Source organism: Ostrea edulis, chromosome 9 (assembly GCF_947568905.1).
Source record: "Ostrea edulis chromosome 9, xbOstEdul1.1, whole genome shotgun sequence".
Classification (NCBI taxonomy): domain Eukaryota; kingdom Metazoa; phylum Mollusca; class Bivalvia; order Ostreida; family Ostreidae; genus Ostrea; species Ostrea edulis.
The window spans coordinates 44903890-44967745 of NC_079172.1; the positions used below are offsets into that span (position 1 = coordinate 44903890).

Sequence of the window (63856 nt, forward strand, 5' to 3'; positions counted from 1 at the left end):
GTAACGGAGGAGACGAACCGTGGACACCAGAGAGTTTGCAGTACCCATGTAAGGGGTGGAAAAATCCCACCCAACGATAAAAAGCTGGGGATCATGAGGCGACGGATAGCCAGGAGCAGAAAGAAAATCAAAGAACAGCCATATTTCAAGATAAAAAGGTTCCATGTATCAGTTGACCTGGAACAGTATAAAAAAGACAGAAGTAACAAAAGCACCGAGGCGTGATGGTACAAAGCGTCAAGAGGAAACTATAACCAGTGAGCACAGTCACCTACGCCATTCAAATTGATCAGTCATGTACTTTAGGAATAAGGTCAATATAGACAACAATAAAGAGCAATTTTAATGGATGGCTTAGACAAAGCTGGGGAAAGTGGAAGAGCTGTGGAGAACCGCAAAGGAATATTTCGTTTTTTGCAAATATCAAAGAACAGGGAAGAGAGGACAAAACTATTCGGCATTGTGAAGATGATACTTGGGACAAGAGGTGAGGAGCATAAAAGTTGGAACCAAAATACGATTACCCTCAAATCCACATGTTTTTCGTATGCTTGTAAACAACGTGTGCGCCCCAGGAAGTCGCCTTATCTACCTACTGCAAACAGATTCTAACTAATCAATGTCCCAATTGGGGTATAAAGATTTAGGTCAAATGTACAGAAGCCTTTGAGTGCAAATCAAATATCTAAAGCACAGAAAGATTACTTAGACAAAAATAGAAAACGCACCAAAATAAAAAAAACAAAATAAAAAAAATTATGAATTACAAAGCCATTTACCAAATATAGGTAGAAAAACCTAAACTTCAAACGACGAAAACGTTTCTAATCTCCGTAAAGAATTTTATGACAAATTTAACATTTCATCATCTTTATTCATCAGATGAGACTTCAAATTTCTAAGGAAAATAAATGTCATCATAAGCCCGGCCAAAGCCCGAACCAGTTAGCTGGTTAGTAAAAATTCCCATATACCCCAACCATTCTCAGATTTAACCTACCCTGGTAAATCTAAACCAGAGCACTTCTCGCTTCAACTACAATATAGGACCACGGCTCGGATGAGCTCTCTCACGGACAAGTGAAGATAACGTATAGCAATATCAATCTCACAAATCTTATCAAGAATATGAAATCAAGAGAAGGTCAAACACGGACCCCTGGGCATACTAGGTGGGATCAGATGCAGAGGAGGCGTAAATATCCCTCGTTGACCGGTCGCACCCGCTGTGGTCCCTATATATTGATCTAGTAAACGGAGTAATCCGTAGTTAAATCAGTATGCAATGAACGGTATTAGAATTAGTACAAGTGATACACAATGTGTCCCGCACTGGGAACCGAACCTGATTGAATGGTTATTAGATTAATCTTATCAAACGTCATGGGCAATGAATAATCATGACTAGTGGCAATGAATAATCATGACTAGTGGGGGCGAACCCTACGACACGTGTTTCCCTGCACAAATTCCTTTTCATTTTCGGACTGATAACAAGAGAAGGCATCAAATTGATTTAAAAGTCGTTGGGTTTCCATATTTAACAAACAAAATCGAGATATTCTATTTTCAGCGTTTCTAGTATATAAACATGTTCTTAGCTAGGAAAGCAGCCTTAATAACTGGGTCAACCAGTGGGATTGGACAAGCCACGGCCAAACTTCTGGCATCCAAGGGATGCTCCGTTATTGTAACGGGTTCAAGATCACCCGAAAACGCCCAAGAACCTTTACAGGACATTCAAAGCGCGTAAGTAACATGTAGAGCATTCAATTTATAGTACAAAATATTGACTGATCCGTACATTTTATCATCGCGATATCTGCGAATAATGATGAAAATCAAACTTGTAAAACGACCCAGAAACCGACCTAGATAAATCAAATACCCTACCATTAACTTCAAAGTTCTAGGTCTTACGTAATTTGCATGAGTCATATTGCTAGTAAACGATGGTACACTGCGTGTTAAGAACCCAGTCCATAAATTACGGAAGCCGGTAGGTGCCACGATATAGAATTAATATAATTGACGGCTGCCTCATAATCTATACATGGCGGCTGCCAATTGAAAAAACCCTCACATAATTCACTTCGTAGTGCTGAGTTATCGTTTCTTAAAAAGAGTAGAATCGTATGCAGACACCTAGCATAGTTTTTCAAAGTGTCTGGACAGCCGGAGAAGAATTTGTCTTTTAAAATCGTTCTCAAGCATAAAAGAAACTTAAACCTAAACAATTTTAAACAATTGTCTTTTGCCCAAACTTCATATTCCTTAATTGGAAAGGGGATGCTTTGTTTGACCTTCAATTCATCAGTTCATTCAAGGTTACATTCTTGCCATTCATTACTACCACCAAACGAGTGGGGTGGGGACCAAGCCCCCAATATATCTTATTTTGCACGTGAAAATAACTTAATTTGCACGAAAAATGAACGTTTTAAAAAAAGTGGAGGGATTTGGCGAAAACACAGTTCCACTGTTCAGCGTTCCAAGAAGGTTGCGGTGCGGGGATCGAGAGTTGACCCCGGGGCTACTGCGGGACGGTTTCCTGCGGGACGGTTTCCTGCGGGACTGGTTTCCAGGTACAGCTGTATATGCCATCATCAGTCTAACTTTATGACATAAACGACGGCAGAACTAAAAGATTCAAGTTGATTACAGCCATTTCGCAGTTTTTATTAAATAAGTGCAAAACATACCCAGAGAATTAAGTTATGTCTTACATGTTAACATGTAATTCAAGTAGGAACGTCCGATTCATCATGACGTTATATGATTTCGTGGGATTTTAGCCAGTCTGTTTAGGAGAACATCTGCGAAGCTTTGGTGATATTGTTGGTAATGCCATGTCATTTACGATCTGTTTGTTGTTATTTCTTCAAATTACTTACAAAGATTTTTTTGACAGGGCTGTTGGTAATGTACACTACATTCAATGTGATCTCCGGGAGAGTAACAACGTTCTAAATTTATGTAATCAAGCTGACCAGATATTCCCCGAGGGAATCGATATCCTTGTAAACAATGCCGGTAGGTAGAACTGTTTCTTCTATGAGTTTCTGTTATTCTTCCCTTTTCATTTACCTACCCGTATCTTCTCGTCTTGTATAATTGAAGTGAAGAAGTGCTGTCCTCTACCCATCCCCATTTTAGTCAGACATATCTTTTCTTCTTCTTCATAAAGGAAAATAATGTATAAATGAATATAGTCAATAACATTTTAAAGGACTAAAGCCATAAATCATGAAAAATGGCCCTGTTTCCAAAATTTAAAATCTTTTGGGGGTCAAAAGGCTACAAAATCTGCTTTTTAAAACAATTAATTTTATCCAATTTCCTCTACGCGTTTTCTTTCAACAGGCTTCTAAATATAGCAATGAAATGAATGCATTTGCGTTGTAACGTTATTTTGACGTCGTTGTATTGCTAAGGTAGTTAATTAATAGTATAAATTCTAATTAAAGTCTGCCCTAAGATTTCTTCTATAAATATAAAGTTTTATTTTCAAAGATTGACAGGGTCAAATCATGCAATTTTGGCTTTAGTCCTTTAGAATGAGAGAAAAAAACACGATCAGAGATGTCTTACAAGACTATAACTTTGCCGGTTAGGACTCAGCAAATAACTACACGAGGATACTACTGAAAACTTATATGTAACAATCGCAAATGTTCATCGAAATAGAAAATGGAATTTAAAAAATGATGCATCTCTATTTAGTAAGGACAGTAGATGATATATATATTTCAGGCGTGCAACATGTAGGCCCTGTAGATGAGATGCCTTTGGAATTTTGGAACGAAATTATACAAGTGAATTTGACAGTTCCATTCATGTTGTGCAAACATGTAATTCCATCTATGAAGAAAAAAGGTGACAATTACTATTATTATACTTTCACTGGTGACAGTTGTTCTAGATTTTAATGTTACCCGCAACTACATACACTATTGATATGTTATATATGTGTAGCCGTCTACTTGTACAAATTCTGATCGGTATTTAAACAGAACAGTGATAAATGTTTTAAAATTTGAAATTGATAAATTTCAGAATGTCGCAGTCTCGTTTTACAAATTCTATGGTCATTATATAATGATCTAGTTTGCAATTTAGAAACAAGCTATCACTGGGTTGAATGTTGTCTGGCATGTTTAACACCTATTGTTCAGCCGTTCATGACGTGGTAATTTTGACTAAGGATTACTTTGTTTATCTGATCGAGGCGAGTGTGACCGGTCAACAGGAAATGCTTAGTCAAACTAGGAACCTGATTCCACCTCTTGTACATATCCAGGGTCCGTGTTTGCCCGTCTAATTTTATATCCCCTATGGGATTTATGAGATCGATCAATGTTCGTTATCTCCATTTCTTCATGTATACAACCGAATGTTCAACAGCAAAACGATTACCACATTTAGATCAGAATGAATTTACTAAGGCGATAATCAGTTTGCTCTTGTCCATACCTTTCTCTATATATCTACACTATTGGAAAGAAAACTTAACATTTATTAGGTAATTATACTGTCCAGAAGTTTTATTTAATGTCCAAGTAAATAATATTCTGTTCTATTACAGGTTGGGGAAAAATCATTAACATTTCATCAGTATTGGGACTTTTGGCCCATTGTAATAAGTCGCCGTATATTACATCAAAGACGGGCCTAGTTGGACTCACGCGGGTAATATACATACATGTAGATTAGCATAGATTTTCTTTGGAGAAATTGTGAGTAGTTTTTTCTAATGCCTCCTACTCTCATTTGGTACAATGTGCTTGGTAACGATAAGAATTATGAATACATTCCACTGTGCTTTTGATTTTATTCTTGTATTAGGCTGTTGCTATGGATACAGCGGCCTTTGGAATCACATGCAATGCCATTTGCCCAGCATGGACCAACACACCACGTATGTTTTAGTAAACGCATCAAAATATTGTATTTGTGCGTCAGCCATTAGACTAGTGAAATCATTTGTACTCCCATAGACACAAAGAATAAATGCCAATATTTTCACGACCTTAAATCAGTATAAAGGGTGAATCATATGCATGTATAATCCAGAACTTCATTGATGAAATTAGCATGGGGAATTCATACGACACATACTGTATGTGTTCCGTTTTGTTGTGTGTATTTCATTTGGAAATGTTGACTTCTTGAGGGAGAAATTGTGACCAAATTTCAACGTGATACATGCATCCGTTACGGAAAAAGGTCCTGAAAACATAATAGCATGCAGTATCTACAAAATTTAGTGTTTACTTCTGCCCGATAAATTCAAAATTTAAACATGACACTGTTTTTATACACCCTTCGTCAGATAAATTTTGAATTTACTAGGCGTAAGTAAATAATAAATTTGGTAAAAACTGCATGTGCGTGCCACTCTGTAAATTCAAAATTAATAACGTGAAACTATGTATAATGCGGCAAAATGCGTCAATAACATACGGTATGTAGCATTATATAATTAGATAAGAAATAAGCAACTATTTACATCAACCACAAACCACAGGCAATTGCATCGCTTGGAGTCGAATTTACTACTAAAAAGTACTCTTTAATAGTAAATTCGACCCCAAACGATGCAGTTGCCTGTGCCATAAACGTACCAGTTTAATGCCAGATAACACTATTCGGATTCATCAGAAAGTATGACAATTAACTTGACCTTTCCTAACGCTCCCAACTTTGATTTATTTTGATCCAAAAACCTATACTCTCATGGTTCTAAATAATCTTAAAATCCAAAAATAACTATGTTTCAAATTACATGTATGAAGTCTGGCATTGATTGGTTGACTATATATTTGTATATCAATAAAATGTTACAAAGATATTCCGGCACTTCGAATTTCATAGAAGTTTTAGTCATAAACTTTTTTTATGTACAAAATGTAATTGACATTATTTGTAAATTAATAGTTACACGGCCGGAGTTTTATCTTATATTATATTGTTTTATAATATGTTGTACGGTGTGACCGTTGAGACGAGCGAAGCCTAGTGACATCTTGCAACAAGACTTATAGACGTTTTATCCGCCTCTTTATTTAACGCGGGAAATATCATGCGGTGGATGTAAACAGTTACATTGTGACATCATATTAGCGACAATTTTCTTCTCCTTTCAAACCAAGCAAACACAAAACGTTTGAGGCTATGAGAAATCTTGTCTGGAATTTAAAACATTTATGGTACTTTCTAAACAATCTAATTATTTTAATTACGGGATTGTCAATGAAGTATACCGCAGTGACGGCGACATTTTTCCAGAAGCATTATGGGTGATACTCATCTTTTTTCAACTGATAAAGAGCAAATCACGTGACTCATATGTGTAATCATTGGAGCGAGCTCGTCGCGTCGCTTCGCGACGCGAGCTTCGCTCGCTAATATGTTGTACGGTGTGATCGTTGAGACGAGCGAAGCCCATTTAAAACATCTTGCAACGACTTATAGACATTTTATCCGCCTCTTTATTTAACGCGGGAAATAATATGTTTTACGGCGTGACCGTGTTTGAGGACAAAAACAAATTTTGGCATTGGTATCCATATCCAAAACAGAACAAAAACAACCCGAAGTTAGCACGAGGACGGAGCTGTATCAAAACATCCTAATTTTGGATATTTGATCCGCCTATATATTGAACGCGGGAAATATAACGCAATCGATGTAAACAGTACATTGTGACGTCATATTCAGCGTCGTTATTTAGCAAATTTACAAACAGCGTTTGAACCACAACAACAAATATGGCGTTAATGGTGGAGTGATTATATATGATTAAGAAAATAAGATTTACATGCTTTTACGAATTTTATGTAACATCTCAGAACGACGTGAACTAGGGTAGACGAGATTCAAAATGGAGAAATACATGTCCACGCGATAGTATTCGAATCGACGCCATTAGTACCAAAAGTTTCAAGTTCCATAGGTATGGTTTAGTTTTTCATTGTTTTCCTATATTTTCCTTTTAAACATGTATATACGTGTTACCTATAGGGAGAGCTCCGCTCTCACGGCCCTTCGGGCCGTGAGAGGGCTTCGCCCTCTATCATGCAGTGGATGTAAACAGTTACATCGTGACGTCATATTAGCAACAATTTCTTCTTCTTTCAAACCAAGCAAACACAAAACGTTTGAAGCTATGAGAAATCTTGTCTGGAATTTCAAAACGTTTATGGTACTTTCTAAACAATCTAATTAATTTAATTACGGGATTGTCAATGAAGTATACCGCAGTGACGGCGACATTTTTCCAGAAGCATTGTGGGTGATACTCATCTTTTTTCAACTGATAAAGAGCAAATCACGTGACTCATATGTGTAATCATTGGAGCGAGCTCGTCGCGTCGCTTCGCTCGCTATTAATTGCAAAATTTTAAAATGGAAAAACATTCCCAATGTAGAAAATAAATAACGAAATTCACATTCTAAAGTTGTAGTACCTGAGGCCAAGATACATGCTGAAAAAATGAACATGTCGCTGGAAGATGCAAAGGTATGAAAATTACCGTGTTCCTGGTAAAGTAATATTTCTAAAATATTATGTTTATATCAAATGAATTATACTTCGCATATTTCATTGTAGAAAGACTTGTTCACAAAAGATTCACCATCAGGAAAAGCAACTGAACCATCACAGGTGCGTGGATTTTCCATTTCATGCACAATCCCATCCCTAACATTAAGTCTGGGGATTTAATTTTTGCTACATGTAGCCTTGAATACCGATAATGTTTTTAAGTACATGCATTCAAACTGTTAGCTAATTGTTAAATTCAAGAAGGACGTTAAGCATTCAATATTTTCTAGAACAGTTTATTTCCAGAGTATTCGAGGATGCTCAATTTCGTACAATGTAGCCGAATACCCGAGATTATTTATGTTTGTACAGTATCATTGTTAGTGAATTCTTAAACCTTGACATGAAAGAAGTGAAAGTCTTCGAAATTGAATGATTACACAGTATTGTATATGTGACACCACAATACACAGTGTAGTACTCGGTCCATAGAATCGCGGCACAGTGTTATATATTATATACCTATTTACTGGATATGAGGACAAAAGCAAGTTTATTGTCCTCCAAGACAGCAACTATTTCCTGAGGCGCAGCCGAGGGAAATAATTGCTGTCGAGGAGGGGGGGGGGGTCAATTTTGCTATATTGTCCGAATAGTCAGTACATGTAAATGGGTGTTTTATTATACCAATTCAAAGTTGACTTTACTTGTGTCGGACATACCAAAGTGAAGTTTACCCGTCTCCATTGTCGTTTGGTAAACTGACTAGAGTTATCGGGCTTTGACCTCACAGATTTGATAATACTAGAGATATTCCGAAAAAGAAAACGCGGGAAAATATAGGCATATGGGCAGATAGTTCAGAAACTATTTCACGGCTAGCTTTATCCAGAAGAAGGAATTTATTCACCTAACATTTATATAGCAAAATCGTTCTGAGGTATAACAGCAACTGTGGTATGTGTTTATTATATGGACAACAGTATAATACGGTGGCATATCGTATTAATGAAGATCTTTTAATTGTTTGTAGATCGCTGGTATGGTTCTCTTCTTGTGTTCCCCTGATGCTGATAATATGACAGGAACCGCCATTCCCATGGACGGAGGAGAAACCATACATTGATTTAATAGTATTTTTTAAATTAGTATCTGCTTATGATCAATGTGGTTTTATCCTGATTTCTTGAAATACCAATATTTGTTGATTTTGTAGCTATTTCAAACCAGGAAAGCGAGTTATGAACAGAGTACTAGTTAAACAACGCAAATAAAAAGTTAAACAGTGCTCCGAGTTGAGAGTAAAACGGTCGCATATGCAACTTTACGATGGAGATCATTATTCGGGTTACATATTTACCAAAATGACAGGGTTAAGAAGCAACATAAATACAGAAAATATTTAAAAACAACGAATCAGAATGTGCGACTTCTGAAAACAAAAGCCCTATATCAAAAACAAATATAAAGGAAAGAAAGAGCTCTGGTAATTTTCAAATGGCTACAAGAACGTTCGTGGTTAGTGAATATAAATGGAAAATGTTTTGCAGACTATGAAGCTCACCGCCTTAGTATTATTCCTCAGGATGAAATGGTGAAGAAAACGAATAATGATCAATTCATAACTATAAAAATACATAAAATAACAGCAGAACAAACACGGACCCCTGGATATACCAGAGGTCGGATCAGGTGTCTAGGAGATGTAAGCATACCCTGTCGACCATATTTCTCGACTGGGTAAACGGATTAATCTGTAGTCAAAATCAGTATGTACAAGAACTGCCGCAATTGATATGAAACATGTCAGACAGCATTTTGCTCAATGGTAGGTTGTATTGGTCAATTTGTATTGTTAGAAGGACCATAGGAGTTGCAAAACACTAATTTCAAACGAGACTGTTCAAACCCCAGTAACATCAACGTATTTGTCAGTAGCCACTTTAATTAAAACCAGACTTCTTTGATCCGCGCCGTATACTCTGTTTAAGACTACACGGCGCGGATCTAAGAAATATGATTTTAATTAGATTGTGACAGTAGCCTGTCTCAATTTAAAAACTGACCATACGTAGAACAAACTCTTGTGTATCGAATCGATAGAAAAACATAACACTATATTCAGATGATAATGGAATATTGCTACATCCCGTTTGTCATAAAGTAGTTATCCGAAGAGTCCTAACCGGCAGAGTTAGTATATACAGGACGGTGAAGCCAGCACAATCAAATGGACAATTGTCTGATTTTGCCACGACCGCGTGCACGTTTTTCACGTTTGAAATGTGACAGTTCGCAGAAGTCAACTTCGCTAGCTAAGTAGTTTCAGTTCACTCCTGTCCGCTTCCCATGGTGCGTCGTACCCGGAAGGTCGTGAGTTCGAATCACGCTCGTGCTATGGCCGCGTCAAACCAAAGCAATATTCCATTATCACCTGTGTATGGCGTTTATATCTCTCAACTGATTCGATACGCAAGAGCTTGTTCTGCGTATAATAAGTTTTTAAATCGAGGCAAGGTACTGACAAACACGTTCATGGTATAGGGGTTTCAACAGTCTCGATTGAAGTCAGCATTTCACAAATTATATGGTCGTTATAACGATCTAGTTCGTCAATACAACCTATCATTGGGTCAAATGCTGTCTGACATGTTTAATACCAATTGTTAGGCCGTTATTGGCACACTGATTTTGACTACGGATAACTCCGTTTACCTGGTCAGGATATAGGGCTCACGGTGGGTGTAACTGTTCGACAGGGGATGCTTACTCCTCCTAGGCACCTGATCCCACCTCTGGTGTGTCCAGGGGTCCGTGTTAGTCCAACTATCTATTTTGTATTGCTTATAGGAGTTATGAGATTGATCACTGTTCGTTATCTTCACCTTTCAGAAGTAAACATACATATGTAGTTAGTGACTGGCCCTTCTCCAAACGCTCGGGATTTAGAAGTGAGAATCGCGAGTGTTTCGGATATGACCTTAAAACCAAAAGTCCCTTGTCATTGTGACACGTTGATTTAAAGATCCCTCACTGGTACGGTCCTGACCACCAAATATAGGTCTAAACTTGTGGTACCTTGCCTAGTGTTGGTAAAAAATGCTTGAAGACAAACAAATGAAAACATAAAATGGACACGATATATGAAATAAAAACTACTTGATCAAGGAGTTAGCCCTTATTTATATGCAACGACGTTAAGGCCCGGTCACACAGCGCTTTACGGCTTAATCACGGCCAAAACCCGTCAAAAAGTGGTCTCCTGTGAAGCAGACGATGTTGTTCGCGTTGATGTCGAGTTTAAGACGAGCTACAGTCGATTTATAGACGTGGTAGGACGCGGGGAGAAATCGGAACGGCGTCGGACGCGGCAAAAAGTTTTGAACTGCTCAAAAGTTTAGCCCGCGGACAACCACGGGCGGCACACGTGGTAAAGACATGCAACACACGTGAAACAAACGTGATAATCCGTGTTCCGGCAGTGATTAAAACTTGGGGAGACGCAGTAAGACGCGAAAGTTTAGCGGTCTATCACGGGAAGAGCACGGTCATCAGACGGGTGTTACGCGTTGGTATCAAGGGAAATAGCGTGTGTTTTGCGGCTTATCAGTGACAAGTGGATTTTTCCGCGTACATAGACGTGGTTAGCCGTGCTTAGGCAGTGCTTCAGCAGTGGAACAGCCGCCGACAGCCATACCCCGTACAAAGCACGGCCAAGCCAACATTGACCAAAAATTACCACTTACGACCACGTCCACCAGATTTTCATAACTTTTTGTACGTGATTTAGACGTGGAATGCTGTGTGACCGGCCCTTTAGTCTCAACGCTGTGACAAATATTTAAAAAATGCTGGAGTTCCTCATTGATAGTACTCACAGTCTTTGGTGATTAGGTTTTCTTAAACAAATTGTGGGAATTCCCATGGGCAAGAATTGTGCTACTTTAATGGCTGACCTGTTTTTGTATTCACGAGACAGAATTTATTCAAAAGCTTCCACATGAGAAGAAAAAAATCTCTTACTGTGACCTTCAGCTCGACATTCAGACGTTTCCAACATTCTCGTTTGACGTCTTAAAGGGAAAGGCAACCCTAACCACATAGTTGCTTTTATGAATAAAGTATTACTTACTGATATCGTAATTGACAGTCTTTAACAACAAAAATCATTGCTTAACAATTAAATCAATATTAATCTATCATGTATTTTAAATTACCCGCCGCTAAGAGAGTGGCCATTGAAGGTTAATTTATGATGTCACACCGTCTATTCCGGTTTGTTTCATCAGCAGCACTGTAAACATGACAAGTCACGAACAGTTAAGTTTGGAGCCGTATAGATTTGAGCCCGTTCTTTTGCAAGAAGAAATTGAGAAAAGAAGACGTTCAGTCAAGTCGCAGACGGTAAACGTTCTTCATACAGATGTCTTGAACCTCACTTGTCATTACGCAAATGATGGATCCACAGTTTACGTAGTCTTTTCATTTCAAACCAACCTTTTTTCACATCTCCCCTTCGCATTAGTGTAATTAACTGCTTGCCAGGAAGGCATCAACCTATTTATTCGTAAGATCTACCACATGCATATCTTTGATTATCTCAGAGGTGCTTGGGTTCAGGACCCCCCCCCCTCCCCTCCGAATAAGCTACATGAGTTGATTTAATTAATTTTTTGTTGAAAATATTTCTAATGTATGTCAACGTCTTGCATACCCATAACGTCCAAAATACATGTAATTCAAAATAAGCCCTTTAAAAAAATACCCTCAATGGTTATTATAAGTTCTGTTGTAATAACCAGTGAGGATATTTTTTTTTTTAAAAGGCTTATTTTGAATTATTTTGGACTTAATGGGTATGAAAGACGTTCATTAGAAATATGTCCAAGAGAAAAAAATTAAATCAACTCATGTAGCTTATTCGGAGGGGGGGGGGGGTCCTGAACACAAGCACCTGTGGATGATCTTAGAATCTAATCAAAACCGGAACAGACGGTGTGACGTCAAATTATTAATTTCTGTGGTCTTAAATACAAAAGAGTTACACATCATGGCAGCGTCTATAGATCGCGGGAATTTCAACTTTTGACGTTTTCAAATCAGTACTGAAGCTTATCTAGGCCATATATCAACAGAATTGTATGACAAATCTTTATTATATGATTAATCCTATCATTTATCATGTAAAAATCTTTTGGGTTTCCTTTCTCTTTAACTATAAGAATTCTCACATTTATTCGTATCTCAATTATATATATCCTATTGAAATCGAAATAAAAGACACCAATCACTCATTTAATTAAATATATCTTAGTGAACTCGAAATAAAAGACACCAGGGAGTCTCTTATGTACACAATTTACGGAACATATACGTCAACGGCGAACTAATAGCTCAACTTAATGACAAACGGGATTACTTTAATTAGCTTCTCCATTGTACGTCTCAACTTCCCATACATTGAATTCATCTGCACATATGATGATTTTGTCTTTCAACTGATTCGATACGTGATACATATAGCACGTTCTGCGTTTGATCAAGATAGACTACTGACAAATAAGATGATGCTACAGGGATTTCAACAGTCTCATTCAAAGTGATCAACATTTCGCTAACTTTATGATTGTTATAATGATCTAATTGCAATCACAACATTTTACCTGACGTGTTTCATTCTAATTGTTGGGACGTTATTTACATACCGATTTTGACTACAGATTACTCCGTTTACATGATGAAGATATAGGGACCACGGTCAGTGTCAACAGGTGAGTTCGTGTTTGCCATACCCTCGACTTTGTATTATGTTATTTATTAATTTCATCACTCTTATCTTCATTTTCTAATTGTACCTGGCCAACACAAATATTTTAAATGTATTTTGAAGTGATACTATTATAGCTGTATATGTGCCTCTCTCTCCGTGTTATAGATTTCCCCTTCATCTAGTATTATAGAAATCTACACCATGTCAAATCATTAAACTAAAGGCGATACAAACCCGTGAAATTCTGTTCGTATCAACTAAACATGCAGGGTGAGCTCACGGATTTCCAACCCGTCATAAAAAGTAGGTACAATGTATATTGTATTGAAAAACTGTAATGACAGTTATCAGAATGTTCTACTGTGGTTTGATAATAGTTTTTACAGAGAACAATATTTATCTTTACGTTGCAATAGAAAGGAATAGATATGCTGTCAGAACAATATACAAGATGAGAAAGATCCAGAAGGCCAAAAGGTCTATTGCAGACGTCACATCCTTCCATTCAACTGTGTGGCCTTTCTTAATTTCTTCCTCGAGCGTTTCCTGATAATTGTTAGCTCGATCGTCCTTCTCTGGCGTGGGAGAAATCATCAAATTCTTTGAAGGTCGACATGACTTAGAACACCGCAAGCATTTATCAACTTTTACCATTATTTCAAATACTTTTGACAAGGGAACTGTCTCATCTCTGTGATGCAAACGAATTTGAAAGGCTGTGATCACCAACACCATCACTCCCATTGTCATCTGAAGCAAAATATAGATCGTTAGAACAGGAGTACTGTCTGAACTAACTGGCAGCTGGGCACTAATGATGGTTAAAAATACTGCGAAAGACAGGAAGACAGTCATTGCATATGACATCTTTTCTCCTGCATCAACGGGCAAGACGAAAACGAGAATAGTTAGGAGACCCAAGAACAAGATTGGAGCAATAATGTTGAGCACATAGTAGAGAGGCTTTCTTTTTATGTGGACTGAAAACGTAACTTTGGATTCAGCTGAACTTTTGCTAACTTTAGCTTCCGTGTAAGTTATTTCCCAGACGCCACTCTCCTTATAGTTGGAAAGATCGATCCCTTCTGCAGACTTAAAAATCTCCACATCCTGTACTGTATAACTCCATACAACGAACACGATATCGCACACTTGTTTATCATACGGGAAATACTTCGTATCGACAGCACAGAGAGTTTGAAAGACCTGGAAAGGTTTCCAGAATACATTTCCATCACTAAGAATGTCGACGTAGTAGAAGTATCCTCCAAGCTCTTCAAACTTTTTGAATCCGTTTCCTAGCACCAGGTCTGGTTTCCAAATGTCGTTCTGAAAATAGGGTGGAAGTATTTTCAACATTAAAGAGAATAAAAGTAGTCCAGATGATATGGAGATTGATTTACTTAGGCGTTGAAAAGCAAAACTATTATGATTCGGTATCACGATGTACATGTATAGTACTAAGATTTTGAACGATCTGATGAATGAAAAGAAGTCTTAATTTCGCGTATAAATATGAATTAAATATTACCTATCTCGGTAACCCACTAACAATTCTTTTCTCTCCCTCTCTTTTATTTAAATATTGTCACAATTTACGTGTAGAAAACATAGGTGTTCAATATTACCATTAGTCATTTATTTACATGTATAAATAATCTACAATCTTGCCGACAATTCTTTAACTTGACGGTGAAATTGAAAACATATATGATTTGATTTGCACATATTTTATTGTATAGATGTAAAACGTATACGGTACCAATTTTGATGTTATAACAAAAGGATTGAGCACATGTTCGTAAAACTTAGAACGCTCTCTCCTATATGACAATTGGTCACATAAGATAATGTTCAAGAAATGAAACACAAAGGTATCAAAGGTCAAACGATGATTTGCTTTCATAAAGCAATTATATGATAAATCATATCTGTTGATGTGTATGTACAATTGATTAATATATACATGTATGTACAATTGATTAATATATGCATGTAGTACGTACAAAGTAATCGCTTTCAAAAATTCCATCAACTCAAAAACGACCAGAACTGAAGATAGGAAAATGAGTTTTCATTATCTATGGTACTGATTGCGTTATCTCCCCATAATAAAACATGCGTGTCTACTACATGTATATACAAATTATCCATTCTAAAAATAGCATTAAATAGGTCATTTCTTGGAGCGGTGTATTTTGCACTTGAGAAAAGGAAATGGTAAGCATCTTCTACTTTACCACAAGTATACAAAGGACTGTCAATTGTGTTGCATCTAAATAAATCTATATTCAATTCACAGTTGTGTCTTAATCTCGTATGGATTACGTTCCAATAGCGTTCTCCGAAAGAAAGAAAAAAAGGATGAAAGGTGCGATTTTTGGAGGCGTAAACACTTTTTAAACGAGCTTAGTGTCGTAGATTGCCTTATTCCCAGGGGCAAGATTCAGATTTTTTATTTCCTTAATCTATACAACTCATCGGTTATAAATACAAAATATTTACAAATATATACAAATAAGATAGTAGAGGGTGAGTAGACATACAGATACAATTTTGAGGATATAAAATCAATGCATTTCAACATACATATAACAATACACGTGAATAATATGTCGAAGCAAGTACAGAATTCATAAGTTACATGAAGATCGAAACTTTGTAGCCTGTTGTAGGAACTTTCCTAAATTCTTTTGTATTATTTACACTAAAGAAGTTTTACTAATTTAAAGACACTGGGTTTCTTGTAATAAATTTTTTGATATATTTAATTCTTAAACCGTTTTAAAAGGACATTTTAAAATAAAATTAGATTCGTCGTCTAACTCGTTTAGGTTACAAAATGTACAATTCCTATTACTTCTTGAAATATTTTTATGCCTGCCCTTCTCAATGTTCAAAGAATGTGAAGACGTCCGAATTTTTTTTTATATATTTCTTTCCATTGGGATCAATCGGTTTTTTAAGATAGGAATTCCATTCACGTACCCCTCTTTCTACAAAAGATGATTTATAGATGTTTAATTTGCATTTAGAAATGCCATAATTGTGCGATTGTCTGGTAATGTAATTTGATTCATGTGAACGAATATTTGGTAAGATTTCTTTCAGATACTCGGGTACTATATTGTGATAAATTTTGTACATAGTTTTTCTTAATTTTGTCAATCTTCTACCAATAAGTGGTTTCCACCCAGTTTCGAAACATAGAGATTCCCGTGATGCCAATGATTTAAGTTCAATAACTAATCTTGCTGCTGCTAACTGTAGTTTTCCAAGTTTTTCAGAATCTTGATTTGATCACCCACCCCATAATTCAGAGGCATATTCCAGCGGAGGTCTAATGAAAGTAGCAGCTAAAGTTTTCGAACAGACCTTGAACTGTAACTTTTTAAGTAGTCCAAGGTTTTTTATATAAGCATTGGCTAACAGCGAATCAATGTATGTTGACAATGTGAGTGATACCTACATGTAGGTATTTGTGTGTTGATACAAAATCTGAATTGCAATTTTGAAAATGTAAACAAGGGAAATATGTATTTTTCTTTTGTACTGAAGAAGACGGCTTTTGTTTTCGAAGGATTAAAACTTAACCATTGTTTAGACCATCGTTCAAGCCGAAGTAAATTCAACAGGCATTGGATATCATAAATATTGGTAGAACAATTCTGCAAAGAATTATCATCAGCGTAAAGCCTACATAAACTTGACATGTTTACAGCAACACCACTGACATATATCAAAAGTAAAAGATGACCTAATACGGACTCCAACATGTAAAGATTTGCAGTTATAGACATTATATTTCTGTGTTCTTAAATTTAAATAGCTTTAAAACCATTGCAATAAGTTACCACTCACTCCTTAAGTGTGTAGCTTAAAATGAAGTCTCTTATGCCATACACGATCAAAGGCCTTTGACAAATCACAAAACACCATACAGCAACATTTGCGGATTTTGCTATATGATCATATGTTTCAATAAACTGATAGAAAGTTGAATGACTAGGTAAAAAAAACCAGCTTGGTATTTGTAAAAAGGTCATCTAAGTGAAAATAATTTTATACATATTTAAATACATGTATAACACGTTCCACGATTTTACCAACACAATTCAACAATGATATGGGTCTAAAATTTGACAATACTGACGGGTTACCTTTTTTAAACAAAGGAAGTACGTTAGCTACCTTCCATTGTTTAGAAAAATGCACATTCTTTTAAAGAACGATTAAACAGAAAACACAAAAGGGGTTGAGACACAAAAAATTGTAGCCTCTAACATTTTATGGCTTCTTTTATCTGGCTCTACAGCCTTGTTGACCTGGAGAATAGAAAGTATGTCAATAATATCTTGCTCCACTATTTCAATACTATTGAATACACGATTACAAGATAAAGAAAATACTGGTAGTGTAGATTTATCTTCGTGTACTGATGAAATCGACGCACAATTTTTTTCAACGCTTCAACTTTGTCGGTATCGCTGTAAGTAAAACTTATACGGTACCAATTTTGATGCACCAGATGCGCATTTCGACAAATAATGTCTCTTCAGTGATGCTCAACCGAAATGTTTGAAATCCGAAATAACAATGAAGTTTTAGAGCTATTTTAGGGAAAACAGAGTGCCAAAAAAGTGGAGTCAAATTCGTCTATATGTAATGTGTACATCACCATTTCCTTTAATATCCTAAAGCGATGGTATTTGGGTCCTGGGTTTAGTTTTAAATATATCTTTCAAAAGTTTCCAATACATTTTAGAACTTTTGATACTTGCATCAGTAAGGTTGGCTTCTATATTAATATAATACTAGTAGTTTGATATCGCTACTTTTTCATATTGTTAACGTTGTTACGTAGATTTTAAAAAAAAAATATCCCAATCTGAATAATTTTTTGTTTTGAGCACTTTACTTCTCGTATATATCCAGAGAACGTGTTTAAAACATGTTCCTGTCTACATGTACATATCGATACCTGAATTAGGGGGTTACTAAACGTGTCCATAAAAAATGGCACATACTTGGTGTAAACTGTACCAGCCAAGGAGTTTCAAGGATCATTGAATACCTTCATTATTAGCTTTACTATATTTTCAGATCAAGTTAACGATGTGATTTCATTTTGCAGGTGGATAAAGGGTCAGATTATAATTGGGGATTACTTTTATATATATATATATATATATATAGACATGGGCACGGAGGTACAACAAATAACAATAAGCGTCTGGAGATTTTTAAAAAATGAAAGCGCTTACGTTTTACAACGTGTTGTCATATCTTATTTAATATTTTACTAGTACCTATTGATTACCGGACACTGAGGCAATTTTTCACATTTGGATATATATATATATATATATATATATATATATAAGTGATCAATTTTTTTTTGGTTCTTCATATGTCCTGGATAACATCCAAGTACTATCTTTTGGTTAGAAACTTTGTTTTAAAGGATTATATTTATTTTACATTTTCATTTATATGTAACAGGAAACAGCATTTCGGCCTGTAGCTCAAAGTTTAATGAGACCATTTTACAATTAATGGTTGGAAAGGCTCGAGAGCTGAAAGATCGTCCTCTTCCAAAATGTGAATCTATTTGGGCAACTGTTTGTAGGGAGAAACACATCATAGATAGCATGGAAAAGTTTACAATTTTAAAAAACCCATAGTCCTGGTATAGGAAGATACCTGTACTATGTTAATGGCAGTAACTACAGTGCGTGCTTAGTACTCGCATTCGTAATTTGCTTTTCTGAGGACAACAAAACGTTTACCGCTATGTACATTCGCACTGATATAAACCCTATAACCGCTCTGTACGCTAAGCATTCATATAGTGAAAAATTCATTTCACAGTTTTGGTCGAGACCGATGGCTGATTTGGTCTGTACCCCCATTATCCGCGCGTAACTCGAGAAGAAACGATAAATGATAGATTTGCAATTTAAATCGGAGAAGTCTGGCCATATACATGTAATATGCATATATATTAAAGAGGGAAAACCAATACGTGCTTAATAAACGATTGCGGTTATCTGTTCATTTGAATTTATCATTGTCAGACTAAAATAACGAAACATCTACAGTAACTGCATTACATTAATTGGGCATATCGTATTATTACATTGTACTTTAACATAATTAATGATTAAAGTATCATATTATATTATAAAAAAGGTCTCTCCGTTCTATTCTCGACTCGATGGATGATCATCATGATGAAGCATGACTGGAAGATGGATTCACTTGATTATTTTCATGCGAATGTATCATTCAGCGCACCTGGTCAGGTGCGATACTACTGTAGTGATTGGATCAATGGATAAGGCATCGTAAAAGCTCCCTTTTTCTCTTGAACTTTTTTTGTTGTGTGATGTTAAAGAGCGTTGAAAATAATCAATGATGGATGATAAAAGATTGTAGCTCTAGAATCTTAAACAAATTGAAGACGGGGAAAACCACATTGATACGCGATATTTTTTATCTGCATTAGTTGAACTTGGTAATGATTGTGGTGCATATATATATATATATATATATATATATATATATATATATATATATACATGTATATATATATATATGTATATAAATATATACTTGTCAAGAAATTCCTAGCAAAATCTCCGGTATAGAAAAATCGTTATAAATCAGTGACCGCAATTAAAAGATAAGCGACGGCTACTATTAATCAGCATGTAATATGGTCCTATTGAAGCCAACGAATTCAGACCGGACGGGATTTCTTGGCATGGTCATGATTTTTGAGTATTCAACTAAAACACTCAAATAACCCTATGCCGGCTTATTTGGTCGGTTTTTGAAAATTATTTTTGCACATTAATGGCTAAAATTACAAATTGTGCCCCCCCCCCTCCCCCCCTTGCGCTTGATCTCTAAGGAAGGATATCATAACATATTTTGAATGAATCGTTAGAGAAAGTTGTAATTTATCACTTGTTAAAATTGATGCCAATAACGCGCTAATGCCGAATAACGCTGTTGGAAATGCTCATTGTTACCCGTCTCGTCTGCCGACAACGCAAAAACAAGAGACCCATGGGCCACATCGCTCACCTGAGTCACCTTGGCCCATATCTAAATACTTTCCATATATATTTGCATGTAAACACTTAGTCCCTATTATGGCCCCAACTACCCCTGGAGGCCACGATTTTTGCAAACTTGAATCTACACTACGTCAGAAAGCTTTCATGTAAATGTCAACTTCTTTGGCCCAATGGTTCTTGAGAAGAAGATTTTTAAAGATTTTTCCTATATTTGTATGTAAAACTTTGACCCCCCCCCCCTTGTGGCCCCATCCTACCCCCTGGGGCCATGATTTGAACAAACTTGAATCTGCACTATGTCAGAAAGTTTTCTTGTAATTATCAGCTTTTCTGACTCAGTAGTTATTGAGAAGAAGATTTTTCCTATATATTTGTATGTAAAACTTTGACCCCCCCCCCTTGTGGCCCCATCCTACCCCCTGGGGGCCATGATTTGAACAAACTTGAATCTGCACTATGTCAGAAAGTTTTCTTGTAATTATCAGCTTTTCTGACTCAGTAGTTATTGAGAAGAAGATTTTTCCTATATATTTGTATGTAAAACTTTGACCCCCCCCACTTGTGGCCCCATCTTACCCCCTGGGGGCCATGATTTGAACAAACTTGAATCTGCACTATGTCAGAAAGTTTTCATGTAAAAATCAGCTTTTCTGGCTTAGTGGTCCTTGAGAAGAAATTTTTTAAAGTTTTCCCTTATATATTTGTATGTAAAACTTTGATCCCCCTTGTGGCCCCATCCTACCCCCGGGGGCCTTGATTTGAACAAACTTGAATCTGCACTATGTCAGAAAGTTTTCATGTAAAAATCAGCTTTTCTGGCTTAGTGGTTCTTGAGAAGAAGATTTTTATAGATTTTTCCTATATATTTGTATGTAAAACTTTGATCCCCTATTGTGGCCCCATCCAACCCCCGGGGCCCATGATTTGAACAAACTTGAATCTGCAATATGTCAGGAAGCTTTCAGGTAAATTTCAGCTCTTCTGGTCCAGTGGTTCTTGAGAAGATCTTTAAATGACCCCACCCTATTTTTGCATTTTTGTGATTATCTCCCCTTTGAAAGGGATATGGCCCTTCATTTGAACAAACTTGAAAGCCCTTCACCCAAGGATGCTTTTGGCCAAGTTTGGTTGAAATTAGCCCAGTGGTTCTGAAGAAGAAGATAAAATTGTGAAAAGTTTTACAACGACAACAACGACGACAGACAACGGATAAATTTTGATCAGAAAAGCTTGAGCCTTCGGATCGGGTGAGCTAACAACATCCTACGCAGAATTTTCGAAAGTTTTTACCCGCGAACAAGACTACCCTCAAGTCCACATGTTTGTCACATGTGTGTAAACAGCCTGAGTGCACCTCAGGAAGTAGCCTGATCTACCAACATCAAATAGTTCCTTTATATGCAACTGATTATTTCCGAAAATTACACAGAATTTCCTAATCAGGGGTACAACAATTATGAGAAAAGAAGAGGAAATGAGAAGAATCGCGCAGGAGAAAAGATCATTCTTCTAAATATATGGAACTACAATTGCTACAATTGACTAAGTTCATTTTGAATGGACAATTACCGGTGTGATACCTTTACACATTAGATGATCGATCCCGATGCCGGCTTATTTTGTAGAATATTGAATACATGTATACCTTTCTGTATGCAGAATGTTTATTGATACAGTAGCTCATATTTTTAAAATTATTTTTAACCCCTCCCCCTCCCAACCTTTCAAATTTTCTGTTCCAAACTCGGCTATATCCTATTTTACTCGTTTACCATACCAAGAAATTCCTAGCAAAATCTACGGTATAGAAAAACCGTTATAAATCAGTGACCGCAATTAAGAGATAAGCGACGGCTACTATTAATCAGCATGTAATATGGTCCTATTGAAGCCAACGAATTCAGACCGGACAGGATTTCTTGGTATGTATATATATATATATATATATATATATATATATATATATATAGCTTATCATGTAACAGTAACGGCAGAAAAATAGAATGACTAATGTTTCCACCATTATTATTTAAAAAAAAAAATCGGAAATCTGTAAATAGACTTGATGAAGAAACCAATTCTTGACAGTAAATACATATATTCTAACGAGAAGATAATATGTCTTTAGCCTAACTGTGCTAAAGCATACACGTTTCCATTATTCAGAAATCCAGCTCTCTCTTCGCCTGTCCAGCAATGTTGCGTGTACTGTGAAGAACCTGATTATAGTGAACGTTACATTTCACAGTGTTTTACAGATTTCTTACAAATTACTGTCTAATGATAAATGTTTCATTTATTTCCTATGTTCCTTTGCTGTTTTTACAATTTCATTCAAAACTATTATATAGCATTAGTGTACCTGAGGCAGAAATATTTTGGAGATGTCATTATTCGTTGCGGAATCCCAAGTCAAAATGGCGTCATCCCACTGTATCGTAAGAAAACCGGACGTTTCTAGCTTCTCGTTTACTTCATCAACACCAATGATACTGATGAGATTAAAACTGACGTCTAGAATCACCGGTAATGATTGGTCCGCCACAGGCCGAACTCTCTTGTCGTAATCTGAGAGAAGATTGTTGACGAGAGCCTTTACCTGGTGAGGAGTCTGAGCAGACACTAATCCACAAACTGCTAACACGAGGTACAGAGAAAACGCCATCACTTTAGAATGGAAACTAGCTAAACAACGATCAGTAATAGAATTATTTCATGAAGATGTATTATATAGGAGTTAGTTAATACTCAGTACTTTAGAGGTACGCTTTGTTCAATGACAAGAAATGAAATGGAAAGAAACTTTAAAAATATTTATGTACATCCAAAATCAAATAGTGCGTGAAAAGGAATATAATCAAGATTGAACTCCAGTTACCCTTACGGATATAAACATAAGCTCACTAAAGTTTAGACATGTTTTTAATTCCACGTGCACAAGATATTTGATATTTTTCACATGTATCGATGTAGAACGAGCAAAGGTGATTTGGAGAAAAACTCAATCAATTAAAACCCTCTTCATCATATTGATATGTTATGTGAAAATTGTTCTCTACCTATTACATGCCATGTATCCCAAACTCGGAACTCAGTTTTATGTGTATGCTAAATATTAGTTTGATTAAATATCATTTTGATTTAATCAGGAGGAACATACATGTTTTCCTTTCAAGTTCGCATCCTGCATTGTTGCATGAAAGGTGAAGATAACACACAGTGATAAATTGCATAATTCCCACAATGAATACAAAAGAGATACTTTGGCAAACACGTGCCTCTGGACATAGTAGAGGTGGGATCAGGTATTGAATCGAATCATAGGTTTTGTTCTTTGATTTCCTCAAGATCATTCATTTGGAAAACCAGGCAGACTCGGTGAAAGTGTCTGTTGTTACAGTTGCTGATTAAATTGACCATATTCAACGGCGAAGATAACGAACAGTGATCAATCTCATAACTCTTATACAGAACACAAAATAAAGAGTAGGGCAAACACGGACCCCTGGGCATACCAGAGGTGGGATCAAGTGCGCATCCCCTGTTGACCTGTCATACCCGCCATGAGCCCTATATCTCGATTGGTTAAACGGAGTAATCCGTAGTAAAGAATAGCCTCAATTGGTATGACACATTTTACCCAATGACAGGTTGTATTGATAAATTAGATCGTTATAACGACCTACATTTTGTATAACCCAAAGTGATATTTGGACGATACCCCGAGGTAGCTTAGCCTCAATATGTACAAGCCATCGATGCTTGTGCATATTAATACGATGTTTAGTAAGCATGTCATACATGTAGCTACAAGATAGCGTAGTGTGTTATTTTACTGCTTTATTTACATAAACCACATATTATGAAACTAGATGTATGAAAAGGCGATGATAACGAAAAGTGATCAATCTCATAACAGCTATAACGAATACAAATATTAGAATTGGGTTAACATGGACCCCTGTAGACACCAGAGATGGGATCAGGTGTCTAGGAGGAGTAAGTACCTCCTGTTGACCGGTCAACCCGTCATTATCCCAATATCTCAATCAGGTAAACGGAGTAATCCGTTACCATTCCAACGGAAAATGAACAAATTGCAGTAGTTGAAATAGCATTAAAAGGTATTCAATGTTCGAGGGCTGTTCGATATGTAATGTGTATTGTACCACAGCACGATAACGCTTTGCACGATTTCGTGGATGATGATACTCTTGAATAGCTCTATTCAATACTTTTCCAACGGTTCTAAACTTATAGTCATTTCAATAGAACCAGTCGTTGACCACTGTTGTAAAAATGGTTTGGAAACGGGTTGAGAATATTGATGAAATTAGAGCTTAATATATAAAAGTTCGCACACAACTCTGTCACTCGGTAATGCACATTTTTACTGAATTGGGGAAACGTATGGGTCTGATAAGGTGTCTTATGAGACAGTTCGTACGTGGAGAATGAAATTCCTGACTGGCACAGAGTCCGGCAAAGATGCAGTAAAATCTGGCCGACCTGTGACTGTAACAGGCAAGGTAAATGTCTCAAAAGTCAGGGAAATAATTGAATGTGATGGCAGATACACGATTCGTGATATTGCCAAAGCTATTGGCATATCGCTATCACGGGTGCATTTCATTTTGAAGCGTATTTTGAAAGTACGAAAGATTTATGCCAGATGGATACCGCATATATTGACAGATGACCAAAAACGGGTACGAGTACAAACCGCTAAGCAATTGCTCGAAATGTTTCCCAAATTCAATCAAAGAAATTTGCAAATATTGTTACTAGTGACGAAACATGGGTTCGATATTTCGAACCAGTAAGAAAAATTCGAAACAAATATGGCTAACTAAACACGGTAGAAGGCCTGTAGTTGTCAAAAGAACCATAAGTACAAAGAAGGTTCTTTTTTGCATATTCTCATGTGATGGTATGACCGGTGCCGAAGGGCAAAAGTGTTACAGGTCGGTATTACCTAGATGTTATACTAAAAAAGCTCAAGAAATATTATCATACACGACGCCCTGTGTCAGGATTTAGGCATGTTCATCTACTCAATGATAATGCTCCATCACATACATCTGAGGCTGTGAAGCACTTTTTGAGTCGGAGAAGGTTACCATCTTGCCACGTCCACCATACTCTCCAGATCGAGCCCCGTGTGACTTTGTTCCTTTTTCCAAAACTTAGAAAGTTATTATCTAGTCGTCGTTGCATGTCCCGACAAGCCCTTCGCTCAGTCATCAGTCAGTTCCTCAGAGGTCTACTTAAATCAGCGTACCGCGACGCATTTCAGAATTGGATTCAGAGATTGAAATTATGTATTTCAAACCGTGGAAAATACTTTGAAGGGATGTAATGCTCATTTCACTATTTGAGTCGAATGCTTTTGAGATATCGTACAATACACATTGCATATCGAACAATCCTCGTATAATGAAAGGATAGTGAACAAATTTGAAGAATTTAAATCAACAAAAAATTTTATTGTTAAATAATGATGAAAGTGAAGTAGATGAAAATCACTTGACTGGTAAATGATTAGAAGCTGACGTTTTTGCACTTGAGACTTTTTTGAAGCGTTATAATAATAAAATAAGAAAAATCTAAATTTCTAAGAATGTGTGTGGTAAATGATTTTATTTTCATATTTTCATAAAGACATAGTAATTGTAACTTTCTTATCAAGAGATTTGTATGAAAATATAATTTCTCTTTAAAATATTTTAATGAAACATGCTCTCTTCCCATAGACTCCAATGTTAAATTCTAGGTGAAAAAAAAATCAAGCATTTAAGATAATTTCGAAAGTTCCCATGGTGGATTATTTTTATTTGATGAAACCGTCAAAATGATACCATGATTACAAAAATCCCACCATCCATTTACTAGATATGAAATAAGATAGTTTTACATTGAATACTTTAAATTTTGACTTAATATCATGTTGCAGGATTAACAAAATTCGATGTAACTTTCTTGAAAATGTATGGCATAAAGCCTTGTCCTCTCTACCTAGCGTATTACTCGCCTCCAGACGTCCCTAATATATCAAGACAGTAACCACATAAATGTATTTTATCATATCTGGTCAATTTAACCTAACAAAACTGCACACTTTATGTAAAAAAAAAAAAAAAAAAAAAAAAAAAAAAAAAAAAAAAAACCCAAACCCAAAAGAGCATCAGCTCGACAGCTTTGGTTATAGTAAACTTTGGAAAAGATGAGCACGTCATATTGAAGCATTGATTGATTTAAAATGAATTATACCACTTTCATTAACAGAGTTATCGTTCTTTGCTCAGCTGAAGGATAACTCACACTAGTAGTAAGACGTTATAAAACACACGATAACTGAACTGACTCTTTTCAATGCTTGGAGGTATAGCATAGTCTACTACAGACGCAATTCAAAGAAATGATTTTGGGTAACTGAGTCACTCGGATAAACAATCAAAATGCAGCTAACACAACAGTTGCATTAGAATGATTGGAAGAATTCGAGTGACAGATTGAGATTGACGGACACAATGTAAGGGTATGACTGGTGGATACAATATAATAGGGGTGTGACTAGCAAATACGATGTTGGGGTTTGATTGATTTAGATAACGTTTAGGATGTGACTAATTTACACAACACAGGGAGGTATCGGGGGGGGGGGGGGGGGGGGGTACTACCACAATGTTGCAGCGTGACTGTTGGCGATCTCTAATCGGATAGTTATAGAACAACTAAAGACATAAATTAGTTTACGGTAAAAATGGTATTGATTGATTTAATATTGTTTAACGTCCCTCTCGAAAATATTTCACTCATATGAAAACGTCACCACTGCCGTTGAAGGACTGCAAAATTTAGGCCTATGTTCCGCGCTTATGGCCATTGAGCAGGAAGGGATCTTTATCGTGCCACACCTACTGAGACACGGGACCTCTGTTTTTGCGGTCTCATCCGAAGGGCCTCCCCATTTAGTCGCCTCTTACGACAAGCGATGGGGGTTCTGAGGACCTATTCTAACTCGGATCCACACGGGGTCGGTAAAAAAAATTGTATAGAGACATTAGATACATGTATGTGATAAACGGCTCACGGCGGGTGTGGTCGGTCAACAGAGGATAATTACTCCTACTAGAAAGGAACCTGATCTCATCTTTGGTATGTCTAGGGACCCGTGTTTGCCTCATCTTAATTTTGTATTTTTATAGGATTTATGAGATTGATCACTGTTCGTTATCTTCATTTGTTCATGCATTAATTTGTGGAAGAAATGGCAAGCAAACCACACAAGAAGTAGGTGGTTTATATTCTCTCAGCTTAGAAAATAGACATAAGATCAAAACAGTTTATAGAACCAAATTCCAACAGTCAGATGGATAAGCTGTTTACAATTGTCAATTATTATATACGATTCTTGAATATAGCTTATCATTCACAATAGTTAACGACTTAAAATTATAATATACAGATGGATGACCCAGTTCTTCCGATAGATATAATCTCGTGATATATGAAAATGTTTTAACAACCCTAAAGTATGGTAAGCGAGTGTATACATATGATAGCTGACGCGCCATAATATATCATCTCCATTAATAAACTTGAATTAGTTTTATGAAATGAGCGTGCCATAGATCAGTTTTAAGTTTTATTTAAAGAGAGTCAAACTATGAAGCACGTACATGTACCTTGCAGGCTTAAGCTATAAAGGTGAAGATAACGAACAGCGATCAATCTCACAACTCTTATAAGCAATACAAAATAGGGAGTTGAGCAAACACGGACCCCTGGACACACCAGAGATGAGCCCTATATCTTCATTTGTAAAATTTAGTAAGCAATCAAAATAATCTCACTATCAACGAACATCAGATGTTTCTTCCACTGAATATATTTCAAAAAGATCCATTAATAAACAAGAGTCCCATGTACTTGACCATCCTCCTTAGTATCCCACACAAAAACATTACATGCATATCAGAAAGGTGCAATTATTTTCAAGTAGAACAATAAACTTATAACGTTACCTAGCTAATCATGTTTTGAAAATATTAAAACTCCAACTGAGTTAATTGCATGTATTAATTATGCAACGTCTGTAAAAAGTATTAGCATTTAAAAAAATCGTCTTTTTATATCGTTTACAAACACGGTTGAAAATAACCATTCTAATTTTAAAGGTTCTATTTATATCAAATCGGTAATCAAAGCTTCATATTCATAATGTGCATTATGGATATTGTATACATAAAATCATCAATAGTTCTATTGCTGATAAATAAAATAAAACCAATTACATGTACATTATACTTTTTTATTTTTATCCATTTATTAAAGATTTAAATGAAACGAAAGTAGACTAACCTGTTTTTAAATACACGTCATAATTTTTTTTATTAGTAAACATCATGGAGAATACTGTGGACAATGAGGAGTATTTATCGTGGGTTAAAGTAACAATAGCCCCCTTGTTGTTTATATTATTTACTTTGAAGGGACTTTGGTCAAGTCAGACAAACAGTGGATACAAGTTGATGTAAGTATATATATGTATTGAAACCAACAAGCATACTTCAAAGAGGAATAAATATAGCTTGGTATAGAAATCTAAAAATATCTTACCTTTTTATAGACCAATTTAAACTACCGTACTATAGTATACGTATGTAAAAGGTAGGAAAATAATTAGTCTTCAGATGAAATAACTTGTGTGTATGATAGTTTGATGTATGAATAGAGATTCACTCACTAGTAACAGCAGGTTAAGAATAAAGTTTTAACAGTTTAAGCATGTTATACTCCATATTAAATCAAAACAGAAAACGTTTTATCAATTTTTTTTTATGAATTCTGATATGCCTTGTTTAGGTACCTTTTTTCTAACGGGAATGTGGCACAGATTGTATCTTCCATCATCTTCATCAAGGTATTTATGATATAACATGTATTAGTGAAATGATATTTCTTTCTTACTTTTTACATAATGAACTGTTATGACTAGTTAAAGCTGATTTCATTCTTCCAGGTCTTCTTTGATGTGATATGTTTAGTTTTCGGTACCAAAGTAGTTCGCCGCAAGATTTACAAACCCTTCAAACCCAAGAAGTTTACAATTCTTCTCACAGTTTTACTGGTATGTCATCTCCATCCCTATATATCAAGTGAACTTCTTATTCAAATTCAATGTTATATGAGATACCTACTAATTACGCATTTTTCACCAGACTTTCTCTACGGCTGATTGTCCAACCGAATTAGTCAGCCATGATGGACCAAATGGCGAAATCGTTTGTTGTAAGGGGATAGCATGTGCTCCAGGTACTAGTGACTGTTTTGTAAATAAATAAAAACATATATGTATGTGTCAAAGCTAATACATTTGGTTCTGTTACATGAAGTTAGGAATTCTATATTCTGTACACGCTTCAAGTGATACAATGATACATATGAAATACAAAATATGGATTGGCCAATCTGTTGTATATTTCACAGGCATTTGCATAGCTCGTATTGTTTCCTTACAAAATGAATCTCTATTCCGGAATAAAACTATAAAAAATGAAAGAAAGCCAGAGGCAATGTGTCACAATAAAAAAAATAATAAATGGATAGAAGTACAACTTGGAATACAATCATGGTTATTTGAACACAGGAAACTATGTACAAACTTGCCGAGTAAACAACACGGAAGATTTCTGCTTGCCATGTGGACCCCACGCCTATCTTCCTGATGCTACAGACTCCAACTTTCCCGTGCCTTGTATCCCAGCGAAGTGTCCACCAGGTATCTTAAAGATAGTGCATTCAGACTTAATATACATGAAACGGACGACGATAGTAAGCCGTCTCATATATCCTGTAAATAATACAAAACTAAGGGCAGGTCAAACACGGACCTCTGAGATGAAACAAATGCCCAGGATGGGTAAGCATCCCCTATTGACGGGTCACACCTGATGGGAGACCTCTATCTTTATCAGATAGTAGGAGTATTCTGTAGTTAAAATCAATATGTAAAGAAGGCATAACAATTGGTATGAAAGCAGTTTAAAAACTGATAAGCAGAATATGCCCTCGCGTATCGAATCAGTGGAGACATAAACACCACATGCTGGTGATCGTTGACTATTGTTACATAATCATGTAAAACATCTCATCACGGCAAAGAAATCCTAGAGGTGATAATGTTCCTGATATAATATAAATATCAAAATAAATGTTTAAAACCAGAATTCAAATTGTGCCTTGTTTTGTACAGTAATGTATAAGTCTTACATTTTTATGCATTGATAGATACAATAATGACAACTGCCTTTCCAAAAGCTGGGTGTAGAATGTTGTGTAAGTGCGATACTGGAAGAGGTTATTTCGGACCCGATCCTTGCAACTGCAAAAGGTACGTGAAATTACCGAAGTAGAATAACCTAATGCTCTCTCGTGAAAGGTGAAGATAACGAACAGTGATCAATCTCTTAACTCCTATAAGCAATACAAAATAGAGAGTTGGGCAAACACGGACCCCTGGATATACTAGAGGTGGGATCAGATACCTATGAGGAGTAAGCTCCCCTGTCGACCGGTCACACCTGCCGTGAGCCCTATATCTTGATCAGGTAAACACCCTGTAGTCAAAATTAGTGTGCGGCTTAACAATCGGTATGAAACATGTTAGACACAAATAAAACTAGACCTTAAAAACAATGTACATATCATGAAAAGTTGTTTTTGAATGAATATTTTTAAACACCGCCGTTATAAATTTTTGTTTTGCCCTCACCCATCTTCACACTTTCTGCAAAGAAAATAACAGGCAAAACAATTGTCAGTACTTCAGATTACCGACAATATTTCCTAAGCACTTCTCGTGCGAGTAACAGTACATATATCAATATTAATGAGTACCGACAGAAATTATCATACAATTACATCATAAGTAATTATCAAAACTTATCAGTACCAACTGTGTGATATCAGTAATCAGCAGCATTTATCAGTACCAAATGGCACTCTCAATGTTTTTTTTCGTCCAATAGTTTGTAGTACCATTAATAATTTTGTAGCATTGCCAGAATACAATAATTATTATCATTAGTACGTAAATCCAAGTGCAGGTAACCTCTCTTCTTCGTTTCTAATTGTTCTTCACTAATCCTTGATTTTTTAATCCACTCAACCATAAAAATGAACGATGTTCAAAGAAGCATATTATTCTATTCAATTCTTAACATTCAATTTCAGCTTGTTTCCAAGATACAAAGTGAAAACAAAACAGCACCAAGGTAAGGGTTTTTATTACTACATTATAGGGAAACACATGGGTTTTTATCACTACATTATGGGGAAACACACAGGTTTTGAATACATGAAGTCGTTAACGTGATCATTTTCTTTTTTCTTAAACACCTTGGTGAAAAAAGAGCAACCTACCTACACTTTGTCTAAATTTGTCATATATATATATATATATATTTGAAGCGTGAACAAGTTACAATTATTGTAGTGATCGGAAAACGAGGACGGGATGATTACTCCATTAAACCAGCTGTGTAAGTACAAGTGACTTGTAAATACAGTGACAGACTGGCATTGCAATCATGTAAGTACAAGTGACCTGTAAATACAGTGACAGACTGGCATTGTAATCATGTAAGTACAAGTGACCTGTAAATACAGTGACAGACTGGCATTGTAATCATGTAAGTACAAGTGACCTGTAAATACAGTGACAGACTGGCATTGTAATCATGTAAGTACAAGTGACCTGTAAATACAGTGACAGACTGGCATTGTAATTAAATACTGTAAATGATGTCTGATCCAACTTTGTGAGTGGGAATGGACTGGGAGGTGGAACTATTCATTTTGAATTTTCATACAGGCTGTTCATCTCGATTACTGCTGGGATTATAGTACTGGTGTGGTGCCTGTACCTACTATACGACAGACTGCATCAGGGTAAGTGGGAGACTAAATTTCAAATGCACATGTGTGGTAGCTTTAACTCATTCTATGGTAATAGTAGTTACTGCTGTGTGATATCATTGCATGTAATGCTGAAGACAGCATATCGATACAACGATAAATCATGCTATTCTACTTTATTTTAGAACGTGTTCAACTGCCCAACGCATAAAGACGAATCTCTGACGGATGGAAATATGAATCATGCATTTACTAATCTTCCTAAACAGTTTGCATTTAAAATGATATTCTACATGTATATAACACAAAGGTATATTTTGTTTGAAGATTTTTAAGATGTGTGATATATACAAAAAAATATTGTCCCATCATTTGCGTACTTACATGTACTCATAATCACAATTAGCTTTAGTCATCAAATGAATAAAATAAATCAAAATATTCAAAGCACTGTTTTCATTGTATTATTATAATCAATATTGTTACATGTATATAGATCAGCTCGCATACTAGCGGTGGCGGATTCAAAACAGCTACATGTGTAATCTTAATTAGATTGATGTATATTCAATAGTATTACGTGTATATTCAATAGTAATATATTCAATAGTATTACATGTATATTCAATAGTACATTTGTATTATATTCAATAGTATTACATGTATATTCAATAGAATTATATTCAATAGTATCATATTCAATAGTACATTCAATAATATTATATTCAATACACTGACCTTCAGAGTACACATTATCTCACTTTGTGGTATCATAATGAATACCATGATGTACAATAGAAGTAGCCTTTTCCTAAAATATTTTTCCTCAATTTAAATCGAAACATGCCTTCATTACTTTGTGGAAATTGGTAGACATATTTCAACGTTATTTTATACGCAACAAAAACCAGAAAATATAGTGCTTGACAAGAACATCACCACAATTTAAAATAAAGTTATTTTGTAAGGTCTGGGATCTTTCACAAGCAGAAACAAATACCAAGCATTCGAATTTTCAGAAGTACTATTTTAGCTGTATTCGATACCATATTCAAAACACTTGGCCCTGCTTGTTAGATTATTCAATCGATTTGATATATCACTGTGAGCTCGAAATAGAGGACACCACAGAGTCGTCCATTTCTGCTTCATACTTAGATATTTTATTGAAAGTAGACATTAACGGCAAACTGAAAACTCAACTGTATGACAAACGGGGTGATTTCAGCTTCTCCATCGTCAACTTCCCATATTTATGTAGCAATATTCCATTATCACCTGGATATGGTGTTAATATGTATCAACTGATTCGATATGCAAGAGCTTGTTCTGGGTATAGTCAGTTTTTAAATCGAGGTAAGCTACTGACAAACAAGTTGATGGTACTGGGGTTTCAACAGTCCCGATTGAAGTCAGCATTTCGCAAATTCTATGGTCGTTATAACGATCTAGTTCGTCAATACAACCTATCATTGGGTCAAATGCTGTCTGACGTGTTTCATACCGATTGTTAAGCCATTCTTGACACACTAATTTTGACTGCGGACAACTCCGTTTACATGATCAGGATATAGGACTCACGGCGGGTGTGACCGTTCAACAGGGGATGCTTACTCCTCCTAGGCACCTGATCCCACCTCTGGTGTGTCCAGGGGTCCGTGTTTGCCCAACTATCTATTTTGTATTGCTTGTAGGAGTTACGAGATTGATCACTGTGCGTTATCTTCACCTTGCATTGTCGTCATGTATAAAATATTTTTAAATGAAATGTTACAGTTCTTACGGTTTCTATACGGTCACCATTGTAAGTGTGTGTACATGTTTGAGCATGTTATATTAGTTATATTACTTGACGTTAAACTGTTCATTGTTTGAGGTAAAATATACTTATTAGGAGAGAAAATTGATTCTCCCCTTCAGTCCGAGTTGCATTCCGGATAATCTTCGAAGCGCAGTTGAGAGCATCTCGATGCATCTAAATTGTCCGAATATAATCGATATAATTTTTATCAATACGTATTTTAAAATACACCAGATTAAAATGTGGAAAATGAGCTGTAGTGTCTCTTTCAAGATACATGTATCTATCTATCTATCTAGATTTAATTCAGTTTTTATTACCCCTTATTTCACTCGATAATTTCAATATGTTGATGTTCTGTTTGTTATCAGGTTGTGTAGCTTAGTTTAAGTGTTAATTTGCATTTCTATTTAGTTTTCTATCTATGTAAATATTCTATCGTTCTGAAGAGATTTTTAGGTAACCCCGATAATGACACACACACACACACACACACACACACACAGAGAGAGAGAGAGAGAGAGAGAGAGAGAGAGAGAGAGAGAGAGAGTTTAACTCTTGTATAAACATAAATATCTAATACAGAGCCCATAGGAATATTCACACATATAATATATATATACACATACCCACTTCCGCGCCTATCTGTTGGGAACATACTTTTTGACGACGGTGGAATTCTCGTTACGTTGACCCATTTTCTACTCGGTCATATATTGAGATAGGAAATTCGATACAGTCATTTGAAGTATATTTATGAGAATCATGATACAAGATAAAAAAAAATGCATTTTAAATATTTCATATCAAGCGCAGAAATTACAATTAGAATTTGATTTTACATGAAAAAGTGAAGATAACGAACAGTCCAACTCATCACTCCCACAAGTAATACAAAATTAAGAGTTGGGCAAACACGGACCCCTGGAAATACTGTACCAGAGGTGGATATTTATTGATTTCAGAAAACTTCGTCACTCCGTTCGATATCATAAATGATCTTTTTCATTTCTTATTTACTGAACGCTTTATAAAAGGTCAAGTACGGTATTTTTGTTTCCATCACATTATGAATTGCTAAATTGAACCAACTGGGGGGAAAATAACATTTAACTTCCGGTGTAAACATCCGTTTTTATAAGATAAAACGTTAGTTCTTTGCCATTCTTTTAATGCAGCGTTGTATATTAAAATATATTACATACAAGGAAAAATTATACATTGGAATAATATTCTCCCTCTATTTGTACATAATGTTTACACGTTTAATATGAAGTTAACTTTACCTTGTTAATCTTGCCCTACTTCTCTACATTGAAATTAAACCTCTATCTTAGTATTGTGAAAACGATAAGCGGGCCTTGATCTACACGTACTGTTACACAGCTGTTATAGGTAGGCAATATTTATATGAATCTGGGTTTGAATTTAAAAAAGAACAGAACTAATTCTATTCTGAGGTACATATTTACTTGTAGTTTATATTTTTACGGGTCAGGCATTAAACATGACTATGCATATATGACACACTGAAATCTAGCTTCATGGGATCACAAACAGAAGGTGTGTAAGTTGTAACTTGTAGTTAATTCTCGAGTTACCTGCGACGTAGCGATATTTGGAGACTACCTTTTCCGTCTTCTACATGTCTGTCCGTCGTTAACTACACGTGTGAGCGTCATTTAAAACATATCATGGCCATTACAGAAGGCTGGTATTTACATTAAAATTTCCATTATATAGCCATGTTCGTAACTGGGAAAGCAGCGTTAATAACCGGGTCAACCAGTGGGATTGGACAAGCCACCGCCAAACTTTTGGCGTCCAAGGGATGCTCCGTTATTGTTACGGGTTCAAGATCACCAGAAAACGCCAAGGACGTCTTGCAGGATATTCAGAGCACGCAAGTCGATTTAAGTACTGTCTTCATTCTGATAATATGACACAAATATTGACATTACATAATAGTAGAATATAAGGTGTTTTTTTAATAACATGCGATGTACAGTAATTTTTAGTTGAAAAAAGAATGATTAGAAATAGTAAAAGTTAGAAAACAATTTTGAACCCCTCTAAAGATTTAACATATTCTATTTTTCGGACAGGGCTGTCGGTAAGGTACACTACATTCAATGCGATCTCCGGGAAAGTAACAACGTTCTAAATTTATGTAATCAAGCTGACCAGCTATTCCCCGAGGGAATCGACATCCTTGTAAACAATGCCGGTAAGGAATCTAGATATACATGCACATAACCTGGACAATTTCAAGTAGATCTTCGGTATATTGTTTATATATTTCTTATATCAAGGTCTTGAACTCAGACTATTTTTAAGGAAACAAAACCTATTAAATACAGCCGGAACTATTTTAGGTGGGGCTTTCCTGTTTAGCATATAATTTTTTTGTGGCAAAACCTTGTACACAATGGCGTTTATTTTTTTCTCTACCTGGAGTTTAACCTACATTTTAAAAAAAAATTCTGACCTATTCAATATCTCCTCATTTTGAGCTAAATCTATTTAAGTTAGGAGTTTTGTATGTAGGATATTTATGGTAAAACCTTATTATTTTGTGAATTTTGACCCTGTGACCTTGACCTGGAAGTCTGACCTACTTAAATTAAAATCTTGCCTTTTAATATATTCTGTATATAGATTTCTTAAGACAAGGTCTTCATAACCCGTGGGGATCCGGGTTAGAATATGTCATCAGTATCCCTTGCTTGTCGTAAGAGGCGATTAAATGGGGTGGTCCTTCGGATGACACCGCAAAAATGAAAAATTCTCGAAAGGGACGTTAAACAATATACAATCAATCATGCCTTGATCAATGACCATGACCTCATCAAGATCATGTTAATCATATTGGTGTTGAGGCATGTCTATGTTATTTGAATCCACTATCAGTTATGTCGTGATCTTTTGGGGCTAGGTCGAGGCCACAATATGGGGTCAAAAATTTTCATGGGAATAAAGTTTGATATTTTTATAAATCACAACAGCTGAACAATGGCAGGGCCAAGGTGACACAGATGAACGATGTGGCCCATAGACCTCTTGTTTCAGATAAAAACCGCATTAACTACACATACTTGAACAGTTTGAGTGAGAAAGTACATGTAAATAACCCTCAACGTCTTGTTTGAAACGAATGTACATTTAGTAAATTATATCTATTTCAGGCATACAACATGTAGCTCCTGTTGATGAGATGCCTCTTGAAAAGTGGAACGAATTGATACATGTGAATTTGACAGTTCCATTCATGCTTAGCAAACATGTGATACCATCAATGAAGAAAAAAGGTGAAATTTGACTGATAATGTTAAATATTGGACCATGTTCACAATATTTCTGTCAATAACTGCTACGATATTAGGTTTGATCTTGTTATTACGAAGATCACAAATATCTCAGGATATGAAAAACATGTGAATAATGTAATTGTATATTAACTGAGCTCTTATGGACATCAGATCACGTGTTCTCAATGTTTTACCCCGTTTATCTGATCAAGATATATAGGGCTCACGGCGGGTGTGATCGGTTGTCAGGGGATGTTTACTCCTCCTAGTCACCTGATCCCACCTCTGGTATATCCAGGGATCCGTGTTTGCCGACTCTTGATTTTGTATTCTTTATTTCTATAGGAATTATGAGATTACTGTTCAGTCAAGTTTATAAAAGGTGAAGATAACGAACAGTGATCAATCTCACAACTCCTACAAATGTATAAGCAATACAAAATAGAGAGTTTATGTACAGTCTTATATTTCTTTCGAAATTTGATGTACTGATAAAATTTCTTCATCTGCTGATATTTCGTCTTGTTAACTGCTCTACATTGAAGTAAAAAAAAAATTCAGTTATAATTCAGCGAATTCTTCTCTTGTGCTCTCCAAGAGTAAGTTTTATAGAAAGTACAATAACGTTTTAATTACAGGCTGGGGGAAAATCGTCAACGTTTCGTCCGTCATGGCAATGATGGCTCACTACAATAAAGCCCCGTATATTTCGTCTAAGACAGGACTAGTTGGACTTACGCGGGTAATGTGCATATGGTATTAGGGTAAATAGTAGCGTCCTCTTTGCCATCACTATGATCTTCACCTATGCGTACTACATGTAGGTTGAGAGAAATTTATGAAAATGATGAAGTAAATGTCCTTAAGTAATTGGGCTTTTTATAGATAAGAAAGTAGACAAACATGAGTCAAGTGAGCTTTTCTGCTGACCAGTCGTCTACATGTATCTGTTCGCAAACATTTTACATTTTTATCTTCTTCGGAATCATTCCGCCAATGCAATCCAAATAGTACATGGTATTCTTGGGTAAAACACTTGTATGTATAAGTTTGTTCATTTCCGGATCCATCTCTCTTTGCAAAGGGAGACAAGTAGTAATGTGTTACAATAGGGTGGATTGATTCAAACATTTTCTCGAAATTTACTAGACTAAAAAATATGTTTTAAATAGGGGTGTGTAAGAAAACGTTTCAAAATCATCCTCTGTAGAACAACAGGGACCTCCGAGTCATTAGTCGCATTCATGTGCTAACATCCTCAGCTGTTCAAATCATGACGCAGTGGGTAGAATGGGACCACAAGGGATCAAATTTTTATTTTTGAAAAATGACACTTTTAGGAATAGTAGGACCAGGATTAGTCATCGATATGTGCAAGCATCCCCGGGTAGTGTAGATTCAGGTTTCTTCCAATCAACGACCTGAGTTTTACATGAGAAGGTATTGGGAAAATTTTGAAAATTGTTTTATGAAATAAGAAATATGGACCATGTCGTTAGGGTGAGGCTAGAATCGAGGAATTTGATAAAGTTTTACATGATGCATGAATATAGGGAAATATAGGGACAACTTAAAGCTGTGTGGATTCAAGTTGGGTTTAGTCATGACTACGTTTGGCTTAGGTGGGGGGTCATAATATAATGTTGCAATTTTTTAAAGGGAATAACGAGGGTAAAAAATCTCTTAATATATTTTGAAGAACAGTAGAGCCAGGTTAACTCGGGTGAGCGTTGTAACACATGGTCGTTCTTAATGTGGGTGATCGAATCAGGTACATGTTATGATATTTTCATAGGAAGAAAACTATTTGAAAGCAATTAATTGCATGATAGTTTAGATTGAAATTTGATCTTGCTTCAGGCAGTGGCCATGGACACAGCAGCCTTTGGGATCACATGCAACGCCATTTGTCCAGCATGGACAGACACACCACGTATGTTGAAAAAAATATTAGAAAAGTACTGAAATAATGTTTTGCGACTAAAAAGTAAAAGCAAATAGGTACGTTTTACTAACTCAAATAAGACAATGAACAACTGAATCCCCCGTTCTGAATCACCTGATAACTAACAAACAGTGAAGTAGATTACAACAGTCGATGGTGGGCGAGTGTCACCAAGTCAGACACTGTGGCTTCTGAGTTATAGGATGTAAATATAAAAAGAACCGAGTAAAATTTCATGATTTATATGTCTACTGCTATACAGCATAAATTGGAAAGGAAAACATAAATATTGCACCCATCTGTGTTTTGATGTACAAAATTAATTACGTTTTTTAAAAAACAAAATTAAGTTGTAGCACCTCAAGTGAAAATGCATGCAGAAAAAACGAAGAAGTCCATTGAAGAAGCTAAGGTAAAACAAATTTCACTATGCTTCTACTTAATATGATATATTATTCTAAAAGAATTTATAGCCTGTGATAATAAGAATTGATTTATCTTATTTGCAGAAAGATTTGTTCACAAATGCTACACCGACACGAAAAATAAATGACCCTTCCCAGGTGCGTAATTTATCCATCAGCAGATATCTAGGAATCTTAGGATTAAGATGGATTTAAGATTGGTTTTATAAGACACATCTTAGTCTTAAGGATGTATTTGTAACTCAATTTGAGATGCACCTCCAAAGCTCCGTAACTTTCAGGTAGTTACAGATTTAAGCTCTCCATAAATAACACTTTGGTTTCCAGACAGAGAGAATTGTCCTGTCATTAGTTTAAGAATTAATCTATTATATGACTTAAGTAGTGACTAAAGACAAATCCAAAGAAAACCTTCAAAGCATGCCTTCTGATTTATAACTTGAAAGCTTTTGCAAAAGCTAGAGTTACCAAAGGAAGAGTGAAAAAAAAGCATGATGATGAGAAAAACGCCGTGTTTTACATAACATACGACAGACTACGGTATATATTATACAGTAACTAAATAGATCAAATTTATAAAATAAAAAAAAATATCACATATGTATAAGAATGTTTTATCTATATCATCAATTGAAGCTTACAATTGTTATCATTCAATGAAAATCATTAGTAGATGTACTATGAAGTGCAGGGGTTTCAAACCCGTCCCATTCATTTATTCACTGCAGTGCTGAGTGTGTACGATTCGTCCAACCCGTCCCATTAATTTATTCACTACAGTGCTGAGTGTGTACGAATCGTCTAACCCGTCCCATTAATTTATTCACTGCAGTGCTGAGTGTGTACGTTTCGCGTTCAACGTGTACATAAATCGCCTTCTCACCTCGTGTACACGTGTACATGAATCACCTTCTCACCTCCTTCCCAGAAAGATCGGTAAAGTTGGCTACTAGTAACCAGCTACTAGTAACTGGCTACTTAAAAAGAGAAAAGTTGGCTACTAGTAGCCAGCAGCCAGCTACTTGAACCCGGAAAAGTTAGCTACTAGTAGCCAGTTACTACTAGCCAGCTACTAAAGGTAAGAAAAGTTAGCTACTCGTAGCCAGCTACTACAAAATATAAAAGTTATAATTACGCTACCAGATAAAGGTTAATGAGCTTGAAAATTATTATCTATCAGATTTATTTCTAAAGAGGACGAGATATCTGACTAATTTACAACTATCCATGTGAAGTGGAGTGGTATTAGGTATCTTGATATGCCATAAATTTTCAGATATCACCCTTAAGAAAGTCAGCTACTTATACCTTTTGATTTCAGGTAAACTGAAATTTCAAGTGTTTAGTAAATATTTTGAGGATTTCCGTTTTTGTTTTAGATATCTGATTAATTTACCAATACACATATGACAAGGAGTTATATTAGGTATCTTAATATGCTTTCAATTTTCAGATATCACGCTTAAGGAAGTCGGCTACTTGTACATTTTGATTGCAGGTAACCTGAAATTTCAAGTTTTTAGAAAATATTTTAAGGAGCTCCGTGTTTGTTTTAGATATCTGATTAATTTACCAATGCACGCATGACAAGATGTGATATTAGGTATTTTGGTATGCCATCAATTTTCAGATATCACGTTTAAGGAAGTCAGCTACTTATACCTTTTGATTCTAGGTAGCCTGAAATTTCAGGTTTTTCATAAATATCTTAAAGAACTCTGTATTTGTATTAGATATCTGACTAATATTAAGTTTTCCGTACACATCTTAAGGAACTCTGCGTTTGTATTAGATATATCATTAATTTACCAACTCACATATGACAAGGAGTGATAATACGTATCTTATTATGCCATCAATTTTCAGATATCACGTTTAACGAAGTCAGCTACTTATACCTTTTGATTCCAGGTAACATAAGGTCACATGGATAGTTGTAAATTAGTCAGATATTTAATACAAACAAGGAGATCCTTAAGATATTTATGAAAAACTTGAAATTTCAGGTTGTCAGGAATCAAAAGCTATAAGTAGCTGACTTCCTTACTCGTGATATCTGAAAATTTATGGCATATTAAGTTACTTAATATCACACCTTGTCATATGGGAGATGGTAAATGAATGATACATTTATTACAAACGCAGAGTTCCTTAAGATATGTACGGAAAACTTAGATTACTAGGAATGAAAAGGTATAAGTAGCTGACTTTGTTAAGGGCGATATCTGAAGATTGATGGCATATCAAGATGACTAATAGCACATCTTGTCATATGTGGATTGAGAAATTAATCATATATCTAAAACAAACACGGAGTTCCTTAAAATATTTGATAAAACATGAAATTTCAGTTTACCTGCAATGAAAAGGTATAAGTAGCTAACTTCCTTAATCATGATATCTTAAAATTAATGACATATCAAGATCCTAGTACCACTCCATTTCACATGGATTGTTGTAAGCTAGGCAGATATCTAATATAAGCACAGAGTTCTTTAAGATATTTATGAAAAACTTGAAATTTCAGGATACCAGGAATCAAAAGGTATAAGTAGCTGACTTCCTTAAGCGTGATATCTGGAAATTTATGGCATGTCAAGATACCTAATATCACTCTTCTTCACTTTGATAATTGTAAATTAGTCAGATATCTAATACAAACTCAGAGTTCCTTAAAACATTGGTAGAAAACTTGAAATTGTATGTTACCTGCAATCAAAAGGTATAAGTAGCTGACTTCGTTAAGTATGATATCCGAAAATTGTTGGCATATCAAGATACCTAATATGATACTTCTTCATGTAGATAGTTGTAAATTAGTCAGATATCTAATACAAATACAGAGTTCCTTAAGATATTTGCGAAAAACTTGAAATTTCAGTTTACCTGCCATCAAAAGGTATATGTAGCTGACTTCCTTAAGCGTGATATCTGAAAATTGATGACATATCACGATACCCCCAATATCACTACTCGCCATACGTATCGTTGTAAGTTAATTAAATATATGATATAAACACGGAGTTACTTAAGGTATTCACACGTATCTTGAAATTTCATTGTACCGATAATCAAAATGTATAAGTAACTGATTTCCTAAAGAGCGATATCTGAAAATTCGTGGCGTACCAAAACACCATCTATCACTTCTTGTCATATGTATAGTCGTAAATTCGTCAGATATCTAATACAAACATAAAGTTTCTTACGGTATTCACACTTATGTTGAAATTTCAGGGTAACTCGAATCAAATTGTAAAAGTAACAGATATCTCAAAATGGATGGTATATCAAATGATTGAAGGTCTGAATTCAATCTGCATCACTTTTAAAGTAAACACTCAGTTGAAAAAGTTTATTCGTATTTTGCATTGCAACGTTATGTAATTGGGGATAATTGAGCGTGAAATTTCATACGACTCCTCGTCCTCTTTAGAAATAAATCTGATAGATAATAATTTTCAAACTCATTAACCTTTATCTGGTAGCGAGGTATCAGTAATTATAACTTTTATATTTTGTAGTAGCTGGCTACGAGTAGCTAACTTAATTTTCTTACTTTTAGTAGCTGGCTACTAGTAGCTAACTTTTCCTGGTTCAAGTAGCTGGCTACTAGTAGCCAACTTTTCTTTTTTTAAGTAGCCAGTCACTAGTAACCAGCCAGTTACTAGTAGCCAACTTTACCGATCTTTCCCAGAATGCTTTTATACTATATCCTACTTCGGTATGTAATTTGTTTGTAGATCGCTGGTATGGTTCTCTTCTTGTGTTCCCCGGATGCTGATAATATGACAGGAACCGCCGTTCCTATGGACGGGGCAATGACAGTGCAATGAATCAAACCAATTTCATCATTGAGCCATTATTTCAATACCAAAGTTGGCATCATCTTTTCAGTCTTATTCTTATTTTTGGGTGTTCCAACAAAAAGTTGTAAAAGGTGCAGAAAATTGTGAAGAGGACTCTAGAAAAAGCTGTGATGCAGAACATCCGGTATATCTTCCAAATTACATACATGTAGAAACACACACACACACACAGAGAGAGAGAGAGAGAGAGAGAGAGAGAGAGAGAGAGAGTCAGTCTCCTCTCCTCTCCGTATTAAAATCCTATATTTCCTGTGAATATTTTGGTGGTTAGCTGAGGTCAAAGCATGTCCACAGTCAATTTATGACGTCATCAACATTTCATTCACTTGGTTACTTACATGTACTTAAATAGTTTATTGTACATGTACGATATGCTTTAAAATGATTAGTTATTGACAATTCGTATCCATATTTTGGTATAATCAATTTAGTAAGCTTTCAACTTTGTTTCTTTCGATACATATCCCGTGGGGATTCGGGTTAGAATAGGTCCTCAGTACCCCCTTGCTTGTCGTAAGAGGCGACTAAATGGGGCGGTCCTTCGGATGAGACCACGCGAATTGTCTTTAAAAGATATCCCAAGATATACACCTTTGGTGTGTCCAGGAGCCCGTGTTAGGCCTATTCTTACTTCTGTAATGTTTATGGGATTTATGAAATTCATCACTGTTTGTTGTCTTCACTTAGCCATTAGACATTTCAGTCCACACACCCCATTTGTTTTAGTAGCCCAGTGGTTAGGGCGCTTCTACACCCTGCTGGTTGCAGTGGCCCAGTGGTTAGGGCGCTTCTACACCTTGCTGGTTGCAGTGACCCAGTGGTTAGGATGCTTGTTTGGAACCAGGGAGCCCGAGTTAGAGTCTCGATCCCATATCACACTTAAGACATTTGACATAGGACTTTCTTCGCCAAACGCCCCGCGTTAAAAGTGAGAGTCACAGGTCTTTCGGGTATGACTTTAAAAACAAAGGCCCCGTGGTACGTTAGGTGATGTCCTCACTTCCACGGTCTAGAGGACCATGTATAGGTTAAAATTTACAGCACCCCACCACAGGCACTTGTTTCTGTAAATGACTTATGACCTCTATATACTAGTAACAACTCAAGGTACCTAGCTTCAAATCACACAGAATGGCACCCCCTGAGAATGTCGGCCTTTTGAGCCTCCAGGGAATATGCGATGCAAATGTATTTACTACCGTTGTATTGTACAATAATTCAACTTAAAAACCATGTATGACATGACTGCATTCCTTGCCTCTTATCGCCGAAAACTGCAACAAAACATGGATTTTCCGTTTTATACCACGAAGTGCTATGTACTGATACCGCGCAGAATACGTGGGCGATTTTGACTGGCTAGCACGCTCTTCTAAAATTACGTTTGGAATTCTGTAGAGTTATTTATAGAAAGATAGAGCATCAGAGATGAATTAAAAATAACAGGCAAAAGGGTGATTTTAATGGTGACCATTAACCACATTGATCTTATTTTATATAAATTAGTTACTAACATTAGGGGGGAAATGCTACAAAAAATAAAGGGGACTCCATCCCCCCATATTTTTTTTCCCCACAGACACCTGATAACTATAATCCCCCTCCCCCTTTCTGATTTTTTTTGCGGTGACAATTCCTCCAAAATGTGTGGATTCCTTGTCTCTCAACCCAATTTCGATTGATGTAGTCGTTTCACGCTTTTCACAACTTTAGAGATTAGCCTTCTACTGGACTGGTATAATAAAATATACTTATTATAAACAGTATAAGGCAAGTATAAGGCTTACAAAAAAGCATGTTTACGATTACATAAATCGAAATTAGGATGGAATAGACGGGGAATCCACACATTTCGGAGAAATAATCGCCGCCCCAAAAAATCAGAAAGGGGGGTGGGGGTGGTGTCCATACTTCAGATGCCTGTGAATTTTTCCACTGATATCGGCACAGATCCGTAATATTTGGGATGCGGGGGAGGGGGTTTGCCGGAGAAGTTGGAAGTTGCACATGGCTTGTTTCCTGACAGACAATGATAAAAATATACTAGTCATGATAAAGACCTTCAGAACCTTGATTAGTGTATGCATGGGTGGAGGTTGGGGAGTTGGGTTATAGTGTTCGTCATTGCTGTCTCAATTTTTTCCCCTCAGACTGGGAGGGGGGTGTCATTCTTTGCTCCAGGGCTTCAATTTATAACTTTCAAGCTTACATGCATTAATATCTTCTCATTCACTACTACATAGTACTATCAAAAATAGTGGCCCATTCTCGCAATATCTTCATTTGCATGCATGAAAATAACAGTTAATGTTCATTGTCAATTAAAAGGGTTGGGCAGTCGCCTTCGAAAACATTGATATGTGCCTGCAGCGTTCTTGGTACTTATGGTGGGTTTCATAAAACTTCAATGTAACAACAGGTACTGGTCACATCAATGCATACCACAAAGTCAATAACACATCACTAAAAAACTTTCCTTGCTCTATTTTGCATACTTCCAAATAATCTTGTATCTGTATTTTCTCTGACTTTCCATAGATCTGCATGAAACATGCAATTGGCAGAAATATTTCTCATACTAGTTTATCTTCATCAGAAATGATTCCGACACGAAAATATTTTTAAATCTCCACTCGGGAAGACTTAGCTTCTATCTTCTGATGACATGTAAAATCCCGAAACGTACGAACAGCTTTGGGTTTTTTGAGTAACTAACAATAGCGTACAGCGTCTTCGATTCAAATTTTTTATTTTGTTAACAAAGCAATATTTTCAAGATTTTTTGGTAGTAAGCATCCTATCAATTTATTGTGATAATAAAACAATGAGACTTTATTTTTCAACACAACGAATATACAATTTTCATTCTGTGCAGTATCAGTACATAGCACTTCGTGGTATAAAACGGAAAATTCATGTTTTGTTGCAGTTTTCGGCGATAAGAGGCAAGGAATGCAGTCATGTCATACATGGTTTTTAAGTTGAATTATTGTACAATACAACGGTAGTAAATACATTTACATAGCATATTCCCTGGAAGCTCAAAAGGCCGACATTCTCAGGGGGTGCTATTCTGTGTGATTTGAAGCTAGGTACCTTGTGTTGTTATTAGTATACAGAGGTCATATGTCATTTACAGAAACAAGTGCCTGTGCACCCCACCTATGGCTGATTAATATTTCATTATTATTTTATATAGAATGCCCTCTATATATTGGTTGGCCAAGTGAATTTTCAATCAATTTTGTGTATTTCATCGGAATATCATCCCCATCTCTCCGAAGATACATGTACCATTGTTTTAAATCAAATATTGTAGATATAATACTACAGAACAGTACAAAGGCCAAAAAATAAAATAAAAGCGTCTAAGTGCTACCTACGCACATGTACGTAATCATAGTAATACGCGATATTTCGGTAAATCTGTAGATAAATAGAGTTTTAACTTGTTTCTTTTAGAAATACAGCACACTAATATGATTGTCTATCCTGCATATGTTTGATTCCAAGGGACAAAACCAAACACGACGATGCTATTTCTAAAGCTGACTTGCAGAAACTAAGACCTACAGATAATCTCAGCTGAAAAGAGCCTAATGGCTAACAATTAAACTTTGCAAGACGAGATTCAGATTGGGAAAACCTAAGGAATTTGAAGTGCTCAGAATTTTTACGTAAAATAGATGATGTCTGGAAGGAGCATGTGCAAGTGACATACCACGAAGCCACTAAAACCATCCAGGAGATAATCAAAGATAATGACTACGAGGTACAACCAAGGATGTTGACCACTTTTAGCAGTGAACGCCCGTGTACTCATCCCGTCTGTATTTAGAAACAAGATGTGTTTGTGAAACACAAAAGCCCCCGATAATGGCCAATTCCAAAGATGGTCAAGGTCACAAGGACAAATATCTTGGTACCAGTAGAAAGATCTTGTCAAAGAAATGGTCATGTGCAATATGAAAGCTCTAATATTTATCATTTACAAGTTATGACCAATGTCAATTTTTTAAAAAGTAGGTCAAATGCCAAGGTTAAAGGGTTTAGTACCCTCGGAAAGGTCTTGTCACAAGGAATACTCATGTGAAATATCAAAGCTCTAGCCCTTACTGTTCAATTGATTGATTGATCTTTTCCGCCACACTTAACAATTTTTTCAGTTATATGTTGGCGCCCAGTTTTTATTGGTGGAAGAGAGAACCCAGATAAAATGTACCTGGGAAGAGACCACCGACCTTCCGAAAGTAAACTGGGAAACTTTCTCACTTACCGGCGCGAGCGGGATTCGAACCCGCGCCGACAGAGGTGAGAGGCAGGGTGATTTTGAGCGCGATGCTCTTTTTTCTTTCTCTCTCTCTCTCTCTTTTGGTCTTGATAGACAGGGCAAAAACAATATGCCTCCCGATCTTCGATCTCGGAGGCATAAAAAGAAACAAAACTAATGACATTTCATTTCAACAAGCAAAACACTCTTGACAAATGGTGCAGTTCCAGACAATATATTGTTATTGATTAATGAACACGATGTTTTAAAAACTGAATGGAATTCGCCACAATTGTTATAATCATGTCAAGGTGTTTAAAAACAATAAGGCACCGTCTTTTTTGTTTGTTTGTTTTTTTCATGTGCACGAAAGAAATCGTGAGGTGTCAGAGAAAAAACTCGTTAAATGCAACAATTTTGCTATCGTACTTTTAACACTTTTGATAAAAAATAAGTTCAATTCATTGCTTAATAACACTTTATTTATTTTGCAACTATAAGATATATCTATCTGCATGTCAGGTTCGTAGCGAATGTGACATCACTCAATGACTTTTGGGTTAAGTTAATGTTTTCACGGTATCGAAGAAAGTAGGCATTGACAGCATTCGCAAGAGGTAAAAACCAAATTTAGTTAAGAAATATTGTTTGGTATGACGAGTTATATTAACTGCCCGGTGGCTCATAGCGAAATATAATCGATTTCTCCAAAATGGTGTTTCATTCCTATTCGTTATGCTAACGTACAGCTCATAGCTTGGTCAATCGCATAAATATTCACCTTATTGATAAATTTCGAACTTCTATGTCTTGTTGCCCAAAGTTAATTTTTTGTCGTTAAATGAACTAAATTGGCCTCCAGTGACTCACACGAAACGTTTATTTTTTTATCCACATCGATATAAAACAGCATAATTAAGTTTCAAATGTATTGAACGTGTTGAAAAGTTTATTTTTTAAAGTTCTATCAGTTGACAATGATTTCTTAAAGATAAAGGTCATGGGCACATACGGAAGTATATTTTGACGCGACGGTAGATAAATTTTGCTTTAGCCTGCTCTCTACCTTATACTATGGAAGCTATAGTAATAATATTGATTGAATATTGTTCAACGTCCCTCTCCAAAATATTTCACTCACATGGAAACTAGTCACTACTGCCGGTGAAGGGCTGCAAAATTTCGGCCTATGCTCGGCGCTTACGGCCATTGAGCAGGGAGGGATCTTTATCGTGCCACACCTGCTGCGACACGGGGCCTCGGTTTTTGCGGTCTCATCCGAAGGACCACCCCATTTAGTCGCCTCTTACGACAAGCAAGGGGGTAATGAGGACCTATTCTAATCCGGATCCCCACGGGATTATAGTAGTAATAAAAGATAAAATGCTTAAATTGCATTAAGATGTGAATAACTAACTACTCTTTTCTAATTTGAGGAATTAAGTCAATGCTCTTTTAAAACAGTTTGCTGTCGTTTTCCTCAAATTACATGCATAAAACAGCAGATAGTTTGTTGCCAAGTATATTTTAAACATCACATTTTTGTCTTACTATATCCAAAATTTCCAATGTCTCAAACATTTTTGAAACTCAATGAATTATATTCATATCCTAGGATTTCTGATTAATGAGAAAATGATTAGGGTGAAAGGTGAAAATAACGAACAGTGATCAATCTCATAACTCCTACAAGCAATACAAAATAGATAGTTGGGCAAATACGGACCCCTGGACACACCAGAGGTGGGATCAGGTGCCTAGGAGGAGTAAACATCCCCTGTCGACCGGTCACACCCGCCGTGAGCCCTATATCCTGTTCCGGTTGAAATTACAGAAAAAGAGAGCTTCAAGCGTAATGTATGGATGAAACTTTACTTAAAGCTCACATTGACACTCCTTTCCCTTTTCGAAATGTAAAGTCTCTTACATAATCCTTGTATTCCAGTTTTCATCTCCGAAGTTGACATTTAAATGCGTGTACATCAGTGATAGAAGAGAAATCGTAGACTGAAAAGCTATATGAAAGAGATAATTGCGCTAAATTTTCCATCCTTTTCTCAAAAAGGCCGCTGCAGAATATAGTCCCTTCAAAATGTTCTATTTCACTCAATAAAGGATTTTGAATTTGAAATCATACAGGGGAGGAGGTATAGAATTGATGTATGATATTAAAACGAACGTCTGATCAACACAGCGGATTTTATAAGACTTGAACAAGCTGTGTATAACCTCAGGGGCATGTAGTGTACTTCTTGTTGGTCTTTAAATGGACCGGCATATAGCTCTCTAATGGAAGTACTTATTTCAACAGAAACCCTTATAATATTTTGTCAGTTCGTAGAGAATCCTATTGTGCACTTTTATAAACTGCACAAAAAATGTTGGTATTCTGTCCCCCCCCCCCCCCTCCCCTCTCCTTCACCATTGATGGTTATTTAAATTAGTATTTCCAATAAAAGGATTTTATTGAAAATGTACAAAAATGTGGATTATATCTGTATAATATGTGACAATACATAAGTAGACTATTAATTTACATTTCCTGGCAATGTGGGTGGGGAGCTAACTAAACGAATAATATCATTGAGTCAAATTATATTGATGCTAATACATGTATAGTTAGGTATCGAGCGCGCGTTAATAAGCACGTCTTCCCGGAAAACGAGTGGGTCACTTTGAAATATGACATTTTATTTTAGAAATAATTTTTTTTTATTGTAACTAACCAACTATATAGATGATCCTCTTTGGATTAAATATTGCGAGGATTGTTATGTGTAGTCTATATTTGTCTTTGATAACCAGTTTGCGTGACAATTCCTGTGTTAGGAGCTACAGTAAGAGGTTACATGTACATACTGACGAAGGCAAACCTATGGATGAAATATAACCTATTCCCGCACCTCTTTTGAAAGTTGTGTTATACCATTCATCTAACTTCGCAGGGTGGCCTAACCTTTTCATTTGATGACGGAAGATTGGAATCCTTTTGAGGATATGACCAGTTAAGCAGTACAGCATTATCGCCACCCCATAAAATAGGACTCCAAAAACGAGAAAAAGCTGTCCCATTGTAAAGGCTCACACTTGCTATTTGAATGGTTTGTGACGTACCGTAAAGCTAAATATGTCGTATTAAACAGCGTTTTGTCAATGGTGGAAGTCACTTTCAGTTCTCTTACCTTTCCGTATAGCCTACAAGTAAAACTTATACGGTACCAATTTTGATGCACCAGATGCGCATTTCGACAAATAATGTCTCTTCAGTGATGCTCAACCGAAGTAATTGTTTTTATTCTGAATAACATCTGAGATTCATTCAATGTTTTTTACCCTGTATCCATGAAAAAATGTTTCTAATATATTTCCAAGAGTGTACCAAAAAGTCGACCTATCAAAAAGAGCAATTGAATCATCAAATGGGAAACTATTTTCGCAACTCAATTTAATTGAGATTCATATCTCAGAGAAAGAACTCGCTCAGTAGATTTGACAATGTTAATAGATGTCGCTCTTGTAAGTAAGAATGGATCCATTATAAGGCACTGCAGTATCGAGTCTATCAAATAAGATGCGATGGTCAATGGCATCAAATGCAGCAGACAAATTCAGAAGCACGAGGACAACAGTTGGCCCGTTATCTAATGTCTGTGTAATGTCATGATGGACTTGATTCAAAGGCGGTTTCTGTAGAATGCTGCTTTTAGTATGCCGACTGCATTGTGTCACAGAAATTTTTTTATAAATCAAGATGATCGTCTAATCTCTTAAGCACCACCTTTTCACGTATTTTCAATAGTAGATTGCTGACAGGTCTGTAATGTGAAAGGCTTTCTCTATTTAGTCCCGGATTTTGTAACTGTCTCCTTGAAGCGGGGGGGGGGGGGGTTGAATTTTCAGAGAGGGATGTGTTAATTATAGATGTTATTGCAGGCGGAAGAGAGCGAAAGGTGAATATAACGAACACTGATCAATCTCAACTTCTATAAGCAATACAAAAATTAAATATAGAGATGGGCAATCACGGACCCCTAGATCTACCAGAGAGTGGGATCAAGTGCCTAGGAAGAGTAAGCATCCCCTGTCGACCGGTCACACCCACCGTGATCCCTATATCTTAATCAGGTAAACGGAGTTATCCGCAGTCAAAATTAGTGTGCCAAGAACGGCCTAACATTCGGTATGAAACAAGTCAGAAAGCATTTGACCCAATGATAGGTTGTATTGGCAAACTAGATTTTTATAACGATCATTGAACTTGCGAAATGATGACTTTCAACGAGACTGTTGAAACCCTTGCACCATGAACTTGTTTGTCAGTAGGCTGCCTCGATTTAAAAACTGATCATATGCAGAACGAGCTCTTGCGTATCGAATCAGCTGAGAGATTTAAATACCGTATGCAGGTGATAATGGAATATTGCTACATAAATACGAGAAGTTGACGATGGAGAAACTGAAATCATTCCATCTAAGCATCGTTTTATCTGATAGGTGGGGAGCGGATCCAGCTCACGAGACTTTTCTGTCGACTTTTTGATGATTGGCCCAACTTCATCTACAGTCGTAAAATCAAAGGAAGTTAAATGTTCACCAGTGAATTTTCCATCCATTATAAGAGGGTCTGACTGATCGGCTTGACTTTGTTGAAGACCAACTCGAATCTTAGCCACCTTGTTTATGAAGAAATCTGAAAACGCTTCTACATTTGTAGATGTATCCACTTTTTATGTTTCAGTTTCAGTTTGTTAGATGTGCAGGTATAGAGAAAACAACTAATATTTTATGCATTTTCATATATACTAATAGCACCGTCCTGGCACCTGAAATCCAGATTCGGGGGCCATGAATTTCACAATACAACTACAGTAGATATCTACAATGTATAAAGAACACTCCACTATTAAAATGAGATGTTTTAGCCTCACATGTTAGGTTCTAAAATGAAAAGGACCACGATATTTCACAACTTTAGCCATCCTACCCCCAAAAAGGCTGCTCAACAATTTTAGGAAACAATTGGATAATAATTTTCAAACAGTCATAAAGGCATAAAAGCAGAGAATTATACAGCAGAATCATAGAAACCTGTTAGAGTGTATATTTCAATGTCTTGTTTGTTTCCTTTCATACATCGACAAGATAAGCATCATGTATACTATGTTAAGTTGGTAGAATCTTCCGTTATGTCGTTGTCTCTTGGTACTGTTGTTATCTCTTCATGATTGTGGAGACTGCAGCTGAGAACGTTTGTGTTATGGCGTACACTGTAGCTTAAAATGACATATATAGATTAAGTAGGCACGGCCCATAGAGCCAGGTGAAACATACCGTTATATGACAGGAAGGATCGGCAGTGCAGTGCATGTAACCACGACTTGCTTGATGTAAACATACTAAGTCTTTTGATCACTTGGTAAAAATTTGTCCCAACTCCAATTTTGAGGAGCTTAATTTTGATTCCAGTGTGGATTACTGAATCGAATGGTTTTTAAAAAAAAAAAATGGTTGGATGTAAAGGTTCGTTCACACCAGGGCACCGAATAAGAACTTATCACTTTCTCTCAATTTATTAAACATTTTACCAACTTTGATCACACAACCTACTTAAATTATTTAGAGGTTAGTCATCGCTCCCGGGAACTAAGAGTTTTATGTTACAGAGCTAGTTGACTTGTTTTAGAGAAATGTACCTGGTTCCCTCCAGAATTTTACATAATATGTCATACTATATACAAATTCCATTTAGGAAATTACTTGTAAATGTATAATTGACTGATCTGCAAACCGGTTTAATATAAATACCGCTTGACAGGTAGTATATAATACAAAATAATTTTGATACAAAGCATCAAATCCGCCGCTGTAGCAGCCATTTTGGTGTCGGAAAAGTTTATTGCAAAATTCTGATTTCTTATTTTACTATTTCAATGACAGACCAAATTAATGTTTACAAATCTTTGTTAATAATTAATATAATATTGTATTAGAAAACTATCCAGTTGCTCTGAATGAAGCAAAATTACATTATTGTCTTCCTCTACAAAAATTGATTTCTACACGAAAAAGTGAAGATAACGAACACTGATCAATCTCATGCAAGGTGAAGATAACGAACAGTGATCAAAACTCCTACAAGCAATACAAAATAGATAGTTGGGCAAACACTGACCCCTGGACACACCAGAGGCGGGATCAGGTGCCTAGGAGGAGTAAGCATCCCCTGTTGACCGGTCACACCCATATCCTGATCAGGTAAACGGAGTTATCCGCAGTCAAAATCAGTGTGCCAAGAACGGCTTAACAATCGGTATGAAACATGTCAGACAGCATTTGACCCAATGCGAGGTTGTATTGACGAACTAGATCGTTATAACGATCATAGAATTTGCAAAATGCTGACTTCAATCGAGACTGTTGAAATCCTTGTACCATCAACTTGTTTGTCAGTAGCTTACCTCGATTTAAAAACTGACTATACCCAGAACAAGCTCTTGCATATCGAATCAGTTGAGATATATAAACACCATATGCAGGTGATAATGGAATATTGCTACATAAATGTGGGGAGTTGATATAATATTGCTACATGTATAAAGAATACAAAAATAAGAGTAGCGCAAACATCAATAATATATATTGCTATATGTTCAACAGAACAGAAATATTTACTTTGATTGATTGTATAGTGTTTAACGCCCCACTCGAAAATTTTTCACTCATATAGAGACGTCATTATTGCAGGTGTGGGGCTGCAAAATGTTAGGGATCTCTATCGTGCCACTCCTACTGTGACACGGGACCTTGGGAGTTTGCGGTCTCCCCATTTAATCGCCTCTTACGACAAGCAAGGGGTACTGAGGACCTATTCTAACCCGGATCCTCACGGGACTATTTACTTTGATAAAATATTAAACTTAGTTTTAGTAATGATAATTATAAGTGTACACAAAACTATCATAATAACAGCTTTTTATAACAAACTAAGATTTTGAGATCGAGAGCTAATATTACTTTTTAAAGTATTTTAAACTATTAACATGGAAACACACAAATTGTAATACACTATACTTCAATACTTCTTTTTCAAAAATTGAAACAGAATAAACAATTTTAGATACTCACTTGACAAAAAAGCATTAACACTATCATTTATAAAAGGGACCTCCGTAGCCGAGTGGTTAGAACATCGCACTCAAAACCTCTGTCGGCGCGGGTTCGAATCCCGCTAGCGCCAATAAGTGAGAAAGTTTCCCAGTTTACTTTCGGAAGGTCGGTAGTCTCTTCCCAGGTACATTGTATCTGGGTTCTCTCTTCCACCAATGAAAATTGGGCGCCACCATATAACTGAAAAATTGTTGAGTGTGGCGGAAAACATCAATCAATCAATATAAAAGAACACTTGTGTGGTTTTCAAAATTTATTTAAGCAATGAATTATTATGTTTTGAAAATTGTAGTACCATAACTGCAACGGTGCGTGCATACAAATTGAATAACGTGCTTTATCGTGTGCATTTTTCATTTAATAATATATGTTAAATCCCTAGCCTAATTCTTTGGGTAAGTAGCAATTAACGGAACAGCCATGAGTGTCATAACGTAAAAGAAAAGAGTGCGCATTGCTGAAATAATATAATAGTCCAATTCTTGAATTTATTTTCAATTAAATATCACAAAAATCAATGTGCAATCTGAACTGGGGTTAAACAGTTCATATCTTTTCAAATCTAATTGTAAACGGCGCAGGAATAGTCACTATAGGTGCTAGTCCGCCATGTTGTCACTTCGAGAAATTGAAAGTACAATTACTGAAAGAAGAATTGTTGAAAAATCCCGCACTTGGATTAAGGAGGTATGCTACACCAGAGAAATTTGATGTAGATGAAAAGTGTAGGATATGTACAAAAATATTTTGAATTTGAAAATTTTCAAATTTACTTTATTTTGTCAAAAAATACAGTTTTAGTAGAAGGTAATCTGAAAAAAATTTAAAACCCCTGCTGGACTCGAACCTGCGACCTACAGTTCAGCAGTCGGTATTCTTTTTTTTTTTTCGGTATTCTAACCTACTGAGCTACACGGCTAGGTATTTAAATGGAAAAGGAAAAGTCAAATATTGCTGATATCGATTTTGTCATCCATGTTTTTAAAGGAAGTCAGCCATTATGACGATGTAGAGTACTACCTTAATTAATTAAAATTAACTATAAATATTTACATACGTACTTTAAGCGCGTTCTATCTATCTATCTATCTTTCTATCTATCTATCTTCGTCAGAAAGTCGATCAGTTGTTTTGTATGGAAGAGAACACAATAACTGAAAGTTATGTTAGACAAATTCTGTCAAAACCAAGCCTAGAGAGCCACCAACAATAGAGAAAAGGAGAGTACAAATGCGATCAGGTGTGCTAGGGAAACAACAATGTATTCAATGCCAAATTGGAACAAAGACAAAATGACACACCAAGACATACCTTTGTATCTTTATGAGAAAGAAATCGAAACAAAACCGAATTTGAACACTGCAGTGATAGTTGATGCAGGTACTTTAAGAAATGCGGTTGCACTGGTGAAGATCAAGCTGCGCAATGTTTTTTCCTTGTTGCATTTGATTTTATGTGCCAAATACCAATTTTTATACGCCCATCTTTAGACGGGACGTATTATGTTACAGCGATGTCTGTACGTCCGTCCGTCCGTTCGGGGTTTTCTCTTTATAATTTCATTTCCCTTTCACATATCATGCTGAAACTTGCTGTGTAGCTTCTTTATGGGTCACTCTAGATCATACTGCAATTTTGATCCATTTCGACCTTTTTTCCAGCAGTTTTGCTCCTTTATTTGGAAATAATTATTATATGGAGGGTACATAATTTGTCCGCCTTACTCCTCCCACAGTTTTCAAATGAGAGTCTTCTTATTTTGTGGAGTGTTTGTATGGGTATTGAAGAAATGCATGTGGGATGGATTTTGATTTTCTACAATTTTGGAGAAAATTACAGGTTGTTGAACTTAGTCTATTTGGAAATTAATATTCTATGGAAGGTACATAATTTGTCCGCCCTACTCCTCCCACAGTTTTCAAGTGAGGACTTTCTTATTTTGTGGAGTGTTTGTATGGGTATTGAAAATGTGCATGTGGGATGGATTTTGATTTTCTACAATTTTGGAGAAAATTACAGGTTGTTGAACTTAGTCTATTTGGAAATTAATATTCTATGGAGAGTACATAATTTGTCCGCCCAACTCGTCCAACAGTTTTCAAGTGAGGACCATCTTATTTTGTGGAGTGTTTGTATGGGTATTGAAGATGTGCATCTGGGAAAGGATTTTGATTTTCTTCCATTGTTGAAAAAATTACAGGTTGTTGAACTTGGTCCATTTTGAGGAAATCTCGATTTTTAAGCTAAGACCCTTTCTTCATATGAAAGTTTGTCACAGCCTCATGATGGCTGATACTACCTGAAGCAAAGTTATATAAATTATAGCACAAGAAAAACACCCCATGTAAGCATTTCACGGGCGTATTATGTACCGTTTGCGGTACTCTTGTTGTATTATATAATTATGTTTAAATTTGTTTTGCTTGCAAATAGGAATGATCAAAATGACAAATCACATGTTTTAAAGCAAAACAAGCTGTAACTGACGAAATTTTTCAACTATCCAATTATGCCTTCAATTCGACAATTAGATATATCGACGACGTTTTGTCTATCGGTATTAACAATAATAACTTTCATTCATATGTCGATTCGATATATCTCTGTGAGCTCGAAATAAAAGACACCACAGAGTCGTCCACTTCTGCTTCATACTTTGATATTTTATTGAAAGTAGATATTAACGGCAAACTGACAACTCAACTGTATGACAAACAGGATGATTTCAGCTTTTCCATCGTCATCTTCCCATATATATGTAGCAATATTCCATTATCACCTGTATATGGTGTTTATATCTCTCAACTGATTCGATACACAAGAGCTTGTTATGCGTATGATCAGTTTTTAAATCGAGGCAAGCTACTGAAAAACAAGTTGATGGTGCAGGGATTTCAACAGTCTCGTTTAAAGTCAGCATTTCGCAAATTCTATGGTCGTTATAACGATCTAATTTGCCGATACAACCTATCATTGGGTCAAATGCTGTTTGGTGTGTTTTATACCGATTGTTAGACCGTTCGTGGCACACTGATTTTAACTACAGATAACTTCGTTTACCTCATCAGAATGTAGGGCTCACGGTGGGTGTGACCGGTCGACAGGTGATGCTTACTCCTAGGCACCTGATGTGTCCATGGGGTCCGTGTTTGCCCAACTATCTATTTTGCTTGTTGGAGTTATGAGATTGATCACTGTTCGTTATCGTCACCTTTCATCAATTAACTCCTATCGGTATAACTAATATAATTCTCAAAATCTGAAGAAAAATTCAACAAAATAAAAAAAAAAAGGGAATATTGTTTGAGGGCATGCCTACAATGAGCATTTTGTATAAACCGCCATTGCGTCGTATACACGGACATGAGAACGATGATTGCCAAACATTATCGGGTACTGAGACCGGTCATAAATGTATATACAAAGATGGAAACTGATGTGAGGAACTACACGTTTTGTTTGTTAAATATCATATCGTTTCATGAATGACAAGAAGTGTTGTTATAAGTGTAAGAAAGTAATAATTACGCAAATGTGTCACTCAAATTAAATTTTGATAGTGAAATTTAGTTCAATTGTTTACAAATCTGATATTTGCTCAATGCCTCTCTTTCGCTTTTTTCCGAACTGGTGACCTCCGAGGTCAATACACATCGGAGATTACGAGCAGGAATTACTGACAAGATGACAACGATTCATGAATCAACATTTTCTACTGATTTGAAGGGTTTATTGCTTCAGATTCACTCTGATGCTATTAAGTTATATATATTCAATCACAAATATGTTAAATATTTGTTCTTTTATTTTTCGATTTATTTACCGTCAGTTACAGCTTGTATTGCTTTAAGATGTCACATTTATACAATGTATGTATCTTTTTTTATTCGTTAGTTCACACATATAATTATGTTTCCTGCATTTATATTGAATTCAATGCAAATATTGATTAGTAATATTTTATTTACAAAATGATATAGCTTTTAAATCAGGTTTGTGTATGTCATGTGTCATATAACCGAACATACATTTAACTTTTTATTCAAATTCGTCAAACTGATCCTTTGCATAACGTAAGTGAAAAAATCAGTACCATAATTCAGACATATTTGTATCAGTTGAAACTAACTACAATTTGCAATCTGCTAGCATTGCACCATCAACACGATTGTGAAAAGTTGAAGATAACGAACAATGATCAGTCTCATAACTCCTATACTAGATTAATCACTGTTCGTTATCTTCGCCTTTCACAAAGAATAAAAAATCAAAAGTAGGGCAAGCACGGACCCCTGGGCATACCAGAGGTGGGTCCAGGTGCCTAGGAGAGAGTAAGCACCCCCTGTCGACCGGTCACACCCGCCGTGAGCCCTATATCTTGATCAGGTAAACGGAGTTATCCGTAGTCAAAATCAGTGTGCCAAGAACGGCCTAACAATCGGTATGAAACACATCAGACAGCATTTGACCCAATGATAGGTTGTAATGATGAACTAGATCGTTATAACGACCATAGAATTGTATGTATTACAAGAATTTTAAAGGGGGAAGGGTAAACATGTAGATAATTATTTACTATAAAGTGAATGCTGAAATATTTAATTATTGATATGTGTTATTGCTAGATAGGGATTATTTAAGGTTAATCAATATTTATTATCTTGTATCTGTAAAATTATCAAAATAAAAAACTATCTTTAAAATCGATAGCTTAAAGGTTTATGTTTTTAATTTTTGGTGTTTGATAATCAAAACAGTCAGTTTTATACATGCTAGAATCTAAAAAGCTAATTGCTACAAATGAGTTTTTAGACGTTTTTTTGAAAATTTCAAGAGATGTTGACTTCTTGATGGCATCTGGAAGGTCATTCCAGAGATGTTCAAACAGACGATCTTCTGCACAATCATTTTATTTATATCAAATTTCTTGAAAAACAAGTGACAATTTCTGTCATTAGTTACAAGGCATGATAGCAAAGGGCAGAGTTCAGTACAGTTTATTTGCAATTTTATATAGAATAAGATTGAGACTGTTTTTTTTTTTTCGTTCAAAAGTTCAACTTGATTGGTAAAAATTCACTACCGACTCTCGCGTCAAAACATATTCCAGCGTCAAACAAGCCATCAACGTGTTTTGCTTTCTAGGAAATCATAAAATTTTAAATTGCCTAGAGCATCAAATCCTTATAGGTATTCGATTTAATGCCCAATTCCATTTGCACAGGTCAACTAACCCCTAACGCAAGAGAATCGAGGGGGATCTACTAAACAACCGGATGTCAATCATGCAATTTTTCTTTTGGTTGTGCAGTAGATTGATTGGTGCCCGTGTATTCCAACTTGGTGTAACATAAACCCATTATAGGTTCCAGGTTTGGATTTCTCGAAAAAACTTAGGTTTGAGATTGCTATTATTTGAGCAGTCAAAATTTGAGTAAAATCTCAGACTTGACTTAAGTTTTTTGCCCGAGAAATCAAGGCCTGGTTTCACTTCTAGTGTTTCCGGGGATCTGCCTTTGCCCGACTCTCAATTTTGTATTCGTTATGGTATATATGAGATTGTTCAATATTCGTTATCTTCACTTTTTATTCATTACGTTTTAGTTAAACTTGAAGGAAAATAAACATCAGCCATTAGACTCTCTTGCACGCCATGTCAAATCGACAGAGAAGTTTGTAACCTGTTTCAACTATGGATGATCTGTACATAAAAGGCGAAGATGACGAACAGTTACCAATCTCCATTACTCCCACAGGGAATACAAAATAAAGAGTTCGGCAAACACGGACCCCTGGACATACCAGAATTGGGATCAGGTGCCTAGGATGAGTCGACCGTGAGCTCCATGTATTGCTCAGGGGCCAGTTTCATAAAACCATCTTACGACTAAGATCTATCTTAAGACCAAAATTTATCCTAAGATCCATCATAGCTGTTTCACAAAACTGTCATATCTTAAGATTTTTAGAAATCTTAAGACATCAGATACTTGTCTTAAGTCTATACTGAACTATGTTGTGCTTAGAGATAGGTAGCTTATCCGGAGGGAAACAGAAACATTCTATTAGACTACATGGAGGATGTGGATATATCATTGATAAGCTTCGCGTACGGCGACATGTGTTTTTTTTTTTTTACGATGAACTCAATATTCGTTTAGACTATCTTTTCCTACTTTCGCTGTTTAGGCATGCCCATTTTGTCTTCATTTCTTCACCCGATCGGAAATAATCTGTTGAATTTACAGCATCTTAAAAACAAATGTCTTTTTTTTCTCCACCTTGTCAAACAATACTGATATTTCAGCAACTGCAAAGTTTGGATATCGTTTCATAAACATCTTAAATCTTTTGACACTGATTTGTCCGAGTGCATGCACAAAGACTTCGTAGCCGCTGTGTGGTCACAATTAAACGTATTCGAATACCATTCATTTATTGTTTGCACAAAAGCAGTGTTGGGTGAGCCTATTTCTTCATGTATTTGTGTTTTGGTTAGTTTTCGAGCTATTTCATTTCATTCAGTTATAGGCTTTTTTCACATAGAAAAGCCTTTGCGCCCAGTATAGTTGTATACTCGAACACGCGTATAATTACACGCGTTTTGTTCGTTTAATGCGTCGTTCGTTATAAATTTGCTTAAGTATCACTTGTGTCTTTGCTTTTCCTTACCCACCCACATCCTCGTTTACTGAATACCTTTTTTGTATTCAGTATAAATTATTATTTTGTTAAATAAAACAAGTGCGGCGTTGCTAACTTGTAACAAACGCAAAAATCCTAGATTGTCTTTTTTCTTCATATTTCAAATTAGTTAGCAAATATTTTATTTTCGGAGGAGAGGAAGGGGAGAAAATAAAATAAAAATATATAAGATTTTGATAGTGTTTCTACAAAAATATTCAATAGTTTTTAATCTTTGTATCACAATTTCTGAAATCAAATAGTACACAAACCGAATGTAACTTTTGAAATACGAAATAAAGTGTCGTCACATGATTTAAAAAAGAAGTACAATGTATCAAATTATATTAGATAGTTACAAATACCTAAAATCGCAATATTTCAATTTCCTATTGACATTTTTATATACTTTAATCTTTCATTTACATGTAACATTTAAATTAAATATTATAAAGGAAACACGGTATCTTACAATGTAACGAGTATACAAGTACATGTAACAACGTCCCAAGATCTATCTTAAGATTTCTTGAAGTTAAGATGGTTTTGTGAAACGGTTCTGCCGTATCTTATGATTGTCATGATTCAGATCTTAAGACACTCTTACGATCTATCTTATAGCAATCTTAAGATAGTTTTGTGAAACCCGACTCAGGTAAACGGAGAAATCCGTAGTCAAAATCAGTGTGCCAAGAACGGCCCAACAATCGGTATGAAACACGTCAGACAGCATTTGACCCAAAGATCGGGAGAAACACATAGGTAGAAACAGCTCCTTCGCCAAGAAAGCATTAGACCAGAAATTCACGGGACATCATTAATTGAAGTCTCATGTCACTAGGCATCAATGAAGGTCTCTAGTCACATAAATGGAGGTCTTCCGTGTCACGGTAAGTATAGACATGAATGGAGGTATCCCGTGTCACGGTAGATATAGACATGAATGGAGGTCCCCTGTCATGGTAAGTATAGACATGAATAGAAGTACCCCGTGTCACAGTAGGTATAGACATGAATTGAGGTATCCCGTGTTACGGTAGGTATAGACATGAATGGAGGTCTCCCTTGTCACGGTAGGTATAAACATGAATGGAGGTATCCCGTGTCACGGTAGGTATAGAAATGAATGGAGGTATCCCGTGTCACGGTAGGTATAGACATGAATGGAGGTCCCGTGTCATGGTAGGTATAGACATGAAAGGAGGTACCCCGTGTCACGGTAGGTATAGTCATGAATGGGGGTATCCCGTGTCACGGTAGTTATAGAAATGAATGGAGGTATCACGTGTCACGGTATGTATAGATATGAATGGAGGTCTCCCTTGTCATGGTAGGTATAGAAATGAATGGAGGTCTCGTGTCACGGTAGGTATTGACATGAATGGAGGTATCCCGTGTTACGGTAGGTATAGAAATGAATGGAGGTCTCCCTTGTCACGGTAGGAATAAACATGAATGGAGGTATCCCGTGTCACGGTAGGTATAAACATGAATGGAGGTATCCCATGTCACGGTAGGTATAGACATCAATGGAGGTATCCCGTGTCACGGTAGGTATAGGAATGAATGGAGGTATCCCGTGTCAGGCTAGGTATAGACATGAATGGAGGTACCCCGTGTCAGTCTAGGTATAGACATGAATGGAGGTCCCGTGTCACGGTAGGTATAGACATGAATGGAGGTCCCGTGTCATGGTAGGTATAGACATGAATGGAGGTACTCCGTGTCACGGTAGGTATAGTCATGAATGGGAGTATCCCGTGTCACGGTAGTTATAGACATGAATGGAGGTATCACGTGTCACGGTATGTATAGTCATGAATGGGGGTAACCCGTGTCACGGTAGTTATAGACATGAATGGAGATCCCTTGTCACGGTAGATATAGACATGAATAGAGGTACCCCGTGTCAGGCTAGGCATAGACATGATTGGAGGTCCCGTGTCATGATAAGTATAGACATGAATGGAGGTCTCGTGTTACGGTAGGTACAGACATGAATGGAGTTCTCCCTTCTCACGGTAGGTATAGACATGAATGGAGGTATTCCGTGTCACGGTAGGT

The 63856-nt window shown here is 36.1% G+C and overlaps 4 protein-coding genes across 9 annotated transcripts; 3 read left to right on the forward strand and 1 right to left on the reverse strand.

Moving 5' to 3' along the window:
* Positions 1-1475: 1475 nt before the first annotated feature.
* Positions 1476-15613, forward strand: LOC125658238 (D-beta-hydroxybutyrate dehydrogenase-like). 3 transcript variants are annotated; one of them, XR_007363661.2, is made up of 11 exons: positions 1476-1749; positions 2912-3033; positions 3754-3876; positions 4586-4689; positions 4846-4918; positions 7461-7522; positions 7613-7666; positions 8580-8679; positions 13267-13317; positions 13499-13619; positions 13733-15613. XR_007363661.2 is itself a non-coding variant. In XM_048889425.2 (8 exons), exons 1-8 carry the CDS (start codon positions 1592-1594, stop codon positions 8670-8672), a joined length of 789 nt encoding a protein of 262 aa, XP_048745382.1. In that variant the 5' UTR covers positions 1477-1591; the 3' UTR covers positions 8673-8833. The 3 variants fall into 3 exon arrangements, 1 of the variants encoding a protein (XP_048745382.1); XR_007363662.2 differs by lacking the exon at positions 13733-15613 and having other exon boundaries at positions 13482-13618; XM_048889425.2 differs by lacking the exons at positions 13267-13317; positions 13499-13619; positions 13733-15613 and having other exon boundaries at positions 1477-1749; positions 8580-8833.
* LOC125658231 (acetylcholine receptor subunit alpha-like) lies at positions 13634-29736 on the reverse strand. Of its 2 annotated transcripts, none has more exons than XM_048889409.2 (2): positions 22764-23184; positions 13634-14645 (listed from the first exon to the last, which is right to left on the reverse strand). In XM_048889409.2, the coding sequence occupies exons 1-2, from the start codon at positions 23064-23066 to the stop codon at positions 13719-13721; spliced, it is 1230 nt and encodes a 409-aa protein (XP_048745366.1). In that variant the 5' UTR covers positions 23067-23184; the 3' UTR covers positions 13634-13718. The 2 variants fall into 2 exon arrangements, 1 of the variants encoding a protein (XP_048745366.1); XR_007363660.1 differs by lacking the exon at positions 22764-23184 and adding an exon at positions 29605-29736 and having other exon boundaries at positions 14523-14645.
* Positions 28781-32770, forward strand: LOC125658236 (uncharacterized). The gene is made up of 10 exons (XM_048889421.2): positions 28781-28937; positions 29270-29327; positions 29427-29534; positions 29626-29719; positions 30054-30185; positions 30695-30797; positions 31640-31680; positions 31902-31947; positions 32280-32356; positions 32509-32770. Exons 1-10 carry the CDS (start codon positions 28810-28812, stop codon positions 32532-32534), a joined length of 813 nt encoding a protein of 270 aa, XP_048745378.2. The 5' UTR covers positions 28781-28809; the 3' UTR covers positions 32535-32770.
* Positions 32771-32853: 83 nt separating this feature from the next.
* Positions 32854-43692, forward strand: LOC125658237 (D-beta-hydroxybutyrate dehydrogenase-like). 3 transcript variants are annotated; one of them, XM_048889423.2, is made up of 9 exons: positions 32854-35519; positions 35868-36041; positions 36230-36351; positions 37310-37432; positions 38071-38174; positions 39293-39365; positions 39728-39789; positions 39887-39940; positions 43546-43692. In XM_048889423.2, the coding sequence occupies exons 2-9, from the start codon at positions 35956-35958 to the stop codon at positions 43636-43638; spliced, it is 717 nt and encodes a 238-aa protein (XP_048745380.1). In that variant the 5' UTR covers positions 32854-35519; positions 35868-35955; the 3' UTR covers positions 43639-43692. The 3 variants fall into 3 exon arrangements, with proteins under 3 accessions (XP_048745380.1, XP_048745379.1, XP_048745381.1); XM_048889422.2 differs by having other exon boundaries at positions 35868-36027; XM_048889424.2 differs by having other exon boundaries at positions 32854-36041.
* The last annotated feature ends 20164 nt before the right edge of the window (positions 43693-63856 follow it).

Coding starts and splice junctions, on each gene's coding strand:
- LOC125658238 (XM_048889425.2), top strand. CDS start 1,592: ATGTTCTTAGCTAGGAAAGCAGCCTTAATAACTGGGTCAACCAGTGGG. Junction 3,877..4,585: donor TCCATCTATGAAGAAAAAAG/GTGACAATTACT, acceptor GTTCTATTACAG/GTTGGGGAAAAATCATTAAC. Junction 7,523..7,612: donor TGTCGCTGGAAGATGCAAAG/GTATGAAAATTA, acceptor ATTTCATTGTAG/AAAGACTTGTTCACAAAAGA.
- LOC125658231 (XM_048889409.2), bottom strand. CDS start 23,066: ATGGCGTTTTCTCTGTACCTCGTGTTAGCAGTTTGTGGATTAGTGTCT. Junction 14,646..22,763: donor CCAAAATATTTCTGCCTCAG/GTACACTAATGC, acceptor CCCTATTTTCAG/AACGACATTTGGAAACCAGA.
- LOC125658236 (XM_048889421.2), top strand. CDS start 28,810: ATGGAGAATACTGTGGACAATGAGGAGTATTTATCGTGGGTTAAAGTA. Junction 28,938..29,269: donor AACAGTGGATACAAGTTGAT/GTAAGTATATAT, acceptor TGCCTTGTTTAG/GTACCTTTTTTCTAACGGGA. Junction 29,328..29,426: donor CTTCCATCATCTTCATCAAG/GTATTTATGATA, acceptor TCATTCTTCCAG/GTCTTCTTTGATGTGATATG.
- LOC125658237 (XM_048889422.2), top strand. CDS start 35,870: ATGTTCGTAACTGGGAAAGCAGCGTTAATAACCGGGTCAACCAGTGGG. Junction 36,352..37,309: donor CATCCTTGTAAACAATGCCG/GTAAGGAATCTA, acceptor TATCTATTTCAG/GCATACAACATGTAGCTCCT. Junction 39,366..39,727: donor AGCATGGACAGACACACCAC/GTATGTTGAAAA, acceptor AACAAAATTAAG/TTGTAGCACCTCAAGTGAAA.